Source organism: Misgurnus anguillicaudatus, chromosome 8, assembly GCF_027580225.2.
Source record: "Misgurnus anguillicaudatus chromosome 8, ASM2758022v2, whole genome shotgun sequence".
NCBI lineage: Eukaryota > Metazoa > Chordata > Actinopteri > Cypriniformes > Cobitidae > Misgurnus > Misgurnus anguillicaudatus.
The window spans coordinates 10,458,235-10,530,323 of record NC_073344.2 but is presented as its reverse complement, the minus strand read 5'-3'; the positions used below and the strand labels follow the sequence as shown (position 1 = coordinate 10,530,323).

Here is a 72,089-nt window from a genome sequence, read left to right as displayed (position 1 = left end):
CCTACTTCCTACCTCACCTCTGGTGCCGTATGAGATCATTTCTATTATAGCTCATTATTTTCATCTAGGGCATAAGGATTGATTAAACACATATCTCATACAGTGTGTGTGGTCAGTACTAGTGTTCTTACTGCATACAATTAGCATTGATCCAGCAGGGTAGGATGACACAATGAAAGATAAACCTTACTTAAGACTGATGGCCATTTTCCATTAGCTGCATAGTGCATGAAGGGTATTTTATGCCTTGATTTTCTTTGCAAATGAGAACTTTTTTCTTCACTCCCAGCATGGTGGTTCGCAGAATGATATTTCACATTGGATTAAGGATTAGAAATGACCTGGACTTTAAGGATTTATCACTTGTGGGTCTTGCTTAAAACAAGCTGAGATAACCTCTAGAAAAATAGACTGTGAAGAGAGACCCCTAGTGTACATCATATTTCACTTAAATGTAACTTTTACTGAATTACACTGTGAAACCTAAAAGTTAACTCAACTTAAACCATTTAAGTAAACAGTTTGCATTAGTTTTAAAACACATACATTTGAGTACTGTGAACTAAACAAATTGAGTCATATGCAGTTATGCACTTATATTTAACTTAAATATAAGTGCATAATTGCACATGACTCAAGTTCACAGTACTTAAATGTATGTGTTTTAAAACTTAAATGGTCTAATGCAACCGGTTTACTTAAATGGTTTGAGTTAAGTTAACTGTTAGGTTTTACAGTGTACAAGATGTGTAACAGGGCTATAAACATCACATTGTACCCTATTGTCAAAAACAGCGACTTTTCTCAAAAATAAGTTTTCATAGTTTTAAAAATCTACACTCTCAGAAAAAAGGTACAAGAAGGTACAAAAACTGTCAATGGGCGGTAACGTTTCCAAGTACATTTTTGTACCTAAAAAGTTCATATTAGTACGTCAAAGCTATTGGTACATTAGAGCTACATACTGGTTCTTCAAAGGTACATATCTGTGCCAAAATGCTATAAGACCTTTTAAAAAAGATACCGTCCTGGTGACAACTTGTGTACCTTTTATCTGAGAGTGTATCAACAGGACAAAATAATTTTTGCAGATGGTATTTATGCAAAAAGATAGCGTTTGAAAGTCATGGCCTTTAGCCCTTTTTGTAAAAGTGGGTGCCTGCTTCCCATGACAGACTGTTTGCCACCCACTTTGGGCGGGAGTAAGGTTTAGGGGGGTAGATTAGTTAGTAGATTATTGTATTAGCAAGGCAAAGATTGTCGGTTCGACCTGCCAAGGAACACACAATGATAAAAATGATAAAGTAATTAAAATGTCACCTTTGGGTAAAAGCAGGACCATTGTTGCCAGCTATAGAAGGGTGCCAGCTATCCTGAGTGGGCAATTATATATGTATATATATGAATACATACAAAATTATGAGATTAATGTAATTGCACTTAGAATAGAATGAATGAATTATTATATTGCTGTTTCATGCACTAATGAAAAAGCGACTAATCAAACTGTGAATAACAAAACAACACTGAAACGTCAATGATTCACTTCTGCCATATACTAATAAGTCTGACTTTACAGTACAATGAATCTCTTATTTGCATCTTGTTTATGATAAACTCATTGAAAACTCATTTAAATGCAACTGAATTGCCATTACATTCATCAGCTCAACAGGCACAACTGTGATTGGTTGTAATGCTTATTGTTGCAAAAAAATAAGTAAAAAATAATCTGATGCAAAGAGAACAGATCTAAATGTTATGCTGACATCAACCCATTTCATAGTTTTGTTTAATTATAAAGAGTCATTGTCCCTTGTGTTGAATTTAAAGGCATTTTTTCATCTTGATTGCATATTTGCCCAAAGCCCTCAGTCATTTCCGACCATGAGACGTGAATAGATCATCCATCATTAAATGACTGCTAAATGGACTCAAATGACTGGGATGGTGCCTTAAAATTTAAGTCCTGTAATGTGATTTTTGGAAATGCAGTGGAGAGAGACAGATTTATTTCTTGAGCAGGCGCTGTGGAAAGAGGAGTTTTCTCCAGATCTTTGGAAAAAACAGGCTAAAAGCTACACATCGCACACAAATAATTCTGCTTTTAAATCTCGTGCTACGTCAGTCAGATTCTCCAATAAAGACGGAGACCAACCGCCTCGAGTCTTGAGTGACATTGCTTTCAGCCAATATAAACAAAAATACTGACATTTTCTGGTGTTGATTGGTTAGGACAGTCTACAGCACTTCCTCAAACCAAGCCATTGAAAAACATAGCCCACATCAGATTGCTTTTAACCAATGTATAAATTGTAGTAAAATAAAATATGAATGATGACTAAATTCTGATTGGGGTGGGCAAGACAGACGTTTCAGCCGACAACTTCCCATGCCTAGAACCGCCCCTGGATAAAATCATCATTCAAATGCACAAATATCAAATCATTAAGGATAACCAGTGATTGTAAAGCATAGTTTGTGTTTGCTGAGCAAAATGTTTAAATCAGATCTGAGATATATGGTTATGTCAGGGCTGCACATTTTAACACATTTGGGTGCAACTGTCTGAATAGGAATGTTAAAAATAGCCCTTTCCAGTTAATAGAGACGTCCTTGGCTTTATTGCTCTCATAGGCAGGATGTGACTAATATTGCAATGTGTCCACAAGATGGCAGACCAACATTACCAATTAAAATGGAGCTATTTGCTGAGGAATCTGTCTTGCATAACCTAATTTCCATAATCTAATAAAGTGGATGTCAGTCTGGGGACAACATTTTTAAAAAGCCAAAAATCCATAAAACCTATAAACATGCACTCAGTTAAATGTACTGATAAATAAGTCTTAAAATAGCATAACTATAATAATAAGGGTTATGCAACAAGCCATTTACCAGAACATGCTACTGTAACAACAGTTCAAATGTCTATAGCACAACAACAGACACATTTGAGTTATAAAAATAGCCACTGCTTCAGGATCTATGAGTGATGAATTACTTCCACTTGTGACAACAAGACTGCCTTTGTTGTTTTTGTATGTGCTATAGAGCAAAAAGTCATGGTTGAGGTAGTTAAGTTCGAATAAAATAAAAACATTAAAGAAGAAAATCTTGAGCCGGAAGATGATAATGTGATAATGATTCATTACGCTGATGCTGTTGTTGTCATCCTGTCTCTTAATAAAGCTTAATAGTTGCCAAGAGAATACTGCCACAATTTCATTCAACAGAATTTTTTGTAGCTGAATGAATGCCGAATTTGAAATGTTAAGTAGCGGAGGATTTATGCAAGAGTCTTGTCTTGCATATAATTCTCCATTAACATCTATGCTTGTTAAGTTGTCTGTGGGTGTGCAAGCAGTTCAGTTTATTACAGAGAAAGGTCCTTGGAGACATCTGGATCAGGTGAAAAGCTTTAGGTCTTCATTCACTGCCTGCCCTCATTATGTCCATTAGCATCACCATTCTCCTTGTCAATCATCCTCTTTTAGATTTGATGTGAAGATAAAAAATAAAAAAATGCATTTAAAATATACTGAAATATGCCCCATACAGAGGCTCTGTTATTGGAAGTTCTATGAATACTGTAATCTGTCTGTCTGTCTGTCTGTCTGTCTGTCTGTCTGTCTGTCTGTCTGTCTGCCACCATACTTACTCGTGTAACTACTCATGTAAAAGTCTTTAAAGCAACACTATGTAGTTTTTTACCTTTAAATAATCTCTCTAAAATTATTTCAGTGATAGAACAACTTTTAACTGGACAAATTGTACTGTTGCTGCAACCTGAGCAGCCTCCTAGCTGTTACAAGCACACTCTGAAAGTGGCGGTGGAGGGTAGGGCACACAGCCCCGCCCCTCCCCCTGTCTGAAGAAGAGTGTCTGATACCAGGCACCAGATACGCTTGTCAACCACCGGGGGGAGTTGTAAGTCATTTTTACATGGAAACGACATTGTGTTGCTTTAAATACACTGAAAAAAATGATTCATTGAATTTAATCAATTTCCCCAAGGCAAGTGGTTGCAACCAACCCACCCAAGCTACATCTAAACAAAAAAGATTAGTAAAGTAAAATAAAATATAAAACTTTTCTTTAAATGTAGCTTAAATAAATTGATTGCAACCACTTACCTTAAAAATATTGATTAAATTCAATAAATATTTTTTTTCAGTGATAAGAACATAGTAAAATATTGAACAACGGTGGTGTTTCACTTTAACTACCTTCTGCGAGGAAAGATGTTTTAAGATAAGACAAGACATTCAAATGTCACAAATACTCTATTTGGTTTAATCATTTCAAAATATAATGGCATATATGTTAATAAAAGATTTAATTTAATTAATTTAATATAATATTTATATTTATTTTGTGTAATATTAAACTGTGATTTGCAGCAACCAGGTTACCGTGTGTATTTAGTTTTGAGTGGTTGTTATCTGGGAATAACAAACCTGCAAATGTGGTGACTGACAATAAGAATCAAGCATTCCAAAGATCCGTGTAAAAAAACCACATTATTACACATCTCTTTGGAATACTTGATTCTGATTGGCCAGTCGCAACATTCTAAGGTGTGATAAGTAAAACAAATGTTTTCAATTGTTTTCAATGGAAGCTCTGCGTTTTTTCAAATAAGCCAGCAGCTAGCGTTTTTTTTTCGCACTGAAAAACCGGCGCTCTGCGGTTTTTCCACGCTCGGCGCTGAGCATCGAGAGTTGAAAGAGATTCAACTTTGGGTAAAAAGCTCCACTCGTCAATGTCAGTTCTCACACGGGCGTTCAATCACAGTGGAGCAGGGGCGGGACAAGTATCACAACAACCAACCGGCTCACAGCTCAAGTATTACAGCCACCAAAGCGCTCGGTTGCAGAAAGCTGCCAGCTGGCAATCGGTGTCCTTCAGGTGCTTTCAGCCGCGTTTAAAAGTTTTGGTGTACACAACCCCTTATTTACTAAAGTAATAATAAAATATATAAATCATACCTGTAATTGGTTTAAAGCAATACTAAGAAACATTTACATTTATGAAGCTAAGCGAAATCGAGGTATAATATTAGAGACAAGAGAATTACATTTCTCCAGGCTAGTGTCATCCAAATAAAAGACTGTGGAGTGTTTACTACAGGGAAGCACTCACTGTTTTCCGGCTTAAAACATGATGTTTGCTTTCTTTGTTCAAATGCACGTAATCTGTTGCCGCTGGCATTATTATGTTTAGCCCTGTCCCTTCTGTTACACAGATGTTTAGAGAAATGTTGTGAAGTGTGACATGTTTTGTCAAGTATGGTAACCCATACTCAAAATGTGACCTTTGCATTTAACCCATCCCAGTGAGAAGTGAACACATGCACTGCAAGCCGTGAACACAAAAACAAACTGAGCAGTAAGCAGCTATCCCTGCAGAAGCCAGGGAGCTACTGGGGTTAAAGTGCCTTGTTTACAGGCTTTTGCGCTGCATTATGGAAATTTACCAGTTATGCAATACTCAAGGATTTACTGTAACGATTGAGACACTCCCTAAAATGGCTGACCCCCTGACCAGTGCCCTGACTTCTGAACAACCCTAAGTTTATCAACACTTCTCCAACAAAGTTTACAAACTTTTCTCGCTTTATAGTCCAGGGTCAACACTAAGCTTTCTTTATGTTGTTGTTTGTATTTATCGCTCTGTAGAAGAATGCGTACACTTTAAAGGGGGTCACACACCGGATGCGCAGCTCAGCGCCGCACAGAGCCACGTCGAGATGCGTCTAGGACAACTCGGAGGTATCGTACATCGGAAGTGCACATTAAATAGCGCGAGCTTAGTCAGATTGCTCTACTTCAAAAGGCAAAATATACATTAGCAGCAAATGTTAATCATTAAAGGAATATTCCATTTTCTTAAAAGAAAAATCCAGATAATTTACTCACCAACATGTCATCCAAAATGATGATGTCTTACTTTGTTAGTTTTTTGAGGAAAACATTGCAGGATTTTTCTCATTTTAATGGACTTTAAGAGAGCCCAACATTTAATACTTAACTCAACACTTTACAGTTTTTTTCAAAGGACTCTGGACGATCCCAAATGAGGCATAAGGGTCTTATCTAGGAAACGATTGTCATTTTTGACAAGAAAAATAAAAAATATGCACTTTTAAACCACTACTTGTCGTCTAGATCCGGTCCAGCGCGACCTAACGTAAATGCGTAGTGATAGGGAGGTCACGTGTTACATATATAAAACGCAAATTTGCGGACCATTGTAAACAATAAACTGACACAAAGACATTAATTTGTATCAGTTGACACACAACAACGTCGGAACGGTCCTCTTTCTCCACACCCTTATGCCTCGTTTGGGATTGTTTATAGTCCTTTGAAACTCCGCTGAAAAAAACTGTTAAGTGTTAAGTATTAAATGTTGGGCTCTATTAAAGTCCATCAAAATGAGAAAAATCCCGCAATGTCCCCCCCAAAAAACACAACTTCTTCTCGACTGAACAAAGTAAGACATCAACATTTTGGATGACATGGTGGTGAGTAAATTATCTGGATTTTTCTTTTAAGAAAATGGAATATTCCTTTAATGATTTAGGACAAATATGATGCTATTTAATGTTAAACTAGGAGTGGCACGACAGGGATTTGAGCAAGTTCCTGAGTGGAAGCTGGGTGCCGCATACAGGCGCCACCTGTCAGCGCCGGTGTGTATACTCATAGAAAACAATGTGTTTGATTTTTTAAGAACGGCGCGGTGCTCAGCTGCGCGTTTGGTGTGCGACCCCCTTAAGTGGGCGTGCACACCAAATCATTTATCCAGGAGTATATTTTCTATTGTTCCCAATGGAAGCGCTGTGTTTTTCAAGAAAGTCACTGAGCGCAGAGAGTTGAAAAATATTCAACTTTGGGTGAAAAGTTAAGCTCGTCAATGTCAGCTCTCACACGGCCGTCCAATCACAGTGGACGAGAACGACTGATTAACAAAACAGAAATATCACAGCAAAATCGAATGGCCTATCGCACATAATACAGTACTTCAATGGGAATTTTTTTAACATTATTGTGGTGTTTACGTAAAATAAAAAGTAAAGGAAAAACATTCTTATTTTCAGTATACAATCGTTGTCTTGTAAATGTGCCCTAAGGGGTTATCCTGCAAAAACATCAGTAAGGCATCCTTTTAATCTTCTTACGGTACATGGTTGTACAACTGACTCCTGTCATCATTACACCCACAGAGTTTCACTGAATGCTGCTTCCCTGATTGGCTGGCGATCTTTGGGACTCATGCCAACATGTAATCAGTGACTTCACGTTAAGTGACAAAAGAGGGAAATCTAATGGAGGGAAGAGTGGGTTAATTATAGAGGGAGTACATACTTGTCGCAGGGGCAACCCATAGTGAAAAGAGAAAGTAGGAGGCATTTAAACAGTGTGATCTCCAGGCGAATGGGGGAGAGAAAATCGTCACATGGGAGCGACCTGTAAAATAGCGCCATTGCTGATCTTTAATTGCACGAGGACAGCTGGGTTAAGCGGCCCATTGTGCAGAATGTACCTTTTGTGTCTCACCTATATAACACCATGAGGGCTATTATTGCACTTTCTCTCTATAAAATAATAATGAGTTCCAACATAAACATCTGTTTTGGATGTGTCACTTGACTGAATTGTTATTGACGAGTTAACACCCAGAACCCATCAGCTGCTAAATACTATGAAATATCAGTACAATCGCATCGTACGTATTTTACAAGGCTGCTTATTTGTATTTATTAGGGCTGGGACGATAAATTGTGCTGTTTTTCCATAGACTGTAAAAAAGATGGACGACGCCTGTTCGTTCTCTTCCATTGGTGAAAAGTGAAGCCGCCAGTGTCCCAATACGGCACTGACATCTTTGGGCTTAAGTCTGCGCAGTAGCGTTTTCGGGACCAGTCCTGCGCAGGAGCCGCGAAATCAAAGCCCCGCCCTCGCAGAATGCACGTATCACAGCTGTCAATCATGACGTGACACCACCGTTTTTATAGTATTAAATAACTTATTTTAAAAACTGTAAGGTCTGGTGCTTTGAAGAAAGCGATTAAGTAGGTGAATCCATTTGCGAAAGGTGTTTATTGTGAAAATCCCAAAAAGGGCCAGCAAACATATCCAATAAGGGTGATCCAAAAACGTAATCAAAAACAGGCACAAGGTCAAGGCAGGCAGAGTCACAATCAAAATCCAAATATACAGGCACGGGTCAAACACAGGCAGGTAAACAGGCAGAATACAGATAACAAGATACAGAATACAGGTAAACGGGTTGGTTGGGCTAAGCATTAATCAGCCAGGAGCAGGTGAACAGGATGTGACTTATATACAGACAGACAGGAAGTGTGAACTGTGACATGGCATGATGAATATCAAAATAAAAGTCAGAACAGAGCAGGGTATCAAAATAAAAGTCCAAAATACAAAAATACACAGAACACAAGTAAACACAGAACAAAACCATTACAGAACCCCCCCTCTAAAGGGCGACTCCCGGAGCCCAACAAAAAAAACATACAGTCCAATAGAGGGTGGGCGGGCGGGCCAGGACCTCTTGGCGAAGGCAGGGCAGTTCAGGAGAGGTCCTGGGTCATATGGCCAGGATGGTCCAGGAACATGAGGCAGATGCGGGCCTGGGTCATGGGGCAGGCTTGGACCTGGGTCATGGGGCAGGCTAGGACCTGGGTCATGGGGCAGGCTTGAACCTGGGTCATGGGGCAGGCTTGGACCTGGGTCATGGGGCAGGCTTGGACCTGGGTCATGGGGCAGGCTTGGACCTGGGTCATGGGGCAGGCTTGGACCTGGGTCATGGGGCAGGCTTGGACCTGGGTCATGGGGCAGGCTTGGACCTGGGTCATGGGGCAGGCTTGGACCTGGGTCATGGGGCAGGCTTGGACCTGGGTCATGGGGCAGGCTTGGACCTGGGTCATGGGGCAGGCTTGGACCTGGGTCATGGGGCAGGCTTGGAGCTATATCATGGGGCAGGAATAGACCTGGAACACAGGGAGAGGAAGGGTCCGAGCACACTTCGGCCTCCGCCTTGGTGTCCTCTGCCTCCTCCCTGTGTCCGGGTACTACCCCCCCCCAAAAAAAACTTGGGAAAGCTCCCAAAGCCCAGGGTGGCGATGTCCCAGGTGGTGGACCAGATAAATCAGAATAGTCAGTTGAGCCAGGTGAATCAGACAAGACAGGTGAATCAGGCAGGACAGACTAATCATGTGAATCAGGTGAGTGAGACGAATCAGATGAATCAGACGGGACAGGTGAATCCGGCAGGACAGACGAATCAGATGAGTCGGGCAGGACAGACGAATCAGAGGAGTCGGGCAGATCCGATGAGTCGGGCAGATCCGATGAGTCGGGCAGATCCGATGAGTCGGGCAGATCCGGTGAGTCGGGCAGATCCGATGAGTCGGGCAGATCCGATGAGTCGGGCAGATCCGATGAGTCAGGCAGATCCGATGAGACGGGCAGATCCGATGAGACGGGCAGATCCGATGAGACGGGCAGATCAGATGAGACGGGCAGATCAGATGAGACGGGCAGATCAGATGAGACGGGCAGATCAGATGAGACGGGCAGATCAGATGAGACGGGCGGATCAGATGAGACGGGCAGATCAGATGAGACGGGCAGATCAGATGAGGCGGGCAGATTAGATGAGGCGGGCAGATCAGATGAGGCGGGCAGATCAGATGAGGCGGGCAGATCAGATGAGACGGGCAGATCAGATGATTCCGATGGTTCAGATACAGAGCCTGGAGGAACACAGGGGACAAACGAGCAGAAGGCAGACCAAACGCACCACAGGGCCATGGCAAATTCAGAAAGTATACAGTCACTGAGACATACCTCTGTGGTGGTCGATTCGGGCATGGCGGCCATCTTGATGTCAGGTGCTGGGTGACTAAAAGCCCTCGTGAGTACAGGTGTGGTGGTGATGATGGCCCTCTGAGTCACAGGTGCAGGAATGATGGTCGCTCTCATGAAAACAGGTGCAGAGACAGGCAGGATGGCGGCCATTTTAGGGACAAGCAGGGTGGCGGCCATTTTGGGAGCAGGCATGGTGGCGGCCATTTTATGATCAGTCATGGTGGTTGTTTTCTCAAACCCAGGTGCAGAAACAGGCATGATGTGGCTAGGCGTGTCGTGAATATTCACTGGAGGTGCATCCCCAACACCCACAGTGAATGGTGAACCACACAACAACAGAGCGTGATCGATATACTGTTCTAATGTCCAGTGTGGTGTATGGAGTGGCATGGAACGGGCAATGTCGCGATTTAATCCACAGTAAAAAATGTCCTTCAAAAATGAATCTTTAAAGTTCACCAGACCAGATAGTTCACAGAACTCTTCAACAAAATCCTCAATAGGTTTGTTACCTTGGCGAAGACCAACAAGACGATCCGCTGGAGTCATGCTGCTGGTGGGAAATTTCCAACCTCCGCTGGATTCCGGTTTGGGCTGATTAATCTGTAAGGTCTGGTGCTTTGAAGAAAGCGATTAAGTAGGTGAATCCATTTGCGAAAGGTGTTTATTGTGAAAATCCCAAAAAGGGCCAGCAAACATATCCAATAAGGGTGATCCAAAAACGTAATCAAAAACAGGCACAAGGTCAAGGCAGGCAGAGTCACAATCAAAATCCAAATATACAGGCACGGGTCAAACACAGGCAGGTAAACAGGCAGAATACAGATAACAAGATACAGGACACAGAATACAGGTAAACAGGTTGGTAGGCTAAGCATTAATCAGCCAGGAGCAGGTGAACAGGATGTGACTTATATACAGACAGACAGGAAGTGTGAACTGTGACATGGCATGATGAATATCAAAATAAAAGTCAGAACAGAGCAGGGTATCAAAATAAAAGTCCAAAATACAAAAATACACAGAACACAAGTAAACACAGAACAAAACCATTACAAAAACAAACACTTGAATTTACATTAGCGTGATGAAAACTACAGTAAATGACAGAAACCAACTTCAGAAAAAACCCTAACCCTAAATTGTTTAGTTGGTCTCAAGTCCCACTGAATAACATGGGGGAGGCGGGGTTTATAACCTATACTAGGACCAGTCACTGGGGGCGATCAAGACATTTTGGCTTTACTTTTCAGGGCTTGTGCCACACGCTTGTATTTTCTCAATGAATTATGGTGAAATGCTGCTACATCCAAAAGCCAGAGGGCGCTCTCGTGCAGAAACTCAATATGCGCTGCAGAAGTAGTCCCATTTATACATGCAGCTCCATGGAATGTCTATAAGCATGTGTGTATCGCTGTTCATAAAACCTTTTCATGTATTTTTATTAAAATAAAGAATATTTATAATATTTATGTTTGACAAGTGTTGCTTTTTAAAAAGCATTTTTAAATTGATAAGTATGAATCTCGATTAATCGTCCCAGCCCTAGTATTTATTCATACGACCACATTCATACGTTTTTGTTCGACTTCCTTTCGCCCCTGTGACATTGGGGTTAGGTGTGGGGTTTCATTCGTTTTTTTTCTAATAATCATACGTTTTTGTAGCCTGGCTAACACCAGACCAGTCTGGGAACCACATGCTCATTTTCTCGTATTTGAGGCGTGGTTTACGAATGCCCAGAGCCTTGGGCGCTATGAATGTCTATCAAATGCGACTGTACGTAGCTCATAGCCAGTCGTTTCAATTATACCAAATGACGAATGTAAGAGCGACATAAATTCAAACGTAAACAACTTTTAACGGGTACGTGTGCACACAGCAAAACTAAACCGGTAGCTGTATATTGATATTGAAAAGCAACACAACTTAGTGGCACTGTGAACACCACAGTACAGGCATAATGACAATATGATATTAATAAATACCACTTACCATTTATAAGTTAATTGTACTTCGTCAACATCGATAACTAGCAGGTTGGTCCTATAAAACTCAGTGGCTATCATGTCTTGCCATATCCAAACATCCTTCTTGGATATGAAATTGTTTAACGCCAAATAAACTTTTTTTTAAATAAACTTGCATTCAAAACTACTTAGAACACTATCTAAGGGGCCAGTCACACCAAAAGCGCTTTAAACGCTTGCAAAAAAAAAGAGCAGTGCGACGCGGCTTTTCATATTGCTAAGCAACCACCGAGTCCGCTGTCTTGTCAATCAAATATTGAAGCGTAAGCGCTCTTTTGCTGTTAACTGTCATATTAGCAGAAACTTTAAAAAGAGGGCGCTTGCTCTGACCTTGTTTGAGGGTGAGAGGTACACAAGCACGCAGGAGAGAGTAAGCAAGTGGAGTCCGATTCTTCAAAGCAACTGTAAACTTCCCTCACCACAACGTAAGGCCCGCCTCTCCCCTCATTCGATTGGACGATGGAAAGCCGTGAATGACGTCGGGCGCTTTTCCGCTCTCAGCGCTCCTTCAAAAACGCGTGCGCGGCAGGCAGCAAAAAACCGCAAGGCGCTCGGCGCGCATAAACAGCGCGCAAACGCGCCCTGCCCATAGAATATCATTCAAAAAAGGCGCCTGCAACTGCCATAAACGCTTTTGGTGTGACTGGCCCCTAAGGCTGCATCGAAAAGTAATTTTGCGTCTGCTGCCGTGTTGGATAGACAAAACTGCTTTGGTGTGTCTCATTGATAGACGTTGTAATCGTTTTGCTGCTCCCTCCCCGTTCTGTGATTGGTTCCCTATTTCAGGGGCAAAATTGGTCCATAGTTTCAATGCTAGACTTGCAGCGTGAACAAATTTGCTCGCAAGGCAGCATGGAGAAACCCAGGCTAACGTTTTTTGTTCAATTCGCTACAAATTCTTGTAAAATATTTGCAGTGGTAAGAACAGATTCTGAACTTTGATGCTTATTTTATATAATAACATTTCTAATTATTTAAATGAACACAAACTTATATAATCTTATATAAAAATCTTATATAATTTGTAAGTATTAAAATTATAATCCGTAATTGGATTGGATTGGCGATTGGATTGGTCGAAAACTGCTCTATACAATTAGTAGCATGTGAATTAGACGTCATCGAAATTACCACATAATATCCAGGTATGCATGCTACGCATTTGCCTTGCATTATTATGTGGTTTGTAATCTCCAAACTTCACCAATATTATCACATAAAGGCTTTTTCTGAGATTTGAAAGCTTGGTAAATCCACGCTTAAAGCTGATTAAACCGGAGTGACATTCCCTCTGATCAGATAACAGAATTTATGTGGCTAAGTGCTACTCTACTGTACCAGCTCCGGCTATAATCATTGCTGCCTTCATTGCCTGTGTCTGTCCACAGTTGGGGTATCATACAGGTTTATTTTAGTGAAGCATAATTGAGAGATTTAAATAAACCATGGCGAGATATCTGTCTGGGTTAAAGGAACATTCAGTACTAACGCCAGAATGGAGATTGACGATGTGTTTGTAATGACCTAAAAATCTGACAAATACAGTAAAAATGTTATAAAATTAGAGATGCACCAATATATTGGCCAAAAATCGGCATGGGGCGATAAAAGCTATTTTTACACTATCGACCGATAGTTAAGATACGCTATCTGTGGAAAAAATTATTTCTGTGAATCCCTAATTGTAATAATGTGTAATAATAATGTTATAAACTGGTGGCTTATAAAGCTATTCATGATACTATTTATTATGTGCCAATTTATTGTTGTTTGCAACCATTACATACTGCTCAGGTGGGGGCTGTGCCTTAGGCTTCAGTTTGGCAAGGCCTCTGTAATGCAGGCCAACACACCAGTAGGGCCCGGGGCCCCCTCAGCGCATAAAGCTGTTTTGCAGCCTGTTGTTTACAAGAAGTTACTAGGGATCCACTAAGGGCATGAGGGGAATGAAGGGGTGGCAGGGCTCCAAATACATGTGCCCAGGAGCCTTGCATGACCATGAATTGGCCCTGTCGGTAACCAGCCTTTGTCATTATTGAAAAACCTACAAGCTATTAATAAGAGCAGTCAATTCAGCAGCATTGCAACTTAAAGCAGAAGTTATGCCTGTACTAAGTGTTTCTTCACAGATGACTAAAGGTGATATGGCAAAAGATTAAAAAATGAATAAATCTATTCAGATAATAAAGCAATATCCTTTACAAAGTAGCTTTTGAGTCAGCAATACATGAATACCAGATGATGTCAACCGTGTACGTCACTCACTTCTCAAACTCGTCTGCCGCCATCTTAGGTACCTGATTCGGCAAGATCGATACGTCAGTCTATGTGTTTCTGTACTTTGTTTTACATCAAATATTCAATCATCAATCATAAACTTTTCATTAGTTAAAAGCTAAAACACTCAAGATTCATGTTCTGAGCTTGTTTTTGCCATTGAAACACTGGATTGAAAAGGATTAAATGAAATTCAGACAGACCGCATATTAATATAAATGTCGGTCCTTACATATCTTGCCATATGGTTCTGATCATTTAAGACATATCCAAAAAACATCAGCGTACATTGCAACGTAAGGGTACATTCTTCAAAATGCATGCCACATTTGAATTCAAGACAACGAAAAATAGGGAAAAATCGCGCAAGATCCTCCTTTGTTTACATGCGCGCTTACGACCATGTTTCACGATCATTGAAAATGGATCTCTTTTTGCTTCGTTAGACTGTTCCGATAAATATTCTGAATTGTTTTTCTGTTTTGTCCAATCAGATAAGGTTTGAGAACTTAAAGATGTCCTGAAAGCGGACATTTGGTAAGCGAGGTGTCATTTTGCGCACCTTCCCTTTTGACTAGATGAAGCCAGGTTTTGATTGATGGGGGTAGTAACCAATCATGAAACGATTACAAGGATTCAACTTACGTCAGTAAAATATACTTCTGTGCAAATCTGTGCTTACACATGCGGAGACATGCGTGCGCAGTCTGCACATCCGAATGTTTTGTTTTGGTAGCATAGCTGGCCTGCTAGCCTCTCACAGAGCCGCTGAGAAACCTCTCCAGAGGAATCTCCATTCTGGATCGTCGACTGCAGATTACTTTTTTGTGTTGAGAGTGTTTTGGAAAAGGTGATAAGGAGCTCGATCGAGGTGCAAAAATACCAGACTGTATAAAAATGAAATCACGTCACAGAGTTGCGCCGGACTGTGAAGCTGCACTCGAATAAAGTAAGTTTGTATTGTTATGTTTATCATATATTTACAATTTTGATTATAACTATAACAGTGGAGATGACTAAGACACGAGACACATGGGCTCATTTTTCTATGACATGATATGTAAATGCATCATATTTATGAATACAAACTAAAAACAAGAAAATAAGATATGTGGCGGAAATATGCTGTAATTCATAGCAAGCTAGCTATAGACAGTACTCGGTACAGGTAGGTACTCAAGATGGCGGCAGGCAACTGGAATGACATATAAGGTAACATGATAATAAATCTATAAATGTATAAAGCATAAAAATGTAATTATAAAACGGCCCGTTCTGGTTCTTCATTCTGATTGGTTGAAAAGCGTTCTAAGCCGTGATAAAATACCCCGGTAACCCCACGGTTCAGACCGCATTACATAAGAATCACTGGGCCACTGTTGCTGTGTACTGGTTTATGAAAATAAACACCACAGTCTTTAATCATATTTTCATTTGGTCTTTGCTGCGTCTGTGTTGGTTGGGAACTGCGCTCTGTTGCAGCCACACTTGATTCTGAGGAACTTCTTTGTTTGGCGGAAGAGTAATATTTGTACTAATATAATTACAACTTATTTGTGTTTTATTTTATGAAATCCTGCTAACGTTATGCATATGAAGTAATCGTTTTATAAAAGCAATAAACCCCGCAAAGCAGTGGGGTTACAGTGCATTTTATAACAGTTAAGGGGCTTCGCGTCGTGCCTAACAACGCCCCTTAGCGGTTATAAAATGCACTGGTAACCCACTGCTTCTTGGGGCTTATTGCTTTAATATAAAAATTACTTTTATAAATCAGAAGGCTCATTAAAGTAAACAAGAGACTTCTGTAATTGTATATGTTTTAAAGATGTTTTACACGCAGCAAAAAAGTACTGCTATTAGAGCATTAAAATGTTCTAGTGGGGCATGGCTTTCGCAGATGTTTCACGTGCACCCGTATTTACTCCTACAGCACGTGTATCTAAATGGATACGACACTATTTTGAAGCCATAATATGCTTCCAGCGGAGAGCTGAGAAGGATGCATGCTCAAGCAGCCAGTCTCTACAGCTCATTCTCAGATAAGAGCTATCAAATGAGGCCAGCATGCCCCCTATTCTAAACCCAGCAAGGATTTACCACAGCGAGGGAGAATACAGAGAGTGCCGGATGAAAAGAAGACTTTGATGTCTACGCCGGCTTGATTCAGTCTCCTTGTCCTTCTCCTCAGAGGAACCCATTACCTCAAACCCGCAAACGAGTCCTCAAACTGCACCTTAGTCTAGCACACGCAGAGCAACACTTTAATAGCGTGAAGCCTTGCAACAAAACATGACACTGAAAACCCCCATACGGAACAAAACGAAATGGCATAATGCACTTTGAATCTCCGGAGAAACAAGCGTGTTGACAAAGCCTCTCCCCTCTCGCCTCATCTCTCCCTCCTCTCTCTCTCTCTCTCTTGCTTTCCCTGTTCCTCACGCTTTCACATCGATGAACACGCTGTGTGATGATTGCTACATGTGGGCATCAGTAGATGTCTACATACAAGAAGAGAGACAAGCTAACCCTGTCGGAGAAAAGCGACATCTCCAGGCTCAGTTAAAGGGCTGCCATCTATAACAGCAGTGCGCTATAAAGGCAACGACTCCATATTCATATACCTGATTGATGGTTGTGTAACTTGCCACTCACAGTGGCTTTGTGTGTCTAGGATGTTTGTCATGGTGTGTTGCTCTTACCATCTGCCCTGTCATGTGTGCAGGAGAAAATTGGGTAAATTAAGAAGAAACAGATCTTTGTTTTGATTTATCGGTTTATCAATTATTAATTGTGGTGGCGGTTTGACACTTTGATGTAATATCTCATGTAGTATATGTGTTTACATAAATAATAGATTTATTATTAAATTAATTATTTTAAGGGAGTAAAAAGTTCATTCTCTTCTTCTTGTGTTTTTTTTTAAAACTTGCACATTTTCTTTGACTCTATATTTATAAAAATCCATGCACAATTACAAACTGCCTAACGTGTACTGTACAATGCAAACTGTTTGTGTTTGTTAAAGGGATTGGGCAGCTAATCAATCTCTTCTGCAGTAACTGTGAGGGCTTTGTAGGTTTGTAAATGTCAGCGAGGGGAAGTAACAGAGATGAGGAGAGACTTTGAAACACCCACTCACCACCCACAGCTCTTTTTAAGACATACTGGAGATATTGGTTCATTTGCTGTACATACAGCGGCCGCATCTTTACTGCAATTCTGCATGTACAAGATCATGTGAGATTTAATATGCACATCTTAAATTGTAGCCCAATTAAAAATAATTTTAAAATATTGCACATAAATATGCAATGCACAAAATATAGGATTCATAACTGCATTTATGCAATGCAATTTATTCATCAAGTCAAGAATATATATAATATAATAATATAATATATAATATATATATATATATTAGCATAGCCACATAAAGTACAAGTGTGCAACGTAGTTCAAACCGTACCAGACAAGAGACAGTATATGGTACAAACAATAGCGCTTCAAATTTTCTTAATAAAAAGTTTCAACTTAATACATTTCATTCCTACATAACATTATAAAATTATCTAAAGTCATTAGCCTATAATTCACATTCTATTCATATTTGAATGCTTCGCTATTGCTGATTACATAACGCTGTCAAGCATTATGTAATGTTTATTAATGACTACCTGGGGTAGAATGCAGTTTATTTGAAATCCATGTTAATTTTTTTGCATTGGAGTTTATTATTTTCCTTTTCAGAGTTTTTTTCCTTTATTTTCATTTCATATGTTTGTTTGTTTCTTGTAAGTTTGCCTTCTTTTTAATTTTCACAAAAATAATTCCATACGAAAAAAAATCATACAAAAACTTATCATAAAAACAAGATTGAAACCCTACCCATTACCCCAGCGTCACGGGGCGAAAGAAAATCGTACAATACAACCCAGTCTCACGGCAAGTCGTGTTATAGTAACGAAAATTTTGATTAATTTATTCGTGTTTGCTGACACGAATTTCCGTTGTTTTTTGTGTCTCTGGAGACTAATGTCTTTTTCGTCCTTCCCAGAACAAATTTCTATCAATGGCTGTTTCGTGTCTGTGCCACGACTTTCTTTATCGTGTCATTTTATATTTAGTTTTCTCATTATTGTTTTCTATTTTTTGACCATTGTCGCTTGGGGTTTTGGTTAGAATCACTTTCTGCAACTTTCTAACCCAAATCCCAACTCTAACCCCAACTCCAGGCGAGAATAGTTTTAAATGCGGACGAAAAACATGTGCACAAACACATTGCATAAACCAATGCATAAAATTACATCATAACGCAAACCCCAAATCTAACCCTAACCCCAAGCGACAATGATTTAAAAAAATGACATGTTAAGAAAGTCGTGGCACAGACACGAAAAGCCACTGATAGAAATTCGTGCTCGGAAGACATTCGTCTCCATAGACACAACAAACTGAGGAAATTCGTGTCAGCAAACACGGAATAAATTAATTAAATTATTTGTTACTAACGCGACTTGCCGTGAGACTGTGTTGCACATTATCTTTAAAACTGCTTGCCATTGTATTTAGGGAGCTGCAAATAGCTAAGTTGTAGGCTATCCGTATGCATACGGCAGTTGTTATGAACACTGGTCATCGGATTAAATAATGCCACAAATAGTGTGGAGGAAGTGACGTATGCGGTAAAGCAGTGAAATTTTGTAGTTTTTTTGTGCTCTGGTTACGACCAGAAACCCTAAGTTTTAAAATACGAGTAAAAGTGATACAGACCCCGTCAGGCTATTGTAGACATGTCATTCAACCTATTTAAAGTCGATGTACTATCACAAGGGTCTTGAAAATGTATTATGAAGGTTGAAAAATTACATGGTGTCGCTTTAAAAAGCGGCGAAATTTAAAAAAGCGCCGCGATTGCGACGTGCATGTGGTCCAGCGCTTGTTTGTCCAGGCACCCTTATGCCATGGTGAAATGAAAACATCTCAACTTTTCATAATGCCGCAAGGGAAAGCAGGTCATGTGACAAAAAACAACCAACCTTTCCATGACAACATCGAAAGCTCGGCCGAATAGTTGATCATAGCTGGACAGGGCATGTTTTTATTTCTCATCTCCATTAATTTATGTAGTAGCAAAGGGATAGAAATCAATATCCTTTGCTGACAGTTCCTTGTCGTTGTGGAGAGCGCAGCTCATGGTTAAATGCACTAAAACTTAGACCTAAGCATTAAATGACTAGGTTGTAAATAGAATCTCGGTAAAAACTGGAGGGTGGACAGGTATGTAAAAATTAAAAATGAAACCCTCCCCCTAAGCCCAACAACACAGGGGTGAAAGCAAATTATACAAAAATGTACAAGTGTAATCGTACAAATTAATATCAATTAGAAACCTAATAAAATACAAACTGCCATTGCCATAAAATTGCATTGTTGTGTTTGATTGAACTTCTTGTGCTTTTGGTCTGGGCTTGTTCTGGGGCTGTGCAATTAATCGTTTTTCAATATCAAATTCGATTTTTGCACAGTTTGATTGCAAAAACAAGATAATCGAGGTAATTCGTTTAGTGTGCAGTTTCTGTCATTTCATCCGCCTCTCTCTCTCTCTCTCTCTCTCTCTCTCTCTTTCTCTCTCTCTCTCTTTCAGAAGTCAGATCACTAATAATATTCGTGATTATGTTTGTAAAGTTATATGCATTTCAAGCAAGTTGAAGCAAAACTACACTGCAAAAAATGATTTTTAAAAAACAATCAGTATTTTTGTCTTGTTTTCAGTAAAAATATCTAAAAATTCTAAAAATAAGTCTAGTTTCTAGACCAAAAATATCAAATTTAAGTGATTTTGTGCATAAAACTAGCAAAAAAATCTACCAATTGGGTAAGCTAATTTTTCTAGAATTTTTCTTGAATTTACTGTTTAAGAAAAATGATTAAAAAAATTTTGCTTACCCCATTGGCAGATTTTTTTGGCAGAAAATCACTTAAATTTGATATTTTTGGTCTAGAAACTAGACTTGTTTCTTGGGTCGTTTTGCTCATCAAGAAAAAGCATCTTAATTTAAGAATTTTTGGATATTTTTACTGAAAACAAGACAAAAATACCACAATTTTTTTTCTTGAAAATCATTTTTTGCAGTGTATCCCTTGTGTTTAAAATATGAATTGCATTCCGCTGGACAGATGTGTTTAAAAGGCACTTCATAGGCACCACTGCTTTGACACGTGTGGCCTTCTGCAACAACAACAAACAAATGCATTGAATTGTGTGTGTAAGTGTGTAAAATAATCGGTGTTATGATTTTTACCAAAATAATCGGGAATATAATTTTCCTCAAAATCAAGCAGCCCTAGCCTGTTCACAAGGAGCATGAGCTTATTAGTTTAAATGTGACCATGGCATTTGAGAACAAGTATGCCAGGGCCACTGAACTGTGCCTTGAAACCTTGTTAGAGCAAACTTGTCCTACTACATTGTGCATGACTGCAAAACCCTCCAATTTGTCTGAATCTTGTTCATTTGTCAGTATAGTCACTCTGTATTTTAAACAGGGGAGTCTCTGTCCCAGGTGTGCACAGATAGCAGGTGCTTCTTTTAATTATTCAGCATTTACTCACCACAGGATGTGTTGCGTGAAGATGTCTATATAAAGAAACACTGACCTCAACTTTACTGTTTTGTTTGATTTGTGGAAACAGTGGACCTCAGCTTTGGTAAAGAGGGAAGGACACTGACAGAAATAGAAGCGAAAGAACCCCAGGTGGGCTGTACCCCTGATGCCGAAACTGTCGTGCCAAAGTGTGAAACAGGGTGTAAATGATGTCTGCGTCTCTGGGGCACGGCTGCACCTTGAACAGGAGCTAAAGCCACACAAATCCCTTAGAGATGTTTTCTGTTGCCAGACTATATCCTGCTAAAAAACATCTTAAATGAGCTTAAGGTGGTTAGGTGTTCTCCTAGTCTGCTTAAGCTTGTTTAGTTTGTCTGTTTTGATGGTTTTACAGGGCTTTTTGGCTCTTTTTTACCTGGGCAAGCTGAAAGAGCAGCTTGAAGGTATGAATTTGGCTACTAGGCTACCTTAACCAACTTTAATAAGCCTAAAATCACCTGACCTGTCTGATTCAGCAGGCTACAAGGCAGAACTTGTACTGTTTAAAAATACTGGTGGTTTAAAAGCTCTTCTGAATGTAAATATATACTTTACCCATTGCATAAGACAGGAAGCAGAGCTATTTTTAAGATAAGTAAATGCGAATGAATCACTGTTCAATATGTATTACCACAGTAAAAAAAGCTTTGAATTTTAAAATAGCCAGATGAAGGGTAGAAGATCAGATGGCATAGCGCATTGATAGTGGGAAGAGAAATCTCAGCAGGAAATGTGACATCTCACTGAGCTCAGACAGCGACTCTACAGGGACCTTCACATGATCTTCTGATGATGAGGGCGTGGTGTGCTTTCATGAGATGATTTATTTATGAAGGAACCCTTAAAATCTACTGCATGTGCCAGTTTTTACACTCAAAATGAGTAATTGATTTCCACAAAAATTTAGAATCGTTATATAGACTTTATATTATAGACTTTTAGTACTTAAGTACTTAGTAGTTATTATTGGTTTATTTTACTATTAAAGTCTCTCTAAGCGAATAATGTGCGACGTCACTTCCTGTTGATGTTTGAACTGTTTTCAAACAAACGGAGCATAGCTAACGCCTCCCCCTCCCTCTCCCGTCCGTGCTTTCATGAACGGGCCCAACCCCCACCCCCAAATCCTTCTTGTCGTTTATTGGCTGGAACACTTTGTTATGTTTTGTTGTGCTAGGTTTGGCCACTATGTTGATATTGCCGTTTGTCGAGCCTGAGCTGTCTACAGAGATCGATTTTTTTTACAGTTTGATCAGCGGACAGGCAGCAAGCAGATAGTGAGGAGATGTTTGCTGTATGTAACAAAAATGTTTTATGGTCTAAAACGCGTCAATTCGCTTAGAGCGCCTTTAAATACCAACATTCTGAATATAAGTTCGCCTATAACGGCAGCTTGATCTCACAGGAATTTGTACGTATTTTAAAAGTTAGTATGAATGCCCACAAAGTGAACCCTGGAGGTTCGAGACTTCCAGGAGGGAGGGCGGCCCTGTCCCGCCCGCCTTCGAGGCCTCCCCTCGGGCTGTGGAGGTAGGTTCAGGGCCGTGAATGTCCCGGACTTCCAGGAGGGAGGGCGGCCCTGTCCCACACGCCTCCGATGCCTCCTCTTGGGCTGGGGAGGTAGGGTAGGGGACCCTGGAGGTCCGGGACTTCCAGGACGCCAGGCGGCCCTGGCCCGCTGCGAGTCCGCTTCTGAGTCATCCCTTTGGGCTAGGTAGGCTGCCTCTGATGCCTCCCCTTGGGCTGGGAAGGTAGGGTCGGGGACCCTGGAAGTCCGAGAATTCCAGGAGGGCGGCCCAGTCCCGTCTGCTTCCGAGTCAGTCCCCAAGGCCCTCGCCGGCCGCCGGTGGCGGACCTTCGCGTTTGTCGGACCGTCTGAGCCCATGGCGGCCGACGGACGTGCCAACGTCGACTGGGCGGGGGCCTGCCCCAGGCGCAGTTTGATTTCCAGAATGTTGGGCCATGACCGTCAAAGCGTATCAGGGCGTCACCCCCTAAGGGGGTCACATTAGAGCTGAAGATCTTTGCCCAAACCCGACGGGTCCCGACGGGACCCGTCGGGACCCGACGGGTTCGGGCGGGTTCAGGCTTCATTTCTAACATTTTACACGAGTTCAGGCTTGCGCTCCAGCTTTGCGCAGTAAATGAGCGGTCAAGTTCAATGCTGATGGATCAGTAAGCGCAGGACCGCACTGAAGCCATTTACAGTGGATTTAATAATTTTCCTCAACAAAAACATGTAGCCTAATCTTGGTGAGTAAAGGTTTTTCAATGTATAACTAAATATTAATTGAGTCTTAAATACATAATTTAGACAGAGGATATAGACTAATGTTGGCATTAATGGAGAGAAGTGCCGAAGCAAATCCCGCGGTGCCTTTATCTTAATTTCATTATTGCCAAATACCCATCTTAATTCAGAATGTATTATCTTTATTTAATTCGTTAAGAAATAATAATTTTTATTGGCATGTTGGCCTATTTATAGTGTTTTGCATAGGCCTATTTAGAGTGAGATGTTACGATGTTACGGATTAATTATTTTATTTATTTGTTTTAAACTTCCAAGTTGCGTAGCCTAGTAAGTCATAAATAAATAATGTTAAAACCTGTGTAAATTACTCATTCTTGACAAAAGCTGTGTACGTGTGCACATTTAAATAATGCCTGGCTGTAAACGGGTTCGGGCTTTTAAAAAGCTGTCAATCTAAATGTACTTTCGGGTTCGGGCAGCATTCTGTTGGGCTCCATTCATTTCGGGCCTAACTTTTAAGGCCTGATTACAGCTCTGGATCACATTATAACGATAATTACAACGTTAACCATAATGATAACTATTTAGCATCCACGCCACCGGACGATACCAATAACTTTATGCTAATTCGCTCGCGAGGTGGAGTACTCGCGCAAATCATTTACCTTCAATGGCATTAACTATTGCATATTTACTTTATTTATTAAAACACTTGTAATTGTTTGCATGTCATTAAAATTTATAAATATGCTGTTCTTGTTGCATTTACACAGCGGGTATAATCAGCAGATGTCCTTAACACGCTGCGTTTTACATAACTCTAAACAGTGAATGTACTAGTTTGTGTAATCTAATATCTTACATTGTAGTAATGTAGTGTCAATGTAGTAGAATAAAAAGCATTAGTCAATTTCACAGCAACTGCATTAGCGCTGAGGTCATTTGATGCTATGGACCTCAGCAATGAGTTTCTCCATCATGCCATCTGTCATTTCAAATGTGTGTTCACTTGATTTTATTGGCTGTCAATGGTTTATCATTCATCAGTAAGGGAAAATTGCCTAGAAAGTGATCCCAACAATTTGTTTATTGTTATCTTTATCGTATAGTTGTGTTGCGAACTTTGCTATTCTCTTTAATATAAACGATTTTTAAAACTATATATTTTTTATAGTTATAGCTATAATGTGAACGGCCCTTTATGAGAATTAATACGGATTAGTCATCTCATAATACACATGACTTGGCCTAGGATAGCGATGGAAACGTGTAAATTATGCTGTAGTTGAACATTGCTAGTCAATAGTATGGCAATATCGAATAGAGAATAGATTCAGCCTAAACAGACTAAAAGTTAGCGAGGAGTCTCAATACATATTGGGGTCAATCAGATTGTATTTGTATGTGAAACCGGACCATGCCTGTAAATGGCTCAGAGATAAGAAACATCTTACATCAAAGACAGCTAGATATTAAATTGCTACTCTGAGGAAATAGGATGGAGAATATTGGTTCTGATTTTATTTTGTGGGCCATCTCATAGTGGTTTCATAAGGATGAGACCTCAGAGTATCTTTTATTTAGCAGATTCCCTGTAGCTCCATTTGTACTCTGCATGGTCGGATAGAGCACGAACTGGCATCTCTCTGACTAGATAGATTTGTCAGGCATTTTATAAATAGCATAGCACGTGGTCTGATCTGGTGAAGGAGAATGAAATATCAGCCTCAAGCATTCAGTGCATCACAGAAATATTTATTTTGGAGAATTTGCTTTGTTTTGAAAGACTACTATTAGGATAATTTTGCACAGTGCTTGACTACAGGACATTATGTTTAAGCAAATGAATGGTGTATGTTCTATTTTTGTATCTTTTCTCCATCCAGCTTGAGAAAGATATTTAGTCGTGGGACCTCAAACTTTGTTTCTTTAACTTAAACTAAATGCTTAGACAGTACTGTACATCAGTGGTTCTCAAACTGGGGTCCGGGGCCCCCAGGGGGGCCGCGAGATGGTGCCAGGGGGGCCCCAGTTTTATGTCATTTTATAAAATACATTAAATTATCATGAATTCTGTGAAATTAAACCTAAAAAAAAATAAGGCAGCACTACTTTGTACAATTTAATGTTTTGTTTAATTAAAATGTGAAGTTTTAGAACTGTTCTTTGTCATAAATTTTCTTTGGGGGGGCCGCGAAGAAATGCACCGTACACAAAGGGGGCCGCAATGCTGAAAAATTTGAGAACCACTGCTTTACATGACACAACTTTCTAAAACTAAAAATTATTTAAAAAAAAATTATTTTACCCATACGTTTACACAACATTAGAATTTTGGGGGCCTGAAAACACAAACTTTTGAAAATGGGTATCAACGTACAAGTTTTTGAAAATAAAATGTTATCAATTGTAAACACCAAAAATGCTAATTTGTGAAACCGATGACAGCATGTGTGTTGTGCATGTGCATGTCCATGTGTTCAGACTGGCCTGAAATCGCCAACTGGCCTGAAATACATATTAAATTCATGTTAGGTTGTTTTGCAGATCCATGTGAATGGTGATCATTTAGACAACATGCATATTTTTTGTCCGCTGGCATTATTTACTATAAAAATAACTTGATACATTTGACATGTCTGACTTTATTTCATAAAATCTATAGTTTAAATGCAGTCAGTATTTTTTTAATAATAAATACACATTTTTGTTTTGATATCTCAAAGTTGTAAAATGGCAGGCAGGGTAACTGTCCGTACAAATTAGCATTTAAAAAATAGTTAAAAATGGTGATTAAATTAATTTATTAATTGACATTTTATGTTTCAAACATTTCCTACAATCAAATGTCTCAAATATTAGTAATTGTTAGGATTTTAGGATAATTGAAAAATGTGTTTTTGTTACAATTTGGATGTTCTTAAATGCCAAGGTTGTACAAACAAAATCATGGGCATTTTATTAAAAAGTTAATAAGTATAAACACTGAACATGATGTCACATCATTCAGTGAACCCTAGCTGGTCTTTATGACTGAATGAAAAGTTTGTACATTTCTCTCAAATACTGAAAAAATGGCCACTTTGTAATGGGTAGGATGGTTTACTTTCTGTGTCAAGTTACACAACCAATGTAAAACTGGAAAATGGTATTATATCAAACACATTTTAATTGTATTTAAAAAGTATATTTATGAAATTGATATCACAGGCAAAAGCATCCAAGTAAAGTCTGTTAAATGCAGAGGTCAGGCGTTGCAACCAGAAAGTCAAAGGGTGAGACTGCTATGAAGGTTGTCTATAATTGTTATTATACATTTTTTTTAATATTGTAAAAAACTTTATGTATAGTTCTTAAATGTTAAAGTACTTTTACACTTTCAGACTATTTTCAGGATGATCATGTTAACTTCTTCCACCCTGAAGCTATTTTGGGGATTTTCGCCTGGATTTGGCCTACCCAATTTCAAAAGCTTCCCATACCCACATGCAGAAGTTTACATACAAAAGTTTGGTATCATTTTACAGGAAACCCTTTGAAATTACATAAAACACTGTTGAACGTACTAAACATGGTTGTATGTGATGTCAGTCCTCTAATAAACACAAAAATAAATAGGCGCTTTTTGATGTTTTTTTTCTAAAGTTTTTATTTAAAAGTGTATAACTCTGGCCCTGAGTGCCTCAGCTCCCTGCAGACAGTTTTGTTTGATTCCAGCAATTGCCAGCTCACAGAGGAAAAAAAAAATTTTCTCTATCATAATCTATGCAAAAGTTATTTTACTCCAACTGATGGGAGGAATAATACCCTTTTTGTATACAATTTCTGCCTAAAAACATTTGAAGTGCTCCCATAACCACATACAGTGGAATAAATGCAATTGCTTTATATCATTTTAAAGAAAACCCTTTGAAGTTACATAAAAAGCTGCTGTTTTTGACAAATAGTGTTATTTATGTTGTTTTTCATATGAGGAAACACCAAATTTTCTTTTTATATGTTGTAAATACTGCCTCTGATAGTGTATAACTCTGGATCTAGGTGCTCTAGCAGACTGCAAACAGTTCTGGTTGTTACCAGCAGCAGACAGTAAACACCCAAAAAAAGAATGATCTCTTTAGCATGTCGCATTCAAAAGTTATTTTCATTTTACTGAAGTGTCCGAAAATACATTTTTCATATAAATATTAATTTTTTGTTTAGCACATATAATAAATAGCAAGGGATTATTCATGCACACAACCTAAGAAAATGCTGTGAATGGACTCATTTTTTAGAGTAGGACCTAAGAGAAAAGATGGTGTATTATTTGTGGCTATCTGTGCTATCTGAGGCAGTCCACACTCAGTTTTCCCATATGTTTACAAAAGACGATTTTTTACATCATTATTCATTCAACTATTGTTGGATATGTGTTAATAATAGAACAAAAATAACGCTGTAGCCTTATTCCTGAGAATGAGAGCTTTCATTTGATATAAGACTTGCCCATGTTTGCCATACTTGAAAAATATGAAATATGTGAATATTAAATCATATACAAAATTATGGGGGGGGTGATAGTGTAAATTAAGTGTAAATAACTTTCTTACAGTAAAAGATTTCTCAAAGTGATGCATATCTGGAGAAAGTAGAGAGTCTAAGCTTTCAAACAGTATCTCATGTGTGTTACTGGGGTCCATGATGGACCATTAAAGATTAAAAGAATATTTTATTTTTGTGCACATTGTTCCAGACTCAAAAATATCTATGACATCCATTCTTTAAAGATTTTTTAAAAAATATGTTTTTAGAAGTTTGTTTTGTCATTGACCCACATAGTTATTGCACAAACAATAAACTAGAATGTGAAACTTGACCCAGAAAAATCAAACTGCCTTTCATGACACAACCAAATGCAAAGCTTTAATGAGCAAGTACATTGTTCCACTTCAAGGGTTAAAGCAATATATACATCCCCTATGGTTCACATGGTACTCATGCTGCATGCTGTATTAAAGGGCACCCATTTAATTGCTAAAAAACAATGTTTTTTGTGTATTTGGTATAATAAAATGTGTTCGCGTGGTTTATGGTTAAAAAACCACATTATTTTCAACATACGGTACACTTTTGTAGCTCCAGATTTCCCTCTCTTCCTGAAACGCACAGATTTGAAAAGCTGTGTCCCTGATTGGCCAGCTAATCTGTACGTTGTGATTGGCCTGAATACCTCTGACATCAGCCGGAAATGTGTTGCTCCTTACCATGTTTCAAAGATTCGGTCACAATGCAATGCCGATCATCGTTTACTTTGGAGCTTGTACCTCTTGCATATCATTAACATGTACTAATACACACTTACACACCAAAGGAAATTTTGAAACGTGAATTGGACAATAGGGGCTCTTTAAAAGGGTTCACCCAAAAATGAAAATTATGTCATAATTTAGGGCCTGTTTACACGAGAACGCTCGAGGGTGAAAACGTAAAAATATTTCATTGGATGTGCCTTTCGTTTACACGGCGACGGCGTTTTGGGGACCGTCGCGTTCTCGTCTAAAGAGTAAAAACGCAAAAGTCTGCTCACGGTGGCTCTCGTCGCGTACGCGATTACGTCACAGACATGCGGCAGTTCAGGAAAATAACAACAAATATGTCGGATTATTTCCATACGTCGGACCTTCAAGTTGCCATAGCAGCTCTGATAAATATACAAGTCTTTCCAGCAGTTGTACGAAATATTCACATCTAGTATTACTGATCAGAGAAGGCGCATTAATTACCTCAGTGAAACGTTGATGCGCCAATTCGTCGGAGGCAAACCAGACGGCTTTGGACGAGACCTGGGAGAACAAGGAAGAAGGTTGTACACAGGCACACGGACTTGGTGTTGTTGTGTGTCAGTGCTTCACATTGCCACCTAGCCGCCTGGAGTGCATACTACACTGTAAAAAAAATCCGTAGAAATTACAATGTAATTGCAGCTGGGTTGCCGGTAATTTACCGTAGATTTATATTTATGTTATTTACTGGCAAGAGTTTGTTCAAAGTAAAATAAATTTTAAATATTAACAAGTCTTTATCTTTAAAAAATAAAACTATACAATAATAGCCTCATGCAAAGCATTCTGGGAACCAGAAATCATCATCAACCTTTTTCTGGGTTTTGCTTCAGATTTTGTTTCCCAGAATGTTTTGCTTGATGCTGTTTTTTTTAGTTTTACTCTGTAAAGACAAAGACTTGTAAATGTTAAATGTTCATTTACTGTAACTTTGAACAAAATGTTGCCAGTAAATAACATAAATTTAAATCTATGGTAAATTACCGGCAACCCAGCTGCAATTTCTACAGATTTTTTTTACAGTGTACATTGAATATCACAACATTTTTGCGTCACCATATGCACGCAGATTTCCCCCTCAAAACGCTTGTATAAACGCGTAATAAAAAGTGATAACGCAACGCCACTTTTGCGGTTTCTTTTCAGATCGTTTCCATGTAAACGTAGCCTTACTCACCCTAATCTAAACCTGTACGCATTTCTTTATTCTGTTTAACACGAAATAAGATACTTTGATAGTAATAGTAACACACAGTTAATGGTACCAATTGACATAGTATTTATTTATCCTACTATGAAAGTCAATGGGTACAGTCAATTGTGTGCTTACTATCCTTTATCAAAATATCATCATTTGTGTTCAACACAATAAAAATATAAATACAGCTTTAAAACAACATGAGGTTCAGTAAACTATGAAGTTTCATTTTTGTGTGAACTATTCCTTTAATGTTTCCCATCAAAGCAGGAAATAACAACGTCTTGTTTGTGAAATTAACTGTATTGGTTTCCGTAGAGCAATTTCTGATAAAATGTCTCAATTAAAGCATCTAAATATGAAAGTAATGGTCTGCATCTAGTTTGCTAGTTTGTACATCACAATGGGAAATTGAAAGGCGAGGATTTGTAATAATTGGGAAAATGTTTCTTCGGAGAGCTATGGAACTAAAATCGCTTTAAACAGCAGGTGCAATTACAAGAGCAAAATAATGTAAGTTTATTGTTGGTCCGAATGTTTGTATCACATCGAGAGAAAGAGTGGCATCTGGCATGTTAGTAATTGAGAACCATGGGAATAGTGATTAATAAAATATGCCCACTAAGGAGTGGTATATATTTGTAAATCTGTATCATTTTCACAGGCAAAGCAACCCTAGAGCTCAATTGTTGTATTCGTACGACACAATCATCTGGACGAGATTGCCTTGCAAGGAAATTCAGTGAGTATTTATTTTTGTTTAAGTTAATGTGTGAATCTCTCTCTCTTTCTCTCTCTCTCTCTCTCTCTCTCTCTCTCTCTCTCTCTCTCTCTCTCTCTCTCTCTCTCTCTCTCATAGCCAATTGGTACTGATTGATTCTTCTATGATGTAAATGTACATGCAGAATTCATGATAATGCCTCTGGTGAGGGCCAGGTGCACTGTTGCATTTCAATGATTCACATTTAGTAGGAATATTCATTTTCACAACATGGTGAATTTACCGTCTTTAGATAATTACAGAACATTGCAATGGTGTTCTGTATAATGCAGGTTCATGGTAATGTCTGTAAGCATTACTGCAATGTAATCAGACAGGCTATTATGCACACTCCAGTTGTTGTTAGATTAGTGATTTAAAACGTTCTAAAAATAAATCGCCATCGTTTCTGTACCGTAAATACGTGAAATTGAATATCGCTGATAGCTTTAAAGGTCCTGTTACTGTTTTTATGATGCTTTTGTCTTTTTTTCCCATGTTTTCAGGGCCATGAAAACTAGACTAGGGTGTCTGTCTAACAAGTCTGACTCATGCAGCGATTTTTCAGAATTCTTACCCCCTACCCAAGAGAGGTCTACAAGATATTTAAAGTAAGTACTAAATATAGTATGCCATTACCGACTTGAAAAAAATGCATTTAAATGCTAATCTTATTCGATCTATCTCAGGCTGTCCAATGATGAAGTGTCCAGATGGGCAGAGTCGTTTGATGCGCTGCTGTCCAATAAATGTAAGTCATGTTTAGTATGATAAGATCTGTGGGTCTGGATATTTACAACAAATGTGACCCTCCCTGTGAAAACCATATTGTTGTGATTTACATAAAATGATCCTATATGATGTAAACAACATTCTGTAAAAATATAACCTTGATATATCTTTAATATTGAAGGAGTAAACCCATGTCAAAGATTGACATTTTTGTGAAATCATTGAGTAAAAATCAAACTTTAATGCGTAATTGAATAGGGCAATTTCCCGGACAGGGTTTAGATTAATCCAGGACTTAGGGGCTGTTTACACTTGGTATTAAGATGTGTTTTCGTCGATCGGATCACAAGTGGACGAGAAAGACACATTACGTTTACACCTGGTATGTAAATCCGTCTCTTTTGTCCACTTTTGACTGATTCTGTGCTGAATACTATGAGGGGGTGGTCTGTGAGACGGTGGGCGAGTCTCTCTGCTGTCATTCAAACCCGAGCGGGAGTAATTATGAGTTTATATGGACACAAACTAATATTATGTCGGAGTGCACTGCTTGTTTAGCAAGTAAACATGCTGCACAGTGTTTTGTACATGAGTATGTAAGAGCTTTCTTTGAATTTTCAGCGCAATTGATGAAATAGGATCGCGCAACTTTCACATGCTTTTAAAACGAAACGGAGATCAGCCGCTTAGTTTTATCAATGAAAGGCTAAAAATAGCGCTGTTCACCGAATGTTCACGCCAGAAGTCAAAAAATACCTCAGATTAGATAAATGGGCGGAGAGAAGGCGGTCGCGTGTGGCTGTTCGAACACATTCAACCACATGTGGGTTCCGCAACTCCAAAGCGATCCGATCGAAAGTGGTTTCAACAACCTCTGGATGTGGTTGAAAGTGGTCGAAAGTGGACAAGCTCAAAACGTTTTGAACACCGTTTACACCTGGCATTAACGTCGTCCACTTGTGATCCGATCGACCAAAACACATGTTAATGCCAAGTGTAAACTGCCTCTTAGTAGTTTTTACAAACAAACCTTACAATAAGCAATTGTGGTGTGTATCTGGTGATACAAATCAATGGCACCGATATATGTGAAGATAAGTTAGTACAATGTGTTTTTAAATAAAGGCACCTTAAACGTGCATTTTAGTCTGGAACTAGGATAAGCCCTGTTTGGGAACCTGCCCCTATAAGTCTTTAGTCTGGATTTAACTGAGAGGGTCACAAATGCTTATTTTACATTATGACACAATCTTGGTATGGATCAATTAAATATGGCACATATTTATTTAGTTGCTCATGGTTTCGTGCTATGGTTTACCGGTGACTTATGTAAGAAGCTGTCCATATTAATGTAAAGCTGCCATTTCCCCTTGAGTCACGAGTTTGGCTGCGACTTCTGTCACAAAATTACAGGCTTTATTTTCTCGGGCTCAAATCCAGCATCATTTAGAACAGCGTGTGAGTCTTTTCCTGAATCTCACAGCACTGACAGCCCAGATGCACCACAAATAACCGCTCGCTGTGCTGCGAGCAGACGATGAAGTTCACGCTGAAGAACCGTGTGAAATCTGTTCACATTTAGATAATCGAATTGAAAGTCATTCAGATATGCTTTATTAGTAGAGCTTGCTAACTCAAGCATTACTAATACTATTTCCTATATTTAGGGTTGGGTATTTTAACACACACCTAAACCCAAGTGTTAAATTTGACGAGTTTTTGAGAATATGGGAATTCCAACGCTCTCTCACGAGAATTCGTACATATTTTACCTGTTGGCTCATCTGTATTAATTCATACGATCAGATTTGTAAGTTTTGGTACGATTTGCCTTGAACCCTGTGACATTGGGGTTAGGTGGGAGCAGTGTTGGGGGAAACGCATTACAAGTAATGTGCATTACATAATAATATTACTTTTCTGAAGTAACGAGTAAAGTAACGCATTACTTTATAAATGTACACATTAATATTTCAGTTACTTTTTTAAAAAGTAATGCAAGTTACTTTTCAGTTTAATTAATTCAATTTAAAAATAAAATAATGTACTGAATTAAAGTGAACATATTAACGTAGAATTGCGCACTCTGTGCACCTGAGCGGGAACAATTTAAGTCAGATGGCAGAAGATGGCAAAGTTATTGAATGGAGATGGAAGGCCAGAGCTTGACAATTTTGCGATCTTAAAAACACCTGCAAGGCCTGAAAGAGATCAAGCCTCAGCTAAGTAAGAAAAAGTAACGCAAAAGTAACTTAAAGGTAACGTAAGCTTTACTTTCCATGAAAAGTAACTAAGTAGCGCAATTAGTTACTTTTTTGGGGAGTAACTTAATATTGTAATGCATTACTTTTAAAAGTAACTTTCCCCAACACTGGTGTGGAGTTAGAGGTTCGGTTTCGTTGTTGTTGTTGTTTTCATGAAAATCATACAATTTTGCACAAAATACTTCGTATGAATGATACGAATTAGCCAATTCGTAAAATGTGTATGATTTCTCGTGAGATCAGGCTGATATGTATTTTAGGAGGTGGCTTATTCATACGGCCACATTTGTATGTACGATTTGCTTTTGTCCCTGTGACACTGGGGTTAGGGGTGGGGTTTCGTTATTGCTTTTTTAGATAATCGTACGTTTTTATACGATTCACTTCGTACTAATTCATATGAATTAGCCAACCCTTAAAATACGTATACATTCTTCTTAGATCAGGCTGAAATGATACCTGAAACTGTGTGGCTATTTGATTGAGAATGCGCTATTACTTTTAAATGATTACTTTGATACACATTAAAAAAGCCAGCACATCAAATTTTGGAATGAAAAAAAATGTAACATGACGTAAAATGCCCAATCACGTACAAGACTATTTTACAAACTTTACTACTTTATATTGTTAAAGGTGCAATGTGGGACTTTTAGTGGTGAGACTTTGAATTGCAACCAACGGCTTAGTCCACAGCTGACCCCTCCCTTTGATAAAGCATAGTGAAGCTACTATATCCGCCACAGGACAAATGCATCATCGTCTAAGCATCATCGTCTAGTAGCAAAGCACGATCTATAAAACATGATGGCGTTAAATGGCAACTTCCATGTAAGGGGACCCGCGGTGTATGTAGATTAAAACTAATTTTCAGGCTTATTCTAAGGTAACAAAAACAATACAGTTCATTGTAAGGCCTTTATAGATGGTTGCAGAAGTAACAACATAAACAAACAGATTTCGTGGAACACACGTAACATCTGGTAAACTCCGCTAAGAATCAAACACCAAAAAGTCATTTTAGAGTAGTTTATTTCTGATAACAAGCTAAATAAACAACAAGTAGATTACCTTAGTTCATATTTATTAGCTAAAGAATATAAAACACGACACTGAGCTAACGTTGCTGTGTAAAATGTGTACTATAATGTATATGATGTTGACTACAAAACAGCTGACAAACCTACCTTCATACAGCGGTGATCCATGATCGACGTCTTTCTTGTCTTTAGGGAACTAAAACATTTAGTATTTTTAATTAGGTATTTGTTCCATAGTTCATTTTAGCCACTAGTCAGAACAATAAACAAACCCAAACCGGAAGTAAACTTCCAACCAGAAGCGTAACCGCGACAATGCATGTGCGTCCGATGAAACGTCTATACACCACTAATAATATACAGTAGTTACGTATATTATATTGCGTTTTTCTAACAAGAGATCTTTCTTAAGTCCTACATTGCACCTTTAAATAAAGTTTCTATCAATAAACATGTTTAAATGTTGTGCTACGTCAAAAATCACATTTTCAAAAGACTATTTACTGTTGGACTCGTTAGTTAATGCAATGTTATGCAAAAGTTAGTTATTTTTCTGTGTCTGTTGCTGTTTAGCGGACAACCCCTGTAAAACCCATGCATTTTATAAAGGCATAAATCTCTCCCTGTACCCATTATGGCACAGGAAACATACAGCGGAAATTTACTTCTGATAAAAACTGGACATGCTAAAGCAGAACGTGTTGTTCCTTTGAAGGCAGGAGAACATTCTGCCTCTGTACCCGCCTCTTGATTGTCCTTTCATTGAATTTCCAGAGAAGCACTATTGTCTCATTTACCCGCCCTGGACTTTAATTGTATTCAGGCGAGGGCTACTCTTGCACAAAAGCATACAGCATAAAAAAATATGTGCTTTACTGCTCACTGACACAAAAGACAAACGGGTGATTGAAGAATCATAAACAGTTTTTGAATGAAGATGTCTGATGTAGAAAACTTGTTGTATCACTATTATTACAAATATGTTCTTGTAGCTCAATTGGTATACATCGTGTTAGCAGTGCAAAGGTTGTGGATTCGATCCCAGCTACACACATACTGATAAAAATGTATAGTATGGATGCACTGTAAGTTGCTTTGGATAAAATACATAAAGAAGTGTAATGAAATAACAACAAAATGAAAAAATAAAATAACAAACTCAAAAATTTTATGTGAAAAATGTGGTTTTGATGTCATATCAGAAACTGCATACTGTAAATGCATAATATACATGCTAAAATATATGAATGTGGTTTAACCCATGGTTGGTTAAATATTAGTCAGAATCAACTGTTGGGTTATAAATAAACCTATGCTAGGTTGTTTCAACCAAAATGCTGGGTTGTTTACCCATAACTAAGAAACATCCTGCATAAGTTCATATCACTGTAAAAATGGCTGGGTTATTTTTGACCCATAATGGGTAAATACTGGACAGAACATGTACTGGGTTAAAAATTGACCCAATGATGGGTTACTTTAACCCCCCTGCTGGGTTATTATACCCCATGGTTGCATAACAACAACCCAACATTGGGTAACTTAGCACGTGTTCTGTCCAATATTTACCCATTATGGGTCAAAAATAACCCAGCCATTTTTAGGGTGATATAACGTTCATTAGACACACATCCGTTTAAACTGAACCAAAGTGAAAACAAGTCGGTATTTATTTATCGTTCTGTCTGGTGGCTGGACTGATCTCTGAAACAGAAATGCCTTGTCGAAAATAGAATGTTTTGGTTTGCTTACGACGATGGGAGGCGACGAGTATGGATCAGTTTGGCAGTCAGGCAAGAATTCAATGACCTGTAGCTAACATTGTATACATTAATTTCACTCAAAAAAATTATGTTAAATAGCACTAAAAGCTCGTAACCATCACGGGAGCATTTTTACTGTGCGTTCACATCAGACGCGGAAAGGAAGCAAAAATGCGCTATTTGCGCGTAGTTGGACGCTTGAACATTTTGAGTTTATGGGCTTCATTCGTGCATAAAATTCTAGTCATTCCAGACATCACGCAGAAATTTGTGTCATGGGCGGGGCTTATATAGCTCAAATTAAGTAAACTTACCAGATTGGTCGACCTCCTCACTCTTCCAAACAAGATCCTTTTAATTCCTGTAAAAGTACGAAGATGTCTCGTGTAGTGATGATGATTGTCCTCCATTGTTGTTTTGTTTTTCTGCCTCCGCTCACTTCCTGTAATCACGTCACAGCTAGAGCAAGCACCTGATTGGTTAAAGCTGCGCAAAAATCCGATTTTTCAGATTTCAGATTTTTTCAACTCGCGGCAACGTTCAATTAGCATGGAACGCGTCATCCCGCTTACCGCGCCGCATGATGCCTATTTGCGTCTTTGCATTGACTTAAAATGTAAATCACTCGCGCTTGCCGCCTCTTCCGCGTCTGGTGTGAACGCACCATTAGGGCTATATAGCACCTATATGGGGTGATATAGCCCCACTTACGGTTCTACAGAGCACAATATGGTTCTACACAGGTGCTATGGCACTAAAAATGGTTCCCCTACGATTACGAGCCAGTGAACCACTTTTAGTGCTATTTAACACCGCAGTGAACCACTTTTAGTGCTATTTAGCACCGTTTGTTTTTTATGTATACACAGTAATGTTAGTTTAGTGTTATAGTTAATACATGTTAGATATAATATATGAACAAAGGTAATTTACTTGTAAGTTATTGACCTTGTTATCAAAAAAAAAAAAAAAACTACTGTAAAAGGACTCTGTTGTTATTGATTCTATGTGGAAGTCTACCGGAAGTTGCTGCTGAAACCATTTATAACCCAACAGTTGACTACCCAAGATTGTAGCTTTACTGCTGTAAGGTGTTTATCTATATTCATCTTCATTTCATAGATGGTATGACAGCCTTCAGGACCTTCCTCAAAACAGAGTTTAGCGATGAAAACATTGAGTTCTGGTTGGCGTGTGAAGACTATAAAAAGATCAAATCCCCTGCCAAAATGATGTCTAAGGCCAACAAGATCTACAAAGAATTTATTGAAGTCCATGCACCCAGAGAGGTATGTTGACCACTGTTATAAATAGCGACACCTGCAGTATGTCTCTCATTCAAGAATGGTTTCATTCACCTACATAGTGATAAAAACAGCAGCCTGTTTTTAGCATGACACAGATATTTCACCAGCTACCCTTTTCATTAGCCTACAGTAAATATATCATGAAATTATATATAAATGTAATGAATATATGAACTTTTCTATAGCTCAAACATGCCTACTAGTGCATGAATGCCAAGGTCGTGGGTGCGATTCCCATTACCACAGTTATTTTTTAGTTAGCTTCAAACCTGAAAACTGTGGTCTTGTTGAGCATGACCTTCAGATACTTTATGATTCACTGCTTGTTGTTTGGGTAACACAGTCCCTACATACCCTTGTGTGACTCATAGATGGCTTAGTCCAGACATTTTACAAAGCCTCCTCATTCGCTGTTGTCTTTCTCACTCACCTAATGCCTTTGTGATGACAAACAGCTAGTGGGTTCAATGAGGGTACAAATGTACCAAGTTATTGACCTGTCTACACTTTTCAATAGCATAAAGTTCTGCTTTAATGATTTAAACAATCCACAAACTTTTCTTTACCTATAATACCAACATTGTGGGTTTGACTTCCAGAGAATGCATACAGTATATGAATGCTTGAATGCATTGTAAGTCACATTGTGGAAGGCACCTAGCAAATGCATAGTATATGTATTGTAAATGGTCACCAGATGTGATGAATGTATATCTATAGTATTTTTGGGGCCCACAGTAGACATTTGTAACCCAGTCTGTGAAAATCCACCTTTTTTGTACATAATATCATCCTACGTAATGTAAAGAACATAATGTAATGTATAGCCATGAAAACTTTAATACTGAGTAAGGCGATATTAAAGATTTAAAACAATGGGAAATCAGTGATTGAAATGAAACTTTGATGCTCACAATCTCATAATTAGATTATAAAATGCTTAGATTTCACACTTTCAGAAAAAAAATGCTCAAAACATGTCACCAGAGCGATACACTTTCAAAAAGTACTTCTTTGCAGTTCATATTAGTACCTCAGATCAGGGGCGTAGGCCCTAATTAAACCTTAGAGTAGAAAAAAGAATAGACAATCTGCAAAAACAGTGACATCTTTCCTTTGCAAAAACAGTGACATTATTTCCTTCCAAAGGCAATAATAAAACACTGTCTAAACATGTTCAACCAACACATAGCTCAATAAAGGCTGGACAAACCAGGCCAGGCAGTCTTATTTAGCCTAGTCAGTACTGCAAAAACAGTTCACCTGAAATAAAGTAGGCTAAAAGTAACAGGAAATTGAAATAATGAAAACTCTCAGCAGAGCACGGTTTGAAATAAATAACAACACACTGCCTAATTTATATTAAATCAACCATATACAGTGCAATCAGCCTGGTGGAAATTAAGCTTTTGTGCCAAAAAATAGCAACTCGTTTAAATTAAACAATGTAACTTAACCTATAAGGCATACATCTATACACAACACACCACTTAGTTAAATCACTTCCTGAGCAAAAATTAAGGAAATGAGTTAAACAACAGGCTTACCTTTGTTGTTTTCTTTCTACAAAACGCAAACGCCTGGGTTTAATGTTGAAAACAGAAATGATCTCATTATAGTCCAAAGAGTCACAGAGTTATTTTTCAAAAAACAAAAGGCACAGGTTTTTGAGGCGAGTAGTACTCGTGGATTCAAATTGGGTTGTCTGTGGTTCCAGTAGGGCCGTTAGATCGGCGGGTCAACCTGTGTCAGTCTGACCGGAAAGCGCACTGGAACTGCCGCCAGGGAGCAAGCGGCAACCGGCGCCACCAGCGCGCCTGACTACTAGCCGCCTTGTGGGTTGATGAGTCTGAAGAACTGAGCTGGTAGGGCTCGGCAGATGGAGGCAGTGGCGTATCGTCTTCCTCAACTCTTGCTTTTTTAAATAACACATTAAAGAAACTTTAGCCATTATTGTGGCAATTTTAATATTAGCTAAAAAAGCAGTTAGCAAAGTTAGCTGGCTGGCTGCCAGAGCCCGTCGCTCCCCACAGAGTCTACCTGCTAGAACCCCTAGCAACCAATTACGTTCCGGAGGGCGGAGGCTTCCTACAACTTGCTTTAACAACTCCATTTTATTTAGAAAGCAAATTATACACACACCGGTCAACAATAAATCCGGATTATATTAATATATTTTCTTAAATACATTTGAATAATAAAAATAAACAAAAAATGTATTTTGATTAAACTTGCCTGGGCGGGCCAGGGAGTTATGTGGGCGGGCCAGTGCCGCCCTGGCCCATTACTGGCTACGCCCCTGCCTCAGATGCAGTGTTGGGTTAACGCATTACAAGTAACATGCATTACGTAATAATATTACTTTTCTGAAGTAATAAGTAAAGTAACGCATTACTTTATAAATGTACACTGTAAAACAAACTTTGCTGCCTTAAAATTGTTTGTCATTTCAACTTACTATTATTTATCTTGACTAGAGATAAGTTGTTATAACTACAGGTTAGTTGTTATAACTTATAAAATTAAGTTGACTTTTCCCAACTATATATTATAAGATGTTACAACTCATCTCTGTTGACATGATTTGTAAATCCGAGTTGATTTAACAAAAAATTTTAAGTCAGCAAAGTTTTTTTTATAGTGTACACATTAATATTTTAGTTACTTTTTTAAAAAAGTAAAGCAAGTTACTTTTCAGTTTAATTAATTAGATTTTTTTTAAATGCATGTGCGCCTGAGCCGTTTGAGTCAGAAGCGGAGATGGCAGGCCAGAGCTTGACATTTTTGCGATGGAAATATGCAATTTCTGAATGCAGAACTTCAGTCATAAAAACAATCTGCAAGGCCTGAAAGAGATCAAGCCTCAGCCAAGTAAGGAAAAGTAACTCAAAAGTAACTTAAAAGTAACATAAGTATTACTTTCCATGAAAAGTAACCAAGTAATGCAATTAGTTATTTTTTTGCGATGTAATGCATTACTTTTAAAAGTAACTTTTCCCAACACTGCTCAGATGTACATACTCCTGTACTGGCACCAAAGAATGCATGTTAGTACCTTAAAGGTATATACTAATACCAAATATAATTTTATATCTGTTATATCTGTACATAAACGATACATATTAGGATATTTTAAAGGGTACATCCACAATAACAGCTAGGGACCATTTTTGACCATTATTTTCTGACACAAACAAGGTCATATTTCTCCATTGTAGCTGCATTGGGCATTTATAAAACATTACAGGCAACAGTTTTTATTCTCATATCCATCTACAGGTGAACATAGACCACAGAACCAGAGAGGAAACCAAACGGAAGCTTCTGGAGCCAACGTCCAACAGCCTGAATGAAGTCCAAGCAAAAATATACAGCCTCATGGAGAAAGACTCCTATCCCCGGTTTATACGATCAAAGATCTATCAGGACTTACTGAACAGAACACAGATGCACTGTCAGAGAAAATCGGTTTAAAATGAATGTCTATTAAAGACTTTTGGCTTGCCTGATTAGTTGATATTGAGACAAAACACAGACTTTATTTGAGGAGCTCAGATGCAAAAGGTGCTAAATGCCACCACCGCCAAAAATAAGATAATGATATTAAAGGGATAGTTCGGCCAGAAATGATATTGGGCCCATGATTTGCTCACCCCGAAGCAGTCCAATGTCCATCATTTTTCAGACGAACACATTTTCAGTTATTTTAAAAATGTTTTAGATCTTTCAGTTAATCAAATATAAAGTTGCAGAGTCCACGTCCTTCAAGTCCAAAAAGTGTGCATCCATCCTTCACAAAATAAATCCAAATGGCTCCACGATGATTCTCAGGATAATCTGCTGCATTTTGTTGTAGAAATATCCACATTTAAAACTTTATAAAAGGTAACGCCGCCTTCTTAGTCGGGTCCGCATTAATGATGAGAGAGTATGCAGTTTATGGAGGTTTCTCTGCTGCTGCTCTGTGCCCCTGACCTCCCCATTTGTCATACGTCACTAAAAAAAGTGCGTACACTACGCTGATACTCTCTCCTGAATACAGAGGAGTTTAATATGGCGACATTATCGGAAGCTAGTTATTTTAGTTTATAAAGTTTTAAATGTGGATATTTATACAACAACACTGCACGGATTACCCTCAGAAGACATTTGTTTAACATCCTGGAGCCGTTTGGATTTCTTTGGGGAGGGATATATGCAAACATTTTTGGACTTGAAGGAGCTGGACCCCATAACTTTACTGTTTAGCAGCTGGAATATACAGTATAAGACATTTTCTGGTATAACTGACAATGTGTTTGTCTGAAAAATGATGGACATATGCATCTCGGACGGCTTTGGGGTGAGTAAATCATGGGTTTGATATCATTTTTGGTCGAACTATCCCTTTAACTGAATGCTTTCGGCACGTATTATACGTTGATCAAATACTTTTGCTTAATTCCAGCCTCAAGTCATCCAAAAATACCGGTTTGTTGGCAGAATCCATTAAGAGTCTGATAAATATGCTCATTTACATGAGTATCAGACTCCCTTAGTGAGTTTTGCATCTGAGCTCTTCAACTGTGATATATAGCATAGTCTGGGTGTTTGTAGATACTTAATGAGTAATCAGAAAAAGATTTGTTAAAAACAAACTAGTTCCCTACTAGTTTGTGCATCTAAAGTAAAACATGACCCTGTACTGTGGTCCACTCGTAACTTGTGACTCTCCCTTATAATTGTGATAGAATGGTCAATGTTCTTTCTGAATGCTGGCAAGCATGAAAATGTAAATATAGTCTCTACATGGATAATATGTTTTAGTAGAGAATAATAATTTATTTTTCTTATCTTCAATGTATCTTACATATTTCAACTGAATTGTTGTGTTACATGGATAGTTTACGCAAAAATAAAAAATCTAAATAATATAATTTATCCACCTGTTTCTTGACGTAAATGTGGGCGCCACCATCATTGAGCTTTTCGGTTTATGACTTCCGGTGAGCCACTAAAGCTAATGGTAGTCTATAGCGAAGGACACAAGTGTGCTGTTTTGACTGGCTGTTTAATGTTTATTATGAAATCCAAGAAGACCGACATAATTTGTGCAGTCAGGGGTTAATACAAACGCAGTAAATCTCTACAAAACATTTGTTTTAACCCCACGCTCAGCTGATCATGATCTGTATTTACAAATCCATCCAGTAAAACCTTTCATAGAAACTACCTGTAAACAATAAATACAATAATTGTTTAAAAACAACTAATATTATGCTGATAAAAATATGCTGATTTATTTATTCTGCTACTATATATTATTACAAAAATGCAATTACAGTACAGTATACGACATAATCTGCTTAGTTAATGTTTATAACAGTAGTGTGTTTGCGCGTACTTTTGTTATGTTTTAAATGAAAAAATATATACTTTATAAAGCAAGCAAATAATTTGATAAGCACATCTCTCCACCTAGTGCGTAAGAAGCTATGTAATAATATTTTCATAAAACGAAAACAATACTCAATACATGTAGTAGTTTAATATTTTTTTGGTTTGTTCAAATAACTTACAATCTGTTGAATGATACTGCTGACTGTGTTGGACCACGAGAAGCTTGACGTGTCGCCATAAACAAGTCCACCAGAGGGACAGTTGTGACATTTTAAACCAGCCCCTGAAAAGTTAAAAACACAAAGTCTTGGTAAATTCCATGTACAAACACTCGGCTGAATTTCCCATTGTAAAGATACCGGTATGTCTTTGTGCTTTTATATTTGCGCATTGAAGACCCGTCACCTCCGATCAACAACACGAAATGATTGAATATATCTTCATATATCAAGACACTTCTTATTTTCATCCTCACATTGTTCATACATGGCAGGTGTAGTAAATATTTACTGTTTAAATTATGTTTTATGCGTGCTCCCACTACACTGTTTTCTACCGGCTGGCTATTGAAACGGAAGTCTTGGACTGGAAAGGAAATACGTTACATCACTTACTTCCGCGTTCGAGAAATAGGTGGATAATATAATTTATTTGTTCTGCTGAACTCAAATTAAGATATTTTTAGTAAAGCAGGAAACAGAAGCACCATTGACATCCATAGTAGGAAAAATAAGTAAATAGTGCTTAAAAATGGTTTGGTTACAAACTTTTCTTAAAATATCTTCTTTTGTGTTCAGCAGAACAAATAAATTAATGCAGGTTTGTAACAACATGAGGGTGAGTAAATGATGACAAAAGATTTTAATTTTTGGGTGAACTATCCCTTTAAGACTGCCAACCCATGATATGCCTACTGTGTTAATGCATGCAGTCCTCTATTATACACACGGCCCAAACACTATTCTGATTGGCTGAGATTTGTAATCGATTGTGTCGCATCACAACTTGCTTGCCACTGGAATATTGTCGGTGTAATACTTAATAAACTCCAATAAATAAACTCACGCAAACAAACACTAGAAGTGGGGGAAAATATTTTGCAGTGTGGTATTTTTTATTTATTTATTTACATTTGTTCTTTCACACCTTCACTGTAAAAAAGTGAAAAGTTGGATACATTTTAAAATTTACTTTAATTGGTAACATCTAAAAAAAAGTTATTTCAACATTTAAGTGAAAAATACTTAAAGTGAAAAATTAAATTACCAATTTAATAAATTTTTTAACTTGATCCAACTATTCACTTTTCACAGTGTTGATTTGCGTATGGTTTACAATGGCACATTCTGCAGTGATTAATACTTTCAAGTAAAGCATGTCACATCTGTCACATCAGCTGCTTTGTCTAGTTTCTAGTTTAATATATAAAATGCTTTTCAGATTTTGCTTGTCAAGCTACCCAATATGGGTCACTAATCTTTCTAGCAGACACAGTTAAACCACATAGACTTTTTTCATAACAAAATAGGTTTCTGTCTGTTCCGCAGTAACTTTAGACATGCTACTGTATGATATTATTTTGGCTGATGAGTATTGGAAAATTTGATTATTTATAAAAAATATTAACGTAAAAATACTCAAAATTTCAAAAGATCAATTAAAATGTTTAAGTTTTATGGAGTTTGTAAAGCCAGGTTCATGGGTAAGATTCTCCAAAAATGCATGGCTAATACATGAAGAAATATTACTACTGTACTAGAAAAAACTAACCAATTCTTAATATTGTAACAGATATGTGGCATAATATATAAAATTACAACAAATACACTGTCAGAAAAAGGGTCAATAATGGTCACTGGGGCAGTACCCTTTATAAAGGTCCTAAAATGTACACTGATTCAGATTGTTTATGATGAAATAGAACGGTTTTGACTAAAATTTCGAGATATGCGGCTGGCCCGAGAATTTTTGGGGTGTTTGTTGTTTCACCTCCCACCTCTACAATAGCTGAATAGGTGCACTGGAACAATCCTTCCTAAAATGCATTAAACTTTGTTTACAAAGACGTGAAACTCACTGAGTGGTCAGGGGTGTTCACTGATATGCTCACACAAATATCGCTGCAAAAGATGCTTTCCAACAGCTGTTTTACCATTCGTTGTAAACTTGTGGACCTATTTTTCCAAACGCGTCACACCCGTACATTCTTCTGTTGAGAGCTTGAATAATAGACACTCCAGCCCAGTTGGTGGCGATAATCCGCCTTTGCCAATTGCAAGAATAGAAACAAAGTTCCCGGCGCAGAGTAATACCGTACCTCACAGCACATCTAACACAAGTCAATGGAGTTGGACAGAAACTACGATAAAACCTGTTGGAAAGCATCTTTTGCAACGATTTTTGTGTGAGCATATCAGTGAACACCCCTGACCACTCGGTGAGTTTCACGTCTTTGTAAACGAAATTCTAATGCATTTTAGGAAGGATTGTTCCAGTGCACCTATGCAGCCATTGTAGAGGTGGGAGGTGATAGAACAAACACCCGAAAATTTTCGGGCCAGCATCATATGTCGAAATTTCAGTCAAAACCGTTCTATTTCAGTCTCTAGTGCACACAGATGTGAAGCCCATGGCTCATTCTGGCCAGTAGCCCAGATGGAATAATTAGATCTTCCAGCTCTTCAGATCAGAGCTCGCTGACTACAGTTTTAGTTAAAGAGATCATCTGTGTGCCTGGGGCAAAGTCCTCCCTGGAGGCACGGCAAACAGAATCACAGACGCATGCCCCCATGTCAAAGCTACAGTATGTGGAGGTACTGTTACCATGAAGAGAACAATTCAGGTGGAAGTTTCAACCTGATCTCAGGGGAAAACATGACTATTTTAAGAGAAGGCGATTTTAAATAAATAAACAATGTCGTACAAAAACATATGTTTATAAAAGAAAGAATAAAGCTCCACCCCCTAGCCCTGTCTCTGAACCCAACCACAACAACTGATTGTATTAAAACATATGATTAAGATCGGATGCATAGGCTTTTCATATGTACACTCAAAGTCATGCTGATTATTTTTAATCTAGGATTGGGCTAAAAAAGCTCTGTTATTTGCCTATCTTGGGTTGTTTTAAACCAAAATGGTGGCATGTCCCCCCCACGCTTTAAAATAAAGATCATGTCCCTTGCACTTTTTCAATGCTTTGTCACTTAGATTCAAGTTAACTTACATTAAGCCAATCACAGGGTAGCGTTATGAGACGAATCACATTTCATGCACACCCGTCTTTTTTGCTATTGACACATGTTAAAGCTCAGAAGACAGAAATAGGAACAGCACACTTATGCAGCTGAAACTGAAAACAGAGCTCATGGCAATGATAATAACACTATACATAAATCAGGATATGTGTTAGAAACAAGCTGGTATAGTGTCGCTAATCTATGCTAATAGTAGGTGGCAGTTTGTTTAGAGTTTTTAAGATTTATGCGCTGTCACAGTAGACGCAATGAAAGAGAACGGTATCATTAGCAACTGATTTATATCTTCCAATTAGTTCTATAAAATTATATCGCAGTGAACACATCAAGAAACACATCATATGCATTAAAATAAGCGTTTGAAAAGCTGTATGCAAGCGTGAAAAATGCCTAACCGCACATCACAAATTAGTAATATATATATACACTCACCTAAAGGATTATTAGAAACACCTACTAATACAGTGTTTGCATTGATTCAACAAGGTGCTGAAAGCATTCTTGTCGGTTCATATTGATAGGATAGCATCTTGTAGTTGATGGAGATTTGTGGGATGCACGTCCAGGGCATGAAGCTCCTGTTCCACCACATCCCAAAGATGCTCTATTAAGTTGAGATCTGGTGACTGTGACGGCCATTTTAGTACAGTGAACTCATTTTCATGTTAAAGTAACCAATTTGAGATGATTCAAGCTTTGTGAAATGGTGCATTATCCTGCTGGAAGTAGCCATCAGAGGATGGGTACATGGTGGTCATAAAGGGATGGACATGGTCAGAAACAATGCTCAGGTAGGCCATGGCATTTAAACGATGCCCAATTGGCACTAAGGGGCCTAAAGTGTGCCAAGAAAACATCACCGACACCATTACACCACCAGGCTGCACAGTGGTAACAAGGCATGATGGATCCATGTTCTTATTCTGTTTATGCCAAATTCTGACTCTACCATATGAATGTCTCAACAGAAATCGAGACTCATCAGACCAGGCAACAATTTTCCAGTCTTCAACTGTTGAATTTTGATGAGCTTGTGCAAATTGTAGCCTCTTTTTCCTATTTGTAGTGGAGATGAGTGGTACGCGGTGGGGTCTTCTGCTGTTGTAGCCCATCCGCCACAAGGTTGTGCGTGTTGTGGCTTCACAAATGCTTTGCTGCATACCTCGGTTGTAACGAGTGGTTATTTCAGTCAAAGTTGCTCTTCTATCATCTTGAATCAGTCGGCCCATTCTCCTCTGACCTCTAGCATCAACAAGGCATTTTCGCCACAAGACTGCCGCATACTGGATGTTTTTCCCTTTTCACACCATTCTTTGTAAACCCTAGAAATAGTTCTGCGTGAAAATCCCAGTAACTGAGCAGATTGTGAAATATTCAGACCATGCCACGCTCTAACACTGACTTTTAAAATGCCGCTACGCCCTAATTGCAGCCCCAAAAAGTTTTTTGTTAATGTTGTTCTTGCAAGCGGAAAATAGTACAGTGTATCAATTTTTACCAGAAATTGATTGTATTATGTACTTTCCTTAGGAAGCAACCAACCACATACAAAGTTGTAGTTTAAAGATGTGCTAATAGATGCATTAAGGGTTTAAAAAAATAGCCAATACTCAAGGTCTCTAAACAAAAGTGCCAGGAATCATCACTGACCTTCCCTTTACCAATAGTAAGTTGATGTTGTATTCCCGTATAAACCGCCACTCATTGAGTCTGAGGGGTAATTCATAACACTTCATGAGCATTAGAGCTGACAGCAACCTCGAGCAGGAGATTTGCACTCTGTTGTGAGTGTGCGAAGATGTTTTTTTCCCTCATATTGCCAGGAAATTAGGAAACAAGCTGGGAAATTTGGTGAGGGGTTTTCCAAGGTGTGGGGTCATCGTAATGTACAATAATGGGTTTTAAAAAGTGCCCAATTTGTGTCTGGTGTAATGGATAAATTTGTAAAGACAATGTTTGTACACACTCTTTCTCTCTCTCTCTCTCTCACATGTACACACACACACACACACACACACACACGCGCACAAACAAGCACACACTTGTATATGTGGTTTACGGGGCTCCTCATAAACTTAACTTTTTACTATACAAACTATCCTTCCCCTACCCCTAAACCTAACAGAAAACTTTCCCATTTTGAAATTTATGAAAAAAATACCATTTAGTGTGTTTTTAAACCATTTGGGAAAGTGTCCCAATTCCCAAAACACACACGAACACTACACACACATGAAATTGTACTGTTAGCCTAAAAAACCTAATTGTATATAATTGTAAATATGACAGTGTATGCCTAGATTGTACAATGCTGGACAATTTTAAGAAAAGCAAAATGTAGCTAAATTTAAACCTTTTAGACCCATTTTAAGTCAGTACAAATTGTCACGAAAGCCTAATTTGCATTACGTATTTGTACTTTTATATCATTGTAAGATGTGGGTCAGATGCTCTTTCATTTAAAGAATCTCTTTGGGCACAATATTACATAGTTATGAATTATCAAAAATGTTTAAGTGAGTCACAAAAAAATTTAACATTCCAGAAAACAAGCATTCATTGTTCAAGGTAATGGTGAAAGAATCAATCATTCTTATCAGCATATTTCTGTCATTTGAAGGACATAGAGCTCACAGTCTCAAGAAGAAAAGAAAAGTTCTCTTACAGCTAACATTAGGATGCATAAATTCCTTTGCTTCTTTGTCCCTAGTTGTCACTGGGGTGGCATACTTTTAAAATATACACCACTGCACCTAAAGAGTAGTAACTCAGAGTTACATACTTGTACCAAAATGTGCGTATTAATACATCAGAAATACATATAAGTACCTCAAAGGTATATTGGTACCTCAAAGGTACATATTGATAACATCTGTAGCCTACCTAAACGTTGCATAGAGAACTTTTTTAAGGGTACTGCCCCATTGACAGCTTGAGGCCATTATTTCTCTTTTTTTTTTTTTTTTGACAACGTGTAATAAAAAATAAAAAATAAATTGATGTAATACGACTAGTATGTGCTGTAGAAACTCAGACTTTTACAGGTATGCATTTTAACATTAAAGGGGCCATGGCATGAGAATCTGACTTTTTCCATGTTTAAGTGCTATGATTGGGTCCCCAGTGCTTCTATCAACCTAGAAAATGTAAAAAAGATCAACCCAGTAACTTAGTTTTGGTAAACCTTTTTTTACAAACATATGAAAAAATAGGTCGTTGAAATTTGGCTCTCCTTATGATGTCATAAGGAGCTCTTATTATAATAATACCGCCCCTTAATCTGCACTATCCAACCACAGCACTGCTATTTAGTGCAGAGAAAAGCACAATTGAGTTTTAAATGCAACAAACCACCATCATTGTGATCAGTGTTTGAATTTCATCAGCTCATTTGCATTTTAAAGGACACACCCAAAACGGCACATTTTTGCACACACCTACAAAGTGGCAATTTTAACATGCTATAATAAATTATCTTTATGGTATTTTGAGCTAAAACTTCACATATGTGCTCAGGGGACACCAAAGATTTATTTGACATCTTAAAAAAGTCTTGTGGCATGGCCCCTTTAAAGTATAGAGGTGTCCAAAGGTAAGATTGGGTGACAGTGCATTGCTTTCAACAAATCACTGATCCACACAATTGCAACATTCCTATTTCCTGCTCTCAGGGGACAGCAATGAGAATCTTTATAAAGAGAACTGGATTCCCGCCAGCTCTACCCAAAAAGAGACTCTGTGGAGGTGTAATTGCCTTTATGTGAGGCATATTATCTGTAAGCAGGCAAAAGCTGTAGATAAAGAGAACAACAAGCTTATTTTCCCCTCTGCACGTCAACCTCATCTTTAAAAAATGGCTTTCAGGCAATGGGGTGTCAGTGAAAGCCTTACATCAGAGCACATACGCAGAGATTTCAAGGCCAACTGCTGCGGAAGTTCCCTCGTCCTTACAACCACAGGTTTTTATGACTCTTTTATATTCAGAGTCAATGCACTGCAAGTCATAATGGGTGAGAAGAGACTTTATTTTTGATGACATCATTTGTTAGGGACCCAAGGTGAGATTCCCTTGTGTCCTGTATTATTCCGGTGTATAATACAGTATCTTAAGTAAGGAATGCCTTTCCTGTCTTTGAAGTGAGTTGTTTAACCTCAGACAGGTTTATGAAGAAAGCTGAGCTTTCAAACAACTCATCATTGTATTGAATTTTGAATTTATTGAAAGGATAGCCCCTTAAGATGTAACATTTCATTTCAAAGGGACCCAGAAATATAAAACATAGCATTACAACACAAACAAGTGCCAAAGTATTGCAAGCTTAATATACAATGAAAAGTATTATATCAGCAAACCATAATTAAATACACTCACCTAAAGGATTATTAGGAACACCATACTAATACTGTGTTTGACCCCCTCTCGCCTTCAATTCTACGTGGCATTGATTCAACAAGGTGCTGAAAGCATTCTTTTGAAATGTTGGTCCATATTGATAGGATAGCATCTTGCAGTTGATGGAGATTTGTGGGATGCACATCCAGGGCAAGAAGCTCCCGTTCCACCACCTCCCAAAGATGCTCCATTGGGTTGTGATCTGGTGATTGTGGGGTTCATTTTAGTACAGTAAACTCATTGTCATGTTCAAGAAACCAATTTCAAATGATTTGAGCTTTGTGACATGGTGCATTATCCTGCTGGAAGTAGCCATCAGAGGATGGGTACATGGTGGTCATAAAGGAATGGACATGGTCAGAAACAATGCTCAGGTAGGCCATGGCATTTAAACGATGCCCAACTGGCACTAAGGGGCCTAAAGTGTGCCAAGAAAACATCCCCCACACCATTACACCACCAACACCAGCCTGCACAGTGGTAACAAGGCAGGATGGATCCATGTTCTCATTCTGTTTACGCCAAATTCTGACTCTACCATCTGAATTTCTCAAAAGAAATCGAGACTTATCAGACCAGGCAACATTTTTCCAGTCTTCAACTGTCCAATTTTGGTAAGCTTTTTCATATTTTTAGTGGAGATGAGTGGTACCCGGTGGGGTCTTCTGCTGTTGTAGCCCATCCGCCTCAAGGTTGTGCATGTAGTGGCTTCACAAATGCTTTGCTGCATACCTCGGTTTTAACAAGTGGTTAGTTCAGTCAAAGTTTCTCTTCCATCAGCTTGAATCAGTCGGCCCATTCTCCTCTGACCTCTAGCATCAACAAGGCATTTTCGCCCACTGGACTGCCGCATACTGGATGTTTTTCCCTTTTCACACCATTTTTTGTAAACCCTTAAAAATGGTTGTGCGTGAAAATCCCAGTAACTGAGCAGATTGTGAAATACTCAGACCGGCCCGTCTGGCACGAACAACCATGCCACCCTCAAAATTGCTTAAATTACCTTTATTTTCCATTCTGACATTCAGTTTGGAGTTCAGGAGATTGTCTTGACCAGGACCACACCCCTAAATGCATTGGAGCAACTGCCATGTGATTGGTTGATTAGATAAATGAGAAATTGAACAGGTGTTCCTAATAATCCTTTTTGTGAAATATTTATATTTAGGAATTTAGCAGACCCTTTATTTATTATGAATTTTGTGTTTAATTTTTACTGTTTGTGTAATTTTTACTGTTTGTTCTAAATTTAGAAATGCAGTGCAAAATCTAAAAAACACACAGCACAGTTATATCGGCCGATGATGCTTGCTATCCTTCTCAATGAATTACACCCAGAGGGCGCTCTCATGCAGAAACTAAATATGCACCGCAGAGGAAGAACCATACACACGTAGCTCCAGGAAATGGCTTAAGCAAATATTTATACTGCTGTTCTTCAAACCTTTTGAGGTATTTTCATGATAATAAATAATATGTATAATGATTATATTTGACGAGTGTTGCTTTTTCAAATGGATGTTTTAAACGACTCAAATTAACAGTGATTTCAGATCTATAAGGACTTACTGATCAAAAGCCGAAGGACATAAAATAGCTGTGCGTAATATCGGCTGTAAGATTCAGAATAGTTATCGGCCAGGTATTATTAGTGTATATTGTCATTTATCGTCCATCCCTAATAAAAACTGTATGTTTCCATTTCGTATACAGTACTAATGTTTACAATGGCTTTATATTCTAAAAAATGTTTAAATTGTGCTATAACTTTTTTTTTAAATTAGATTTAAATTTTTTAAATGTTTTCTTAGACGTTTGAGCTCTACTGTAGATATGCTTCAGTGGTAGAGCATTGTGTTGAACCCAGGGAACACACATCTTGATAAAAAAAAATGTTGTAATGCAGAATAAAGTCACTTTGGATAACAACATCTGCCCAAAATCTTTTCGGGTGTACCCTTGCATATGGGCCAAGATGGTGCACTGTCAGAAAAAAAGGTCAAAATATGTACACCAATACCCTTTAAAGGTCCTAATAGTATGTACCATTGAGTACAGATATGTATACATTTAGTACCAATATGTAAGATACTAATATGCATTCTGTGGTACCAATATGTACCTCTAAGGTACTACTATGAACTCTACAAAGCTGTAATTTTTGAGCCCATTGACAGCTAGAGTATATTTTGACCAATTCTTCTGAGAGACTCCAGCCCCCGTGACCCTGCAGAGGACAAGCACTTTTAAGCATAGAGAGATGGATGGATAAAGTATATTTGCATGCAGACACCTTTAAAGGAATAGTCTACTCATTTTCAACATCAAAATGTGTCACTACCCCAACCAAGAACTGTTGACACATCCCTCTATCATCTGTGTGCGTGCACGTAAGCGCTGGAGCGCGCTGCGACGCTTTGATAGCATTTAGCTTAGCCCCATTCATTCAATGCTACCATTTAGAGATAAAGTTAGAAGTGACCAAACACATCAACGTTTTTCCTATTTAAGACGAGTAGTTATACGAGCAAGTTTGGTGGTACAAAATAAAACTTAGCGCTTTTCTAATCGGATTTAAAAGAGGAACTATATTTTATGGCGTAATAGCTCTTTTGGGAGTACTTCGACTCGCCTGAAAAGTCCGCTCCCCTTCTCACTCTCATAATGGGAGAGGGAGGGTGTTACTGCGCCGAGTCGAAGTACTCCCAAAAGAGCTATTACGCCATAAAATATAGTTCCTCTTTTGGATCCGCTTGGAAAGGCGCTACGTTTTGTTTTGTACCACCAAGCTTGCTCGTATAACTACTCGTCTTAAATAGGAAAAACTATTGATGTGTTTGGTCACTTCTAACTTTATCTCTAAATGGTACAATTGAATGAATGGGGCTAAGCTAAATGCTATCGAAGCGTCGCAGCGCGCTCCAGCGCTTGCGTGCATGCACGCAGATGGTGGAGGGATGTGTCAACGATTCTTAGTTAAGGTAATAACATATTTTAATATTAAAAATGAGCAGACTATTCCTTTAAGAAAGCAGTTCACACTGTATGATCCTTCCTGTCACTGTCAAACATCCAAAAACTACTCGGAACAAAATGTTCTGCCACATTATAAATGACTCGCAAAAGCTAGCTTTCCATTTTTTGCCTAAATTATTCAATACATTACCCCCATAAATAAAATCATGCACAAAATACATTGGATGCACCGTGCAACAGTACTCTGATATCAAACTAATATATTTATAAAAATGTACATTGAGAGATCATTTCATTTATGTACCCTATACCAGCAAAAGCTGTTTCTAGAACAAAGTGTGAGCAATGAAAATGAACACTGCATTTATGTGAATTGGGACAGCTAAAAAATGGTTTGCAATGACCTCTCTTGCCTTTTCACCATCACGTAAATTTACAGCACTCATACTAGCGGAGAGAAACCGGCATCACGATTGGCTAAGAAGAGGGATGACGCTGTGCTTCCTGCTCTATATAAACTCTGTTCCCTCTTCGCAGACAGACTGCTGATATATTTTTCCTAGAGACTACACTGCGTGATGGATATTTATTTCCCTGCTGGCTTTAAAATGTGCAGAGGAATAGCACAGCTGTCAAACACATGTCTGGAAAGGTATGGAGCTCATATTTGCATTCGTAAGAATCTTAAGGATTTTTATAATGAATCTTAAATTACTTGAATGTTGGAATGTAAACCATAACAAAATATCTATTTCATACACTGTACAAAATAAGAATAGTATATGTAGCCTACTCTGTATACTGTACTATATGTACTGTGCATTAATGATATATTTTCTCTAACGTCAGGGCGAAAAGAATAAAGGCATGCGTAGGTGGATTTCTGCAGAGAAAAGACTGGAACATCCTATGCTATTCCATCAAATACAGAAAACCAAGGTTAGTATTTAACTGCATTGTTTCTGAACATAATGCACCTGTATGCATGACGAAGACCACCATAAGCATTGCTTTCCTGTTTCTGCTCTGACTGGTTGACATCTTTACAGGTTGACCTTGGAGGAATGTTTGATGTGGAAGGAATCTTTGGAGAAGCTCCTGTCAAACAAACGTAAGTATAAAACACATTACAGTTGTAAGATTAACAAACTATTGAAGCAAACAATGTGCAGATTAAATCTACACTGTCCTGAAAATCCTTAATATGGAACATTGTAATCACGTAAAAAGCAGCTTTAGTAATAACATTAGAGCAAAAGGTGCCAAAAATAGAAAAAAGCATTAATGAGACTATAAGATAAATTTAGATGATGGAATGCAGTGGACAGATGTGTCCTTGCTGTCTGATCTGTGTGGGGTACTTTAATCCGATGAGACGCATTACACAACTAATCCTTCGTCTGTAACCCCATTTCTCCCTTTCTTTATCTTTCAGATGGACTATATGCTTTCAGAGCGTTCCTCATATCCGAATTTAGCGAAGAGAACATAGCGTTCTACCTGGCATGCGAGGACTTCAAAAACACAAAGTCCGCAGCCAAGTTGCCATCTAAAGCCACTCGGATATACGAGGAGTTTATCGGAGATGAAGCTCCTAGAGAGGTAAAAACGACCATCGAGATTCATATCAAAATCATTTCTATGCACAACTGTGGATGTTTGAATTCACCCCCAGTTTACTTTTTTTAGGTTAACATCGACTATGAGACTCGAGACATCACTCAGGCCAACGTGAAGAGCCCGACAACGTCCTGCTTCGATATGGCTCAGCACCGCATCTACATTCTAATGGAAAAGGATTGCTACCCACGATTCCTCCGATCTGCCGCCTACCGCAGCCTACTCAACCAACTCGCCAAAAAGGCCTCCGCAACTCGACCTCTTTGTGAAAAAGACAAACCGAAATGAAATCAAAGTACTGTAGGTTTAAAAGAAAATGTTCTCCAGAAGATGGACGTTCTGAGATAGGACCAGTGTGGATCCTAAAAAGCCTGTGAGAGAGCCTGTCTGAGAGAGTCGAAGTGCTGAAGATGATAAGATGGAGCTGGACAGATGTCACTTAAGAGCCGCATAACGGTATTACTGTACTTCGAGACCCCCATATTGTAGTCGAAAAGAGGGAGTGACAGGAACTACCTGTGGTGCATCTACTGTAAACGTGCATTTGCACATACTGTACATCTGTACTAAGCACAAAGGAGATGGGATATTACTAAAGCATGCATGGGCCAATGAGCACATAGCATACTTGTAAAACAGCAACCTATTGAAATATGTCAGTAAATGAATGGAAAAAAAATGTTTTTTGCATTAATTTATTTAATTTATTTCTTTTTGTAATAAACATCAGATGGTAATGCCATGGTACTGTATAATTATTAAAATATCACGTCATTTTCATTTCTTTTTTATTATACTGTACAAAATAATGGTATAACTTTGGTACCTACGGTCAAATCTGTTCTGCTGTAAGCCACGATTTTAGAATGTTTAAAGTTGATGTGTACTGTAATGTTTATTTTAAATTATTGTTAAAGTGAATAACACTTTGTTTTATTAAACTAATAAACCTTTACATCTTGTTTTGTGTCTTGTAGACTTAGTTCAGCAAAAAATCAGGCTGATATAGCTCTGGGTCACATAAAGCACACATCTAAAAGGCAGGTTTGTTCTTGCTAAATGGGTTTTATGTAAATAGAACAAAAACACAAGGCATTTATTCAAAAATCATGAGGTAAACATGCTTGTTATGCACATGACGGGCCAGACTTAACCAAGCTTGTGTTTCATATTAAACCATCAATACCCACGGGCAACAAGTAGCCTGTAGTGTAGGTTTACACAGTCGCCAAGGCAACTATTTGCACCCGGTTTCCAAAGCAGTACACGTGATTCTCTCAGTACAAGAATAAGCCGCCTTTACAGCTGACAATAAAGAGAGACTTTCATCACCCAGATCATTCAAAAAAGAGGAAATACAAATGATAAATGTTTGTTAGCCTGCGTGTTTGCTTATGAAATAAATAAATGTGCTCTTTAGTTTGATGTCTGAAGGCCACCATTATGATGATTTGTTGAGCGAGGATTTGTAAATCATATAAACTGAACCATGTCCATCTGTAGACGTTAATCGCATGAATATTATTAATCTGCAAAAGCAATTGCAATTTGTGGATGAAATTAGATACTAGATTAGAAACAGTGGGTGAATATTTTAATTTCATTAGTTAAGTGGGGGCTAGAGGATGGTCCATTAGATACAGTATATACAGTATATGTTCAGTATATGTTCAGTATATGTGCATTTATTTAGTGTATGTGTATTCGGTCTGGGTATTTACTCATTTCATGACTAAAGTTAAAACGTTCCTGTTTATGAAAGAGGGGATACATTTACTCGAGGATAGCACTGTGGTTATATGATCTCAGAGAGAATGATTTTTATTATCAGAAGCATTGACTAAATGTTATGCAAGACTGTATAGGCTGTGGGGTTTTCTTTCAACAAGCACTGAAAAAATATGTCCTGCGTCCGAAATTGCATACTTTTACAGTTTGCACTGAAATAAAGTATCTACTTGCAGGGGTAACGCATTACAAGCAGTGTTGGGTAAGTTACTCAAAAAAGTAATTAATTACTAGTTACTAATTACATCTTCAATCATGTAATTAGATTACTTTACAAATTACTCTCTCCAAAAAGTATTTAGTTACTTATTACTAATTACTTTCTAAATCATATTAGTACATGATACAAGGATAGGCTTGAAATGGCTCGAATAAATAATATATAAAAGTACATCAATTATTCTGGTCCCACTTTAGGGTCCAATTCCCTCTATTAACTAACTATTAACTACTTTTGCCTCAATATACTCCAACAACTAATACTAAAAAAGTTGTAGAATAAGGTTTTGCAGAATCAGGCATTAATATGTGCTATTAAGTATTAATAAACAGCCAGCATCTCATTATTATTAATGCTAATAATCAACCAGTTAATAGTGAGAATTGTAAACTTAAACCATGTTAAATCCACTATTGTATTATAGTATATATAATTGTTTAGAGTCCATACACAGTATTTAGTTACATCAGAAGTAACTGTAATTAGATTACAAGAAAAATAAGAGTAATCCCTTACTTTACTTTTTCAAAGGAAAAGTAATTTAATTACAGTAACTAATTACTTAGTAACTAGTTACACCCAACATTGATTACAAGTAATGTGCATTACGTAATATTACTTTTCTGAAGTAACGAGTAAAGTAACACATTAATTTATAAATGTACACATAAATATTTGATTTACTTTTTTAAAATGCAATTAGTTACTTTTTTGGGGAGTAACTTAAAGGTGCAGTGTGTAGAGTTTAGCGGCACCTAGGAGTGAGATTGTCCACCATTCACCGAAATGCATAGAGAAGCTACAGTAGTCGCCAAAGGACAAACATGTTGTTGTACAGTAGTGATAAAACGCGCTCTGTACAGCAGTCTGTCCATTTAGGGCTACTGTAGAAACATGATAAAAAATTGTGAATTTCATGTAAGGGGACCACCGGTGTATGTAGATAAAAACAGCTCATTCTAAGATAATAAAAACATAACAGTTCATTATGTAAGGTCTTTATACACCATTGATGATATAGTTATGTATATTATATTGCATTTCTGTCTTTAGAGCCTTCTAAAAGTTACACACTGCACCTTTAATATTGTAATGCATTACTTTTAAAAGTAACTTTCCCCAACACTGGCAGTAGCCTATGTCACCCTATAATCACGAAAGAAGTGAATTAGATGTGAATTTGTCAACAAAAAAAAAACTTAAAAAGTTGCAACAAGACACAATTTATATTAAAGGCGGGGTGCATGATCTCTGAAAGCCAACGGTGACATTTAAAATCACCCTAACAAACACGCCCCTACCCCAATAGAATCTGGACCTTCTTTTTATAGACCCGCCCCACACATACGCAACCCAGGCAACGATATCGGTTAGTAGACACGCCCCTTACTGCTGACTAGCTACAAGTGTGTTTTGTTAGTTGGCCCGACTCCCTTTACCAAAGTGTTTATCAAAAATCACACACCCAGCCTTTAAATATTTTAATTGCTGTTTATACTGTATGCCCAAAAATAACGGGAGACATAAGCCTACATTATTAAAATACCAATATTTTATAGACACAATATATTACAGTTATATTAACTAGTTTTAACTGTTATAAAACATAAATTTATAATGTGAAACTAAAAGGGTTGGATTAAACATGAAACGCACCTTTGTCATCAATAAGGCGACCAATCACAAAGAGCTGTGTCATTATCAGTTTTCTGTGCAGCGGCTTGGAAGATGATGCCTGGCTGGTACTTTAATGCTAGCCTGGGTGCCAGCCGATCTTACCCCCGCCCACAAGATTTTGAAAACGAGAATATCGGTCTGGGGTTTCTCCGTTGAGGAGCTACTATGCTTGGACAAATGCTGGTCGAACCAATCAAATTGTCAGGGCGGGCTTTATACGATGATGGACAGATAATCAACAGTAACGTAATGAACCACGTCACCAAAGAGCGCGTGTGTTGAATGGCTGCGCTGTAGAGTTCAGATGTGTGGATTCTGACATTGAGTCTGTTCTAAAAGATATCGACAGAGCATTGATTTTAAAAGAGCAACAGAGAAACGCGTGCAGGGCATTTGTTGATGTTTTTGCCGTCCTATTCTGCAAAAGTTCGTCGCAACTGAAATGGCTAACGTTATCACGGCGATGCGACTCAGCGTGCACGACGAGATGGATATAATTTGCGGTCGTTGCCAGCTTCTTTTCGGAAGCCCGGAATCGTGGTTGCTGAATAAGTGGAGGGACATGCTAGGCTCCAATATTTTCAAGCCAACGTAATGGGTATCGTCGTGGATAAAGTTCACCTAACGTACAAATGGTAAGAGATAGTCTTACTGTATGACTTAGTAAATACTTCATATTGTGATATAAACGAAATGTTGTAAACATAGTAGGTGTTGATGTACATTCGCTAACTCAGTATAATCACAATGTTAGTGTCATTGTAGCGAAATAACTAGCAGTTCGGTCAGGCTGCAAAGACGTAATTTCAACATACGTCACACACTCCGTTGCTCTGATTGGTCGTAGGTCTATCCAATTGAGTGCAGAGGCATTTTTCGGTTGAGACATGCCTCATAATCATAGCCCAATGGAGCGGTATCATACTCAAATTCTGACTAGAATTGAGTATGACAACGTCAGGCTACTTTAATGCCATATGTCACAGTCACATGCTGTCGGTGCCAGCTCAAATCTGACGAAATTTTTAACCGGCATGCACTGCTTCAAGCCAGCCACCAGTCGATCTGAGCAGTGCCGCATGAAGTCGAACACACCTAAAGACATAAACATAAACACAAAACCGTGGCATCACTGTCATGTGACCAGAATGCAGGTTCACCTACTTACCACAATATACCTTAAGTATTTAACTAAGGTGTTGTTAAAGTACAATTTCTCACAGTTTCTGCTTCTTTTATTATTAACTCTTGAATTTAGCTGCTTAGCCCTCATGGCCTTATTGGATTAAAAAAGCATCCATCCAATGCATAATGAGAAAAATATCTGGAAATTCTTAAATTAAGATGTATTTTCTTCATGAGCAAAATGACCTAGGAAAATTAGTCTAGCTTTTAGACAAAAAATATTAGATTTAAGCGAATTTGTGGTTAAAACAAGCAAAAAAAAATCTGCCAATGGAATAAGAAAATTTTTCTTGAATTAAGTGTTTATGAAAAAAGTAAATAAAACGTGAAAATAACTTGGGCTTATGTAACTCAAGGGGCTCTATCTTACACCCGGCGCAATGCGCGACGCAAGTGTCATTTGATAGTTTCCACCCTGCGCAATTATAATTTTCACGTTTGGCGCCGCGTTGTTTAAATAGCAAATGCATGTGCGCCCCCTTTTGCGTCCATGGGCGTTCTGGTCTGAAAACGAGGTGTGTTCAGGCGCATTGTTGGCACGTTGCTATTTTGAGGCAACTAAAATAGACTACGCCATTGACCAACAAAAACCTTGTCTAAAGTCTAAAGTCAATATGTTTTTTTTATTTAAAGAGCGCATTAGTAATAAGCGCCTAAACGGGACGACAACGCGGGTTTGCTTAACACATACATGAATGCGCAGCAGCACAAAAACGCTTTTAAATATGGAAGATTAAAGGATTGAATGTAAAAGATTATTATTGAGTCTCTTGGACATAAATGAGGACTAATTATGAGACGTTAGAAGGCGCAAAGAGCTGCTTCACCTGTAGCCTGGTAAGTAAATAAATGCTTTGCTTTAAACAAATGCATCTGTTTTTAAATGTTTATTTAAATGCTACCTCACAGATTTATTGTATATGATCAGGGCAGGACTTAACAGGGTGGAGGCCCCTGGGCTTGAATAAATTTTAGGCCCTACACTATCAGAACAAAAGGTACAAAAGCTGTCACTGGGACGGTACCCTTTAAATGGGTCCTAATATTTACCATTTAGGTACAGATATAGGTACATTTGTACCCATTATATGCACTCTTTAGGTACAAAGGTGTACTTGAAAGGGTACCACCCCAGTGACAGCTTGTGTAAATTATCTTCTGAGAGTGCACATACAGTAAACAACCTAAAATAAAAAATATATCATAGAACTACATTTTAGGGAAGTTTCCCGACAGGGTTTAGATTAATCTAGCACTAGGCCTATTGCTAGGTTATATTAGGGCATTCAATTAGTTTTTACAAACAATCCTTACAAAAAACATCACTGGTGTGCGTCTTGAGACAAAACAATGGCAATGACATATGTTAAGATATATCAGTGCAAGATGTGTTTAAATTAAGACAGATCAACATGCATTTTAGTCTTAGACTAGGATAAGACCTGACTAGGAAACTGCCCCTATATCTCTATAGCAGAACATAAGCCCAGTCTAAAATTAAATCATGTATTTTAGGGATGTCACAAATCCAAATTAATCATGCACATTAAAAAATACCCCATAACCACATTTAAAATCATTGTGTTAGACTTAGCTTAAGAAGAGAATGATATGTTTTGATTAACATTCACCTTATTACACACCATATAATGTTATAAACATAATCAACAAGCGTATTTTGTGCAAATAGTCTAAGTGGTGCAGTGAAAAGAAAAGATTTTAGGATGTTATTTAATAATTATGACAAGACCATCATGTAATATTAGACACCAAAAACCAAAGTGGAGAAGATGATCATTAATTAATTTTTGCGTCTGATATGAACGTAATACATTAAAACCTTGAACGTAGATATAAAAATGAACACTTTTCAGAAGTTTAAACTGTGATTATGTTAAGCACAAGCAAACATGCTGAAAGAGAAACTACAGGTAGGCTAGCTAATGGATTATATCAAAAACCATCAGAACATCAACATGGCCATGATTTAGTGAATCCTCACCTCCAGATGAAGTAATAAACTGGACTGATGATTTAAATGTTGACATAATCATATGATATGTGCGTGGTTAACTCTCCGGATTTTGTTATGTTTCGTAGCTCTGCTCCACGGCACTCGTTTACAGTTTGGTTACAGTGTCGTGTGAGCTGCAGACTGCGAGCAGATATTCTCGCGGTACTCTGATGTCATTTTTTTGGCTGTTGTTGAACCACATGAATACCCCCGTCTGCTTTACAGTCACTTTTGCGCCGTGATAATTTGATTTCATATGATGATCGGATCGCGCAGTGCCGCATGAAGTCAAATGTACCAAATATCAAATAGCCGACTGTATATGAGGTTCAACCCGCCAAAGTAGCAAGTGGAGCATGCGAATGGTGAGTGATTCAGATGTCAATTTAATGAAAGTGTCAAAGGTTTGTCACATACTGTTAAGTATTTTTTTTACGCTTTTTTAAATGGGTATACGGAAATCCTTGACCTTTCCTAGTGGGTATAATGCGTATACCTGCTGCGTATCACGTTAAGTTAGATTACAAACAAACAAGAAAAAACAGAGTTACAAGACCTACTCTAATCTTTCATACGGAGCGCTTCATTTTCGCGTTGCTCTTTCTCGTTATCTGTAAAGCTCATTTATGACTCTCATTTCGCGTATTCGCTATTATACTAGCATCTATGGGTTTCAAAAGCAGTAAACTCAGCGCGTCATATTCAGCACCAAGATGACTGACATATATTAACGAATTAAATGCAGCACCAACCAATAGGCTGTAAAATAAAAAATGAAAACGACTGAACAAATCAAACGAACGCAAGCCGGCACGGAGGCCCCTATTGACCGGGGCCCCTGGGCTCAAGCCCACTCAAGCCCAATGGTAAGTCCGGCCATGTATATGATGTACCTGTGGATATGGTGAGATGAGAAACATTTTTAAGTAATGCTTAAAAAATCTCGTGACGCTGTCCAAGTGCTGAAAGGAGAGCCATTTGTAAATTCTTTATCTCCTGTTTGTTACAAATAAAGTATTTTTAGAGTACAAACCTTTTCTTTGTAAATAATTTTTTGATGATATTGGATAGCCATACATTTAAAGCAACTAAAAGCCTGCTTTTTTTACTTCAATGACTAAAAGAAAACGTGTTTTAAAGGTTTTAATTAAAAAAATAACAATTTCAATACAAGTGAAAAACAACACAATTATTTAACAATAATCTTAAACTGGGGGTCTTCTTCTTTCGCTTAGTTTTTCAGTTTACAAAGTCCGTCATCTAAATAGGAATTAGACAAAGCGCCAGCGCAACAGGCTTTTAAAGGGGATGAGAGCTGAGACTCTTATTGGTTTATTGCACGTTACGCCCGAAATACTCCCATTTCTCATTTAAAAAATTGTGCCAACCCTTTTCGACCATGCACTCGGCGCACAAACCATTTTTCCCGTCGTTAAATTAGCAAAAGTAGATTCGGACACGCTAATTTAAACGTTGCGCTGTGCGCTTTAGACAATGCGCTTAGATCGTTAAAATAGGGCCCAAGATCTTATTTAAAGCATTTAACCAAAAACTATTATCCTTCAGGACGATGGAACCAGAAGTGGTAAAATGCTAACTATAAAAATATGCCATCCTGCAGCACTCTATACATAATATTTATTTTTGTATTTTTTTTTCAACAAGAAATGGACTATTAAACAGAATGGTAAATACTATTGCCTATAAGATACAGTAAAGCTGTAATGAATAAGGGAGAATTTATGTCAAGAGTTTTCAGCATGAAATTTCAACAGGTATATTTCTCTCATTGATTTTAATTTAACTTCAATCTTTGGCATGGTCTTAGTCAGTATTAAATATATAAAGGTTATATTTTCACAGAAATATTCTTTACATTATGTAGTATGATTTTATGTAAAGAATCATAGTAAATCAAAAACTGACTTTAGCTGGGTTTTCACAGGCACATATATGACAAATACTGTATATGACAACATCGCCTATTTACAGTATAGTCAACCAATTAGACAAGGTTGTAAAACAACACAAATTTTATAGCTGAAACTGTTTATTTTAATCTTGAAGTCCATTCATTCAGACATGGCAATTTCCACCTTTGGCTTTTACAACAGTACTTCACCTAAGCACTTTCTAGCATACTCAATAAGTGTGTTTGATCGACACATCTCTTAAGAATGCTCCCATAATAATCAAAGAGAGTCGTTTCAAAGGTGGTGTGTACATTTTTGCGGCATCTAGTGGTGAGATTTCTAATTGCAGCCAACAACTCACCCCTGAATTTCAAAACGCATATGGTAGCCGACACAAGATAAACAGGTCATCGTCTGAGACGACGCAGGAATGAAACGCGCTCTGTAGAACAGTTTGTCCGTTTAAGGCTACTGTAGAAACATGACAGCAAACTCCATGTAAAGGGACCCACGTCATATGTAGATAAAAACAATACAGTTCATTATGTAAGGTCTTCATACACCACTGATAATATAGTTATGTATATTATAGTGCATTTCTGTCACAAATGAGTTCACTAAAGTTGTAATATGACATACTATACACCAGGGGTCGGCAAGTAACTTTGGCCGCGGGCCAATATTTTTTTTAGCCAGTAGATGGCGGGCCAACTGTTGTTGGCACACTTACGTCTTATTTTGAATTAGCCTAGTATAGGCTATCTGATCTTTTGTCAAGAAACATTGTCTTTATTTCCTATTTAAAAGACGAAAGACGGCATTAAAAATTGTTAAAAACATGGTAATGGGTCTGTGTATCATTCGTTCAATCGTTTTTTTTTTTCAAATTAAAAACAAAAATGAAAAAATTAACCACCACGGGTTTTCTGATTGTGTGCTCAGATAAAAAAATTAATTACTGGATAAGACATTTTTTTATTTAACTCCTTTATAGGCATAATATATCAATGAAATCATTTTAAACAGATCAAGTACTATAGTGGTAATATTACAGGCATTTATGCTCTCATGAAATACTCTTACAGTCCGACTTTTGAACTATTCCTTTTTTATTAATATTTATCCGGGACACACACATACACACCTAAGGTTTAAGGAGGTCTCCGCTGGACTGTTTTTTGTCCAGCTCCGACAAGGTTCTATTCATACATTCATTTGTGTTCACCCGCTTTATTTCCCGACCTGACGGGTCCGCAAAACTTAACGTCACGTTTCGTTTCCAGAATCTCACATTCAACTGTCTCTAACGAAAAGAGACAGATAATTTTAAATGTTATACAAAAATTGTGTTCGTGCCAATAAAAATATTATTTTAACATTGTATTCATTGTATTTATAATGAAATATAAATAATAAATTAAATAGGACAAAGCCTCTCACTCAAATTTCTCACCATCATAAACCGAGTTGGTTGCGGAGTTGCTGTTCAAATTGCTGAACATCCTCCTTTGCCAAATTTATAACGTTTTAAACGGAGGTAAAGATCAAAGAACTATGCGTTAGGAAAATTAATAATGGCTTTATTTTAATAGACATGTAAAACCATATTTTGGCGGATTACTTTCATTTTTTTAACGAATTTACCTGCCCATTTAGTCTTAATAAATAAACGGTAAACGAACTTGACTTGCTGTTTTCGAAGGCAGGTCGAACCTTAGGTCGGGCGCTCGAGCCCCAAGTTCAAGTAGCAGAAAACAACAGTATTCCTTTCAAATCTACTTTAAAGGTGTATTAGTTAAAATATTATTGCAGTAAAAGAGTTTATTTTTATCATATTTTGTAGTGGTTTCTAAAAGCCAGCAATTACTTTTCAGTAATTTGCAATGTCACGGAGTTTAACGTCTTCACGCGTGATGAATTGACATGATTTACGAGGTAAATTTGCAAATGATTCATGAAGTCATACCTCTGCAATTATTTGATCGATTGTGTTTTAGAAGTATGCTCAAACTCTAATGACAGTTATGATCGCGGATGCGCTGGTAGAGAAAGAGAACGAGAAAAAGCGGCCCGTTAAGATAGCTATTATACGCATTTTTTTCAGGACATTCTTGCTATTTGTCAGTGTAGCAATAAATAATAATAATAATAATAATATACGCGAATAAATAATAATGAAAAAAGTTCAAAAGTCGGACTGTAAGCGAATGAGACTTACAGGAAAGCATGGTTGCTATTCAAACCCTTATTAAAACCCTTATTAAAATGTAATCTGTTAGTACCTAATCTGTTTAAATTTATTTCCTTGTTATATGTCTGCTAAGGTGTTCAATTAAAATTTGTCCGAACCCGTTTTCATTCATTTTTTTATTTTTGATCTGAGCGCAGATTCAGAAAACGAGTCGTTTGATTTTAGTTCAGGATATAAATAATAGAAAAACAAGTCGTTTTTCTTTATTTTCTTTTTGGTTTTGATTTGAAAAAACGAATGAAGGAATGATACACGGGGACATTTTTGTAAACTGTTATTGTAAAATAAAAAAGTCTTATTAAAAAAAAATTAAAAAACGGACTTCAAATTAATCCGGCGGGCCAGAAAATATTGCTGGCGGGCCACTTTTGGCCCGCGGGCCGCCAGTTGCCGACCCCTGCTATACACTATGGTCTATATATAATTTAATAGGGATAGAATCATCTCAAGCGTAAAACAAAAGATATGTCCCAAAACATCTACTTATTGCACTATATTAGTGGTGCATGATATATCGGCCGCCGATATAATATCGGCCGATATGGTCATTTTTTTACACATCGGCATCGGTCCGATGTCAAAATAGGGCCGATGTGAACAGGCCGATAATCATTCCTGTGTATTTGAAGTGTGTGTAGGAGACGTGAGTGTGGGGGCGAGTATGTTTGTTTTTGCACAAGCGCATAAGTTACACATGTGCTGAAGCAGGTTCTGTCGTTTGCCTGGTCATTCTTCAAAGTGTCTGAAGAAGATCCTCGATTTGCTGTGTGACAGGGGTGTCCAATACGTCGATCGCGATCGCAAAGGCAATGCCGGTAGATTGCACATAATTTAACTGTGTATCCTTATGCTGTTCAATGCCTCCAAGAGTAATTCTGACACACGTAAGTCTTGAGTTGCTGTGCCTTTCTTCTCAAATGTGTTTTTATAAATCTTATGCCTGCCCGCCAGAGCATGTGAGCGATGCGGTAATATTTCCATCAGAGCGCAGAGCGCATTTCCGAAATTTCCGCTCTGCTCGCTCAATACGCTCAGCACCGCTCGCTCATCCCAGAATGCCCTTTGGTAATTTGCTAGTTCGAGAATCTGTAAAAATGGCTAGCAATAAGTTATGGAGTTCAAATATTGTTTTAATGAAGTCGCCAGCCTTACATAGAAATGAAAGAAATGAAACTAAGATGACAGAATAACTGTAGTGTCGTCTGCATCTAGATGCAGTTTTAAAGATTAAAATTAGGCTACTTTAATCTAACTGATCAACACAAATACAAAGCGCCATAACATAGGCTAACTGATTGCTTACCAGCATTAAAACCACTTAAAATAAGAACCTTTATAGTTCTCCGCTCCGTGGATGAGAAAGCTTCAGCCAAAAACGCATTTAATATTAACTGACTGAACACTTGACTCTTCCCTGGACATTTAGATATTATTTTTTTTCATCAACAGCATGCGTGGAACATTATAAACATTGATGATAATCTGCCGACTCGACTGATTCAGCACGTCATCTATTTTACAGAGAGTTCGCTTAATTAACGGCTTTTCGTTCGGTCCGTGTGAGCTAAACATTTTTGTGCTATAATTTGCTCTCGCGGCTATATTTCTAAATATTTTTGACCAAGTAACACTCGGGATAAAATGTAAGTTGTTTTAGATAGCATTTAAAGGAGCATTTCACCCGTGGAAACATTAATCTTTATTAAAAGTGGATCATACTTGTAGTTGAAATGTAACATAAATTTCGAATTTGGTGCCTATTTGACCGAGAAAAGGGGTGTTTGTAGTCTCACCCCCTCTACAAAGATATAGGACTTCCTTCTTTCAATGATGCAAAATGATGATTTTTACATCATTGAAAGAAGGAAGTGCAACACTGAAATCCATATTTCTCCTGTCTCAGGTGAAACAGAGGGATGATGCACGACTATTCAAAAACATGACTGGGTTTCTAACTATACACAGCTTAATGCAAATGGGTGAAGTGTCCCTTTAAGCTTCTGAAATGATGACAAATCAGTCTGACTAAAATTATATATCCAGATGAATTTAGCCAAAATAATGATTTATTCGTTTTTATACTATATAGATACACGTTAATTTATCTACCAATATACTATTGAAAATGCCATAAATACTCATGGCCTTCTGTATTGCATTCGTTTTGTACATTTACAGGTTCATAAATACTGTTTAATTTTAATTTCTTTAAGACAGAGCTGTGTTCTGTATTTACTGATGCACTGTAAATTTGCACTTAAAAAACCTTCTTGTTAAGAAATTGTTCTTCAATTTATTTTAGTTTTTTCAAATAATATATTTATATAACAGAATAGTTTGTTAATCTTTCTCATAAGGGGAACGAATTATTATAATATTTTGTAATTACTTATTACATTTATTATTAGGCTACTTAAAATTAGTAAAACATGTGAATGTCGTGGAAACAATTTTTTAATTTTAATTATATCCGGAGCTCCGTATCAGTTAAACTATAATAGCCAACACACAACTGTACATAACTGCGATTTATCAGCTAATACTTTAATTAAATGCAATTATCCAAGAAAACATTTAGGCTTATTAAAAAAAAAAATATCGGAGCGGGATCTGAGCGGGAATTGGTTTATTTGCGAGCGTGAGCGGAAAGTTAACGGAGCGCTTGCTTGGACGGTGAGCGACTGAGTGGAGCGCTTTAACAGTAGAGCGGAATATTTAGCGGAGAGTCACACGGTCGCTCTGCTTCACTCACATGCTCTGATGGTGGACAGCCCTAAATCCAATGTAGAGATATATGCAGTATAGTCCACGCATTTAAAGTGTTTTTAGCATGTAGAACTTGTCGGCTAAAAGTCTGGACACCACTGTCTTAGAGTAATTGTGAAACACAAAGTCTTTTTGAGTTGCTGTGCTTTTCTTCTCAAATGTGTTTTTATAAATCTTATGCCTGCCTGCTGCAGCTTTGTCGTGTAAACTTCCGAAATTTACCAGGATGCAATCGCATTCTTGCCTTCATGCAGCTGATGCACGCGCCCGGTGTGTGTACGCGCGCCCGAGCGAACGAGGGAGGAAGAGAGAGAGAGAGAGAGAGAGAGAGCTGCAGCATTGTGCTGATTTATATGCTTCTGATACTGTTGTCATTTTCTTTCTAGATTGTTTTACTAAACCGTATCTCCGCTATTTTATACAGTACTCGACATGAACTCAACTTCTCAAAAAAATAGAGTAATGGTGACAGCCCTAAATCTAATGTAGAGATATATGCAGTATAGTCCACGCATTTAAAGTGTTTTTTTAGCATGTAGATCTTTATCATTTTAAAAGTAGATCACCACACAAAAAAGTCTGGACACCCCTGCTGCTGTATGCAATGAGAGTGAGGGCCGGGTGATACGAGGGGGAGTTCGGGACAAATTGTTCAACACAACCAATTTGATCACCCACTTAAAAATAAGCATCCCGAAGCTTACAAAGAATAAGCTTACATATCAATCAGCTAATTGATGACATTTTGCACATGGGTAAAGGTGCCCAATCAGTCATTTCTGGGAATAAATTACAAAAGTAAAAAAAATGTTTTGGAAAATAGCTCTTTATTTGATTATCATTAAAATGTGTTTTTTATGCAGAGATATCGGCATCGGCAAATATCGGTATCGGCCATAACAGACAAGGGTCATATCGGTTATCGGCATCGGCCAAAATTTTCACATCGGTGCATCACTACACTATATTAAGTAATCTTCTATACATACAGTATGAGCAATGTGTTCACATAAGGGTTATTTCTTTATGATGAAAAACTCAACAAAAATAAGCATGCCGGATGATGCACTTAGGCTTTGTCCACACGCCGATGCATTCCCTATCCGATCTTTTTTTTCCTTGTTCTAAAAAAAATAATCCGTAAACACGGCGTCCTCTCAAGAAATATCTGCGCACACACGAAACCACTGAAACCGACTGAAAGCGGTGTAGTATATATGCCGGACCAGTATGGGGCGCTGTAATTCTGCCACAGATATACACTACACACGGAGAAGAAGCCTTTGAGCATGCGCATAACCAACGTATGGTGTTGTCCATTTTCGCTTGTTGCTCACCACAATTGCATAGAAGCAATAGATTTTGCGGTAATAAAGCTAGTAGGCTTTAGTAGCTTCTGTAGCACGAACACAATCACGTAGTCCGCCGTTATTGTTGTTGCTGTTACGTGCAGGGACGGATTGGTAATCTGTGCGTTCTGGAAAAGTCCAGAACGGCCGTTCAACGGAGGGCCGTCGCCCGGCCGTCGGCAAAAAAAGTCTAATAACACAATATGAACAGCCAACAGCAGTGGCACTAATACGATCACTGATATGATGCTACGTGTAAAAAAATGAGGAAGAAGAGTCGGCCTACTAGCTAGCCGTGATTGGTCCACGGATTCTTGGAATTCGCGAGCCTGAATTCGCGAGCCTGAGCATCCACAGCCTGGTCATGATGAGGGACTGACAGTTAACTTCACATCAGCAAGAGGTCCTGTAAGTGCCAGTAGTAGCAGGACACGTGGCATTATAATTTAATATACACAATATAAAAATAAATACCCTCGTGAAAATTAACGTAATGCGCAACTACTGTTAGAGAGAGACGTAATGAGAGTGTGCCCGCGCGCGTGTGTTAGAAAGAGAGGTGCGGGCGCGATTGAACAGTAGAAACTTAAAAACAATACATACTCCGTCATTTTGTTCATATGGGACATCATTCATTTGTATACAGTCGAAATAAAACAAAACATTGTGCTTTTGTCAAAGTGTAAACTCTTGTCAAACTGTATTATCTACATCTGTCATCTAACCAAAATCACACACACACACACACACAAAAGCAAAAAATATTTTTCTAACCCCATTTAAAAACAGTCTGTGGGTGGACATTAATCGTATTGCATTGGTTTTCATTTCTTTCATTGACTTTATTGTTTATGAGAGGTTGCTTGTAGTGAGCTCACATTTTCTGTTACAATGAAGACTATTGAATTAAATTGGTAAATATCAGGCATGCATTGCTCCCACTCTAAAATTGCTAATATATAAGAAAGAGGGCTAAATAAATGACCAAATTTTAGTTTAAACAAAAAAATCCTAGCTTACACTTTCTGTCTGTCTCCCATCAGAGTGCAGTTTTTTCTTGTCTTTCATATTTGTGTTTAGTATTGTGAAATTGGCAAATACCTGGTGGTTGTTGGTGAAAGCTTTACAGACAAAATGTATAGGGCCTCCACATTTTCATTATTTCACAAACTTATTATACATCAAAGTGTAATATGACATTCACAAAATATTAAATAAACTTGTCTGATAGTCTGACAGTATTGTGTCATAGTATCAGGACATCCTTGTCTGTTGCGCACGGCTAGTGGCGAATGGCTGGATGGTGGGCCTATTTGGGAAAAAGTCCAGGACTGTTTTTTAGCCCCAGTCCTTCCCTGGTTACGTGTGACGCTTCCGACACGTGATGTGATGACGTTTTCGATTGGCTGTACACACGAAACCGCAAGGGTGTCGTCGCTTTCAGATTTATCCACTTTAGGACCCGGTTTCAAAAAATAGCGGTTTCAGTCTCCCAAAACGCCGGATCCGTGTGGATGAAACGCAAATACGATAAAAAATGTATACGTATACAGTGATACACGTCTCCGTGTGGACAGCCCCTTAATTCAGCAAAAAAAGTGAAGTGTGCAACCCTGAAAAATGTTATGCCCTTGGAGTTTTGCTTACATAGTGGAAGAGATGGAAGGCACTGTTTTACAAAGTTTATTTTCAACCAGCATTGGGTCAAAAAAGGACAAGCCCAGCCAGTAGGTTAAATTAACCCAGAACATTTTTATATTTGACCCAACAATGGGTTTAATGGTGCATAATACATACTGTAAGTGC

General features: G+C 38.0%; 2 protein-coding genes across 2 annotated transcripts; both read left to right on the top strand.

Annotated features, from left to right (window-relative positions):
• Positions 1-16,473: 16,473 nt before the first annotated feature.
• Positions 16,474-43,934, top strand: rgs8 (regulator of G protein signaling 8). Its single transcript, XM_073870283.1, has 6 exons — positions 16,474-16,807; positions 30,294-30,371; positions 30,896-31,000; positions 31,079-31,140; positions 37,311-37,477; positions 40,775-43,934. The coding sequence occupies exons 3-6, from the start codon at positions 30,900-30,902 to the stop codon at positions 40,967-40,969; spliced, it is 525 nt and encodes a 174-aa protein (XP_073726384.1). The 5' UTR covers positions 16,474-16,807; positions 30,294-30,371; positions 30,896-30,899; the 3' UTR covers positions 40,970-43,934.
• Positions 43,935-53,993: 10,059 nt separating this feature from the next.
• rgs16 (regulator of G protein signaling 16) lies at positions 53,994-56,082 on the top strand. Its single transcript, XM_055213272.2, has 5 exons — positions 53,994-54,152; positions 54,350-54,439; positions 54,550-54,611; positions 54,936-55,102; positions 55,190-56,082. The coding sequence occupies exons 1-5, from the start codon at positions 54,079-54,081 to the stop codon at positions 55,406-55,408; spliced, it is 612 nt and encodes a 203-aa protein (XP_055069247.2). The 5' UTR covers positions 53,994-54,078; the 3' UTR covers positions 55,409-56,082.
• Positions 56,083-72,089: the final 16,007 nt, after the last annotated feature.

What these genes read in the sequence shown, in the direction of transcription:
- rgs8 (XM_073870283.1), top strand. Translation starts at nt 30,900, where the DNA reads ATGAAAACTAGACTAGGGTGTCTGTCTAACAAGTCTGACTCATGCAGC. An exon ending in AGGTCTACAAGATATTTAAA is followed by an intron (nt 31,001 to 31,078) that starts GTAAGTACTAAA and finishes GATCTATCTCAG; the next exon opens with GCTGTCCAATGATGAAGTGT. An exon ending in TGCGCTGCTGTCCAATAAAT is followed by an intron (nt 31,141 to 37,310) that starts GTAAGTCATGTT and finishes TTCATTTCATAG; the next exon opens with ATGGTATGACAGCCTTCAGG.
- rgs16 (XM_055213272.2), top strand. Translation starts at nt 54,079, where the DNA reads ATGGATATTTATTTCCCTGCTGGCTTTAAAATGTGCAGAGGAATAGCA. An exon ending in TCAAACACATGTCTGGAAAG is followed by an intron (nt 54,153 to 54,349) that starts GTATGGAGCTCA and finishes CTCTAACGTCAG; the next exon opens with GGCGAAAAGAATAAAGGCAT. An exon ending in GAAGCTCCTGTCAAACAAAC is followed by an intron (nt 54,612 to 54,935) that starts GTAAGTATAAAA and finishes TTTATCTTTCAG; the next exon opens with ATGGACTATATGCTTTCAGA.